At 45.8% G+C, this 71,602-nt stretch overlaps 1 protein-coding gene across 1 annotated transcript; it reads left to right on the forward strand.

Moving 5' to 3' along the window:
• Nucleotides 1-12,516: 12,516 nt before the first annotated feature.
• LOC144500991 (tubulin polyglutamylase ttll6-like) lies at nt 12,517-28,948 on the forward strand. Its single transcript, XM_078224493.1, has 8 exons — nt 12,517-12,552; nt 13,447-13,577; nt 15,829-15,985; nt 17,706-17,849; nt 23,158-23,243; nt 25,122-25,347; nt 26,387-26,568; nt 28,756-28,948. The coding sequence occupies exons 1-8, from the start codon at nt 12,532-12,534 to the stop codon at nt 28,946-28,948; spliced, it is 1,140 nt and encodes a 379-aa protein (XP_078080619.1). The 5' UTR covers nt 12,517-12,531.
• Nucleotides 28,949-71,602: the final 42,654 nt, after the last annotated feature.

Genomic DNA, 71,602 nt, shown 5'->3' on the forward strand with positions numbered 1-71,602 from the left:
ACTAGCTGTAGTCCAGAAGCCAGTGTTGAGTGTAATGAGGTACTGAGGAGGGTATCAAGGTCGCAGGAGTGTACCGGCAGACAGGAAGGTGGGTTGAAGTGTGTCTACTTCAATGCAAGGAGCATCCGGAATAAGGTAGGTGAACTTGGAGCATGGATTGGTACTTGGGACTACGATGTTGTGGCCCATTACGGAGACATGGTTAGAACAGGGACAGGAATGGTTGTCGGAAGTTCCGGGGTATAGATGTTTCAGTAAGAGTAGGGAAGATGGTAAAAGAGGTAGAGGAGTAGCATTGTTAATCAAGGATAGTTTAACGGCTGCAGAAAGGCTGTTCAAGGGGGATCTGCCTGCTGAGGTAATATGGGCTGAAGTTAGAAATAGGAAAGGAGCGGTCACGTTGTTAGGGGTTTTCTATAGGCCCCCAAATAGTAATAGAGATGTGGAGGAAGAAATTGCAAAGCAGATTATGGATAGGTGTGGAGGTCACAGGGTAGTTATCATGGGTGACTTTAACTTTCCAAATATTGATTGGAACTTTTATAGGTCGAATAGTTCGGATGGGGCAGTTTTTGTACAGTGTGTGCAGGAGGATTTCCTGACACAATATGTGAATTGGCCGACAAGAGGTGGGGCTACATTGGATTTGGTACTGGGTAATGAACTGGGCCAAGTGTTAGATTTGTTTGTGGGAGAGCACTTTAGAGATAGTGACCACAATTCGGTGTCTTTCGTTATTGCAATGGAGAGGGATAGGGCCATACGGCAGGGCAAGGTTTATAATTGGGGGAGGGGTAATTATGATGCGATTAGGCAAGAATTAGGGAGCATAAGATGGGAACAGAAACTGTCAGGAAAAGGCACAAATGAAAAGTGGAGCTTGTTTAAGGACCAAATACTGCGTGTCCTTGATAGGTATGTCCCTGTCAGGCAGGGAGGTAATGGCCGAGTGAGGGAACCATGGTTCACAAAAGAGGTTGTCAAGAGGAAAAAGGAAGCGTATGTAAGGATGAGGAAACAACGTTCAGTTGGGTCGCTTGAGGGTTACAAGGTAGCAAGGAATGAGCTAAAAAAAAGGGTTTAGGAGAGCTAGGAGGGGGCATGAGAAGTCCTTGGTGGGTCGATCAAGGAAAACCCCAAGGCTTTTTACTCCTATGTGAGAAATAAAAGAATGACCAGGGTGAGGTTAGCGCCGGTCAAGGACAGTAGTGGGAACTTGTGCATGGACTCAGAAGAGATAGGAGAGGCGATAAATGAATGCTTTTCTTCAGTGTTCACCAAGGAGAGGGACCATGTTTTTGAGGATGAGTGTGATACAGGTTGATAGGCTGGAAGAGGTAGATGTTCTGAGGGAAGATGTATTAGCAATTTTGAAAAACTTGAGGATCGATAAGTCCCCTGGGCCCGATGGGATATATCCTAGGATTCTTTGGGAGGCAAGGGATGAGATTGCAGAGCCTTTGACTTTGATCTTTGGGTCCTCACTGTCCACGGGGATAGTGCCAGAGGACTGGAGAGTGGCGAATGTTGTTCCTCTGTTCAAGAAAGGAAATAGGAATGACCCTGGTAATTATAGGCTGGTTAGTCTTACTTCGGTGGTCGGTAAGTTAATGGAAAAGGTCCTGAGGGATGGGATTTATGACCATTTAGAAAGATGCAGCTTAATCCGGGATAGTCAACACGGATTCGTGAAGGGTAAGTCTTGCCTCACAATTTGATTGAATTCTTTGAGGAGGTAACTAAGTGTGTAGATGAAGGTAGAGCAGTTGATGTCGTATACATGGATTTTAGTAAGGCGTTTGATAAGGTCCCCCATGGTTGGATCATGAAGAAAGTAAGGTGTGGGATAGAGGGAAATTTGGCCAATTGGATAAGTAACTGGCCATCTCATAGAAGTCATGATGTGGAGATGCCAGCGTTGAACTGGGGTAAACACAGTAAGAAGTTTAACAACACCAGGTTAAAGTCCAACAGGTTTATTTGGTAGCAAAAGCCACACAAGCTTTCGGAGCTCCAAGCCCCTTCTTCAGGTGAGTGGGAATTCTGTTCACAAACAGGGCATATAAAGACACAGACTCAATTTACATGAATAATGGTTGGAATGCGAATACTTACAGCTAATCAAGTCTTTAAGATACAAACAATGTGAGTGGAGAGAGCATCAAGACAGGCTAAAAAGATGTGTATTGTCTCCAGACAAGACAGCCAGTGAGACTCTGCAGGTCCAGGCAGGCTGTGGGGATTAAAAATAGTGTGACATGAACCCAATATCCCGGTTGAGGCCGTCCTCACGTGTGCGGAACTTGGCTATCAGTTTCTGCTCAGCGACTCTGCGCCGTCGTGTGTCGTGAAGGCCGCCTTGGAGAACGCTTACCCGAATATCAGAGGCCGAATGCCCGTGACCGCTGAAGTGCTCCCCAACAGGAAGAGAACAATCTTGCCTGGTGATTGTCGAGCGGTGTTCATTCATCCGTTGTGGAAACCATGCAGACGCTGCGACAACGGATGAATGAACACCGCTCGACAATCACCAGGCAAGACTGTTCTCCTCCTGTTGGGGAGCACTTCAGTGGTCACGGGCATTCGGCCTCTGATATTCGGGTAAGCGTTCTCCAAGGCGGCTTTCACGACACACGACGGCGCAGAGTCGCTGAGCAGAAACTGATAGCCAAGTTCCGCACACGTGAGGACGGCCTCAACCGGGATATTGGGTTCATGTCATACTATTTGTAATCCCCACAGCCTGCCTGGACCTGCAGAGTTTCACTGGCTGTCTTGTCTGGAGACAATACATATCTTTTTAGCCTGTTTTGATGCTCTCTCCACTCACTTTGTTTGTATCTTAAAGACTTGATCAGCTGTAAGTATTCGCATTCCAACCACTATTCATGTAAATTGAGTCTGTGTCTTTATATGCCCTGTTTGTGAACAGAATTCCCACTCACCTGAAGAAGGGGCTTGGAGCTCCAAAAGCTTGTGTGGCTTTTGCTACCAAATAAACCTGTTGGACTTTAACCTGGTGTTGTTAAACTTCTTACTATCTCATAGAAGACAGAGGGTGGTGGTGGATGGAAAATTTTCAGACTGGAGACCAGTTACCAGCGGTGTACCACAGGGATCAGTGCTGGGTCCTCTGCTATTTGTGATTTTTATCAATGACTTGGAGGAGGGGGCTGAGTGGTGGATCAGTAAATTTGCTGAAGACACCAAGATTGGTGGAGTAGTGGATGAGGTGGAGGGCTGTTGTAGGCTGCAAAGAGATATTGATAGGATGCAGAGCTGGGCTGAAAAATGGCAGATGGAGTTTAACCCTGATAAGTGCGAGGTGATTCATTTTGGTAGGACAAATTTGAATGCGGTTTACAAGGTCAACGGCAGGAATGTGGAGGAACAGAGAGATTTTGGGATTCATATCCACAGATCTCTGAAGGTTGCCACTCAAGTGGACAGAGCCGTGAAGAAGACCTATAGTGTGTTAGTGTTTATTAACAGGGGGTTTGAGTTTAAGAGCCGTAGGGTTATGCTGCAACTGTACAGGACCTTGGTGAGACCACGTTTGAAATATTGTGTGCAGTTCTGATCACCTCACTATAAGAAGGATGTGGAAGCATTGGAGAGAGTACAAAGGAGATTTACCAGGATGCTGCCTGGTTTGGAGGGTAGGTCTTATGAGGAAAGGTTGAAGGAGCTAGGGCTTTTCTCTTTAGAGCGGAGGAGGATGAGAGGTGACTTAATAGAGGTTTATAAGATGATGAGGAGGGGGCTGAGCGGTGGATCAGTGAATTTGCTGATGACACCAAGATTGGTGGAGTAGTGGATGAGGTGGAGAGCTGTTGTAGGCTGCAAAGAGATATTGATAGGATGCAGAACTGGGCTGAAAAATGGCAGATGGAGTTTAACCCTGATACGTGCAAGGTGATAGATAGAGTGGATGTTCAGAGACTATTTCCTCGGGTGGATGTAGCTGTTACTAGGGGGCATAACTATAAGGTTCATGGAGGGAGATATAGGAGGGATGTCCGAAGTAGGTTCTTTACTCAGAGAGTGGTTGGGGTGTGGAATGGACTGCCTGCTGTGATAGTGGAGTTGGACATTTTAGGAACTTTCAAGCGGTTATTGGATAGGCACATGGAACACACCAGGATGATAGGGAGTGGGATAGCTTGATCTTGGTTTCGGACTAAGCTCGGCACAACATCGAGGGCCGAAGGGCCTGGACTGTGCTGTGCTGTTCTATGTCTAACTATGTATATTTATTGGCATAACCACAATCAATGTACTTCAAAAGTGCATCATTTGTTGTGAGGTACCTTGGGACTTGAGGTCATGAAAGCTGCTACTTATGTGAAAGTTCTTCATTTCAATTCTGTTTTTGTTCCCTGTCTCAGTTTACATTACTGTTCAAGCTTCTGAATTTGATTACTGCTTTGTAATTGCTCCCATGCATCTTCTAAACAAACCTAATGATCCGCAGCCAATACTGCAGGACACCGCCACAATTAGAAAAGAAATGACATTAGTCAAGTGGTGGTGGTTGAGGGATGCTAATCACAGGGTTTAAACATCTGTAGATTGTGTGAGGATGGAGAGGGCAGGATGGAATACGGAACTGAACAGCCATGAGTTGGAGTGAGTGATTGGACAACAAAGTCTTGGTCTTAACTGGGAAAAGGTACTGGGAGTAGACAGACATATGAACTGCAGTTAGGAAGTGAAATGGTGGGAGGATCTGGGGAAGAACCGGTAAACATGAGACAAAGAGCAGGAGGGGAAAGGGAGTGAAAACAAAGCAAAGGAAAGGAAAGAGAAGAACAGAGGAATCATGGGGGTGAGAAAAATAACGCACAACAAAAAGGAGTGAGTGAGTAGAGATTGCGCCAGAATTCAACCTTCTCAGTTGCAATTTATGTAACACTTCTGCGATGTATCAACGTTCAGTGTCATGGACTATTCGGTTACAATTTCAGCGTATTTGTAAGACCACAAGATCTAGGAACAGGAGAAGGCCATTTGCCCCTCAAGCCTGTTCCACCATTCAATAGGATCATGGCTGGTCCGACATTCCTCATGTCCACTTTCCTGTCCTTTCCCCACAACCCTTACTGATCAAAAAATTATCTCAGCCTTAAATATACACAAGGACTTTGTCGCCACAGCTTTCTGTGGCAAGGAATTCCTAAGACACTCAAATCTCTGAAAGAAGAAATTCCTCCTCATCTCAGTCTTAAATTGGCACCCCTTTATTCTGCGACTCTGCCCTCTGGTCCCAGACTCTCCCATGAGGGGAAACATCCTCTCAGCATTTACCCTGGGTCAAGCCCCTTAAGAATGAGATCACCTCTCATTCTTCTAAATTCCAATGAGTAGAGTCCCAACCTGTTAAACCTTTCTCAGAAGACAATCCCTCCATATCAGGATCATCCTAGTGAACCTTCTCTGAACTGCCTCCAATTAAATAATATCTTTCCTTAAAGAAGGGAACCAAAACTGCTCACAGTGCTCCAGATGTGGTCTCATCTTGTACAGTTGCAGCAACTACTTTTATACTCCAACACATTGAAATACCTGCTTTCTGTGTTTCATGCACAAGGTGGCACAGTGGTTAGCACTGCTGCCTCACAGCACCAGGAACCTGGGTTCAATTCTGGCCTTGGGTGACTGTCTGTGCATGTTCTCGCTGTCTCTGCGTGGGTTTCCTTCAGTTTCCTCCCACAGTCCAAAGATGTGCGAGTTAGGTTGATTAGCCATGCTAAATTGCCCCTGAGTGTCAGGGGTACTAGCTAGGGTAAATACATGGGGTTATGGGGATAGGGCCTGGGTGGGACTGTTGTCAGTGCAGACTCAATGGGCCAAATGGCCTCCTTCTGCTCTGTAGGATTCTATGATTCTATGAAGTAGTCCTAAATCTCTTTGTGTTGCAGCTTTCTGCAGATTTTCTTAATTTAGATCATAATCTGTTCTTTTGTTCTCCCTTCCAAAATGAAAAACTTCACATTTTCCCACATTATACTCCATTTACCAACTTTTTGCCCACTTACTTAACCTATCAATATCTCTTTGTAAACTATCTATATTCCTTTAGCAAATTTCCATCTATTTTTGTGTCATCTGCAAATTTGGCTACAGTACTACATTCATCTCCTTCCTCAAAGTCATTAATATATATTGTAAATAGTTGCCGTCCCAGCACTGATCCCTGTGGAATCCCACTGGTTACAGGTCACCAATCTGAACAAGGACCCCTTTTTCCCACTTGCTGTTTCCTGCCCATTGACCAGTTCTCTATCCGTGCCAATATACTACTTCCAGCACCATGGGCTTTAACTTTATGACTTAACTTTTTGGGCGGTACCTCGTTGAATGTCTTCTGGACGTCCAAATACAACACATGTACTGGTTCCCCTCTATCCACTCAAGTTGAGACTTCCTCAAAAAACTAATAAATTATTAGTTGGGCACAATTTCCCTTCCATGAAGCTGTGTTGACTTTGCTTGATAAGATTATGATTTATCAAATGTGCTGCTATTACTTCCTTAATAATTGATTCCAAGAATAGATGTGAGGCTAACTGGCCTCGAGTTACCCACTTTTTGGCTTCTCCCTTTTTGAATAGGAGTGTTACATTGGCAGTTTTGCAATTCTCTGGCACTTCCTTGATATTCAAGGATTTTTGGAAAATTACAACCAATGCATCCCCTCTCTCTATAGCTATTTCTTTTAGGATCCTCGGATGCAAGCTATCAGGGGCAGGGACTTATCTGCCTTTAACCCCATTAGTTTGTCTAATACTACTTCTATTACTAAGTACATAATATTTAAATGCAGATAAATTCATAACCCCCCCTCCCCCCCGACCCCGACCCACCACCACCCTGCGCTGTTTAATGGTAGAACTGTGGTGTGTCAGGACGGAATCCAATCTCCCAAATTCTAGTATCCCTTGAAGCAAAGAAGATTCAAATTACACCCCCCACCCAGATCCTCCCAAACGACGCTGGCTGAAATAGGTTAATTCCTCACAGGCTGGGTATTCAAGCTGCTGATATCTTGTTAATCTGTCTGACTCAGTTTCAGTGTCCCTGGGATTATGTCACAGTACGATACTTGAGGGTGGGTGAGAGATGATAGTTCTCTTAAAAGCATAGATAAGGGTGAAAAGGATTCTTGAGGTAGTTTTATTGAACCAAAGCTCCTTGTGCACGTGTCTGTCTCTTTGTATCTTTCCTGTTTCAGATGAATATGGATCAATCTTACAAACTGCAAGCAGTCCAGTGGTGAGTACCAAGAACTCTAGTTGGCTTCTGCTGTGACATTTCTATTTTCTCCCTTGTCGGAAACATTTCGGCACTACAACTTACAATTTTGACCCCAGCTTAATACACAATCCAAGACATTTCCTGATGGTTTGCTGCGTAAATGTCTTTTCCAAGACTAAGCCATGTTCACCTGAAAACTCCTTCATTTGAGTTCCATCATGTGCTGAACAGGCTGATCTATCAGGCGAAGTGATGGAATTTGGGTTGGCAATGTGGAGACACTCTAGATGGGAAGTTAGGGAGCAGAGATTTTCAGCAATTATCCCATGGATGCTATGGTCCTGTTCACATAAAAAATAAATGCAAGATCATCTCACTTCTTTCTTGTGGGTCAGGAGTCACATGTCGGCCAGACATTAGTGAACAAGATGGGTTTTTACAACAGTCAACAATAGAACATAGAACATTACAACGCAGTACAGGCCCTTCGGCCCTCGATGTTGCGGTGACCAGTGAAACCAATCTAAAGCCCATCTAACCTACACTATTCCAATATCATCCATATGTTTATCCAATGATCATTTAAATGCCCGTAATGTTGGCGAATCCACTACTGCTGCAGGCAGGGCATTCCACGCCCTTACTACTCTCTGAGTGAAGAGCCTACCTCTGACATCTGTCCTATATCTATCACCCCTCAATTTAAAGCTATGTCCCCTCATGCTGGCTATCACCACCCGAGGAAGAAGGCTCTCACTATCCACCCTATCTAATCCTCTGATCATCTTGTATGCCTCTATTAAGTCACCTCTTAACCTTCTTCTCTCTAATGAAAACAACCTCAAGTCCCTCAGCCTTTCCTCATAAGACCTTCCCACCATACCAGGCAACATTCTAGTAAATCTCCTCCACACCCTTTCCAATGCTTCCACATCCTTCCGATAATGCGGCGACCAGAACTGTACGCAATACTCCAAGTGCGGCCGCACCAGAGTTTTGTACAGCTGCAACATGACCTCATGGCTCCGAAACTCAATCCCTCAACCAATAAAAGCTAACACACTGTACGCCTTCTTAACAACCCTATCAACCTGGGTGCCAACTTTCAGGGATCTATGCACATGGACACCGAGATCTCTCTGTTCATCCACACTACCAAGTATCTTACCATTAGCCCAGTACTCTGCAATCCTGTTACTCCTTCCAAAGTGAATCACCTCACACTTTTCCACATTAAACTCCATTTGCCACCTCTCAGCCCAGCTCTGCAGCTTATCTATGACCCTCTGTAACCTGCAACAACCTCCCGCACTGTCCATAACTCCACCGACTTTAGTGTCATCCACAAATTTACTAACCCATCCTTCTATGTCCTCATCCAGGTCATTTATAAAAATGACAAACAGCAGTGGCCCCAAAACAGATCCTTGCAGTACGCCACTAGTAACTGAACTCCAGGATGAACATTTCCCATCAACCACCACCCTCTGTCTTCTCACAGCTAGCCAATTCCTGATCCAAACCGCTAAATCGCCCTCAATCCCATGCGTCCGTATCTTCTGCAATAGCTTACCGTGGGGAACCTTATCAAACGCTTTACTGAAATTCATATACACCACATCAACTACTCTACTCTCATCCACCTCTTTGGTCACCTTCTCAAAGAACTCAATAAGGTTTGTGAGGCACGACCTACCCTTCACAAAAATTTATAATCATCCAGAAAGGAATAATTTGATTAGGGACAGTCAATACGGTTTTGTGAAGGGTAGGTCGTGCCTCACAAACCTTATTGACTATCCCTAATCAAATTATTCCTTTCTGGATGATTATAAATCCTATCTCTTATAATCCTTTCCAAAACTTTGCCCACAACAGAAGTAAGGCTCACTGGTCTATAATTACCAGGGTTGTCTCTACTCCCCTTCTTGGACAAGGAGACACCATTTGCTATCCTCCAGTCTTCTGGCACTATTCCTGTAGACAATGACGACATAAAGATCAAAGCCAAAGGCTCTGCAATCTCCTCTCTAGCCTCCCAGAGAATCCTAGGATAAATCCCATCCAGCCCAGGGGACTTATCTATTTTCACACTTTCCAGAATTGCTAACACCTCCTCCTTATTAACCTCAATCCCATCTAGTCCAATAGCCTGTATCTCAGTATTCTCCTCGACAACATTGTCTTTTTCCTGCGTGAATACTGATGAAAAATATTCATATAGCACCTCTCCTATCTCTTCAGACTCCACGCACAACTTCCCACGACTGTCCTTGACTGGCCCTAATCTTACCCTAGTCACTCTTTTATTCCTGACATACCTATAGAAAGCTTTAGGGTTTTCCTTGAGCCTACCTGCCAAATACTTCTCATGTCCCCAATGGTTTCATGGTCATCCAGGATTTTCATTAAATTCAAATTTCACCACCTGCTGTGGTGGGATTTGAACCTGGGTCTTTGGATTGCTAGTCCAGCGACAATACCACTATGCCACCACCTCCCTTCAGTAACACATCCCTCAATGATACTCTCACCTTTTTGGATACAGCTGATTCATTCTGAGATGCAATTCCATACTTTAAGAAGGATGTCAACACCTTCAACAGGTTGCAGAGGAGATTTACCAGAATGATGCCAGGGATGTGGGACTTTAGTGATGTCGAGAGACTGCAGAAGTTGAGATTGTTCTCCTTGGAACAAGGTGGTCCGTTAGATGTGTTTAAAACCATAAAGGGATAGTGTAAATAGGGAGGAACTATTTTCAGTGACAGAGCATCAGTAACCTGAGGAAATGGACTTAAGGTGATTGGCGTTGAAAAAAAAGGTGAGATGAGATGAATTATTTTTTACGCAGCCACTTGTTGCAGACTGGAATGCGCTGGCGGAAAGAGTGGTGGAAGCAGATTCCAAACAAACCTCTCAAAATGGATTTCAATAAATACTTAAAGGGAAAACATGCAGGTCTTTGGGAAAGAAGAGGGGGAGTGGGGATAATTGGATAGCTCTTTTGAAGAGCCAGCACAGGTCTAATGGGCTGAATGACCTCCTTCTGTACTGTACTATTCTATGATTCTATAAGCACCAACTGTTCCCTATCAGTGAGCCGAGTTAGTGGAAGATTTAGTTATGAGGAGGGCCTGAGAGCTGAATTCAATGCTGCTGTCAACTTTCCAGCGTGAGGCACTGACTAGTAATCAGTAATAAGAACTGTATTTGATTCTCCTCCTGATGTCCTCTAACCCCCCTCCCTGCAGCCCCCCCCCCCCCCCCCACCCCGCCCCCATACTGCCCTCTCCCTTATCTCCCAATTCAAGGGCAGTAAAGCTGAATGCTTTCCCTCACTAGCCTCCCAGGATGAGGTCAATTTACTGAACACAGACCATGGATTGAACAATGGGCCTTGTATGTCCATATGGGTTAGTTTGACGCTGAATGGGCTGGAGTTTCATCCTAGAGATGGATTGCTAGCCCACCAACATTACCACTATGCCACCGCCTCCCCTCAGTAGCACTCCCCTCAGTAGCACTCCCCTCAGTAACATTCTCCTCAGTAGCATTCCCCCTCAGTAGCATTACCCCTCAGTAGCATTACCCCTCAGTAGCACTCCCCTCAGTGGCACTCCCCTCAGTAGCACTCCCCTCAGTAGCACTCCCCTCAGTAGCATTCCCCCTCAGTAGCATTCCCCCTCAGTAGCATTCCCCCTCAGTAGCATTCCCCCTCAGTAGCATTCCCCCTCAGTAGCATTCCCCCTCAGTAGCACTCCCCTCAGTAGCACTCCCCTCAGTAGCACTCCCCTCAGTAGCATTCCCCCTCAATAGCATTCCCCCTCAGTAGCATTCCCCCTCAGTAGCACTCCCCTCAGTAGCACTCCCCTCAATAACACTCACGCTATTCTGAATTATTTCTGGTGGCATTGTGGCACAGTGGTCAGCATTGCTGCCTCACAGCGCCAGGCATCTGGGTTCGACTCCCGCCTTGGGTCACTGTCTGTGCAGAGTCTGCGCATTCTCCCTGTGTCTGCATGGGTTTCCTGTGGGTGCTCTGGTTTCCTCCCACAGTTCAAAAGATGTGCTGGTTAGGTACATTGGCCGTGCTAAATTCTCCCTCAGTGTATCTGAACAGGTGCCAGTGTGGCAACTGGGGAATTTTCATAGTAACTTCACTACGGTGTTAATGTAAGCCTACTTGTGACACTAAAACATAAACTTTAAACTTTAGGTGTGGATGGTGTGTAGCTGGAAAGGAACCTGGAAGCAATGGTGTTCACATTGCCTTCTGTCCTTGTCCCCTAGGTTGTGGAGGTTGTGGCTTTGGGAGATGCTATTGAAAAAATATGACAAATAGCTTTGTATTGTTAACTCGTGTCTATAAAAATAATTACCTCGATAAGCTATTTTAATTAAAACTATAAACTGTGAACATGTTAATTCTTATTTCCTTAATTGTCTGTTCTCTTATTCTCTCTTCACCTGTAAAATTCATTATTTTTAATCATACTTTTCTTTGCCAAACCTAACCATGCTTTCAATCTCCTTACTTGATTCTCCTGCAGTTAGTGGCACCTTCAAATGAATGATTTTTTAAACATTTGTCTTGTGTCCCAATCAAATTTTGATAACATCTGAGACATCTGAACCTGTTTACATTTAACATTTAAATATTTAAAAAGTCCCAGGGACCCATGCAAATACAGAAATGCCCCCAGGGACCTTCTTTACATATTGAAAACCCCCTAGGGATGTCCTATATATAGAACACACTCCTCAGACCCTCAAACCACTAAGGAATTCCTGCAAATGTTTACCAATTGGAAGATTGATAATCTTTTTTCCCTATTTCAAAAGTGGAAGGACAGGTACGCTCACTGGAGACTTGCAAACAGTTACAAAAGTTAAAAACTATCCTTAGCAAGTTGATAATTAAGTGAGTGAACTTTTGGAAAGTCCACAAGTCCAGTTGGAGGTGACAAATTGTTAATATTCAGCTCATGGTTTAGAAACATAGGAGCAAGAAAAGGAAATCTAGCCCCATGACTCTGTTCCACCAATGATCTGTATCTTAATTCCATTCTCCTACCTTGGCTCCATATCTCTTAATAACCTTGGCTAACAGCAGTCTATCGGTCTCAGATTTAGAGTTATGGAGTTAACATCTACTGCTTTTTGTTTTTTGTAGTTCGTCGGACAGCCAATCAGTTTGGGTTGAAGGAGGTGGGTGACGATGAGGAATGGACTCTGTTCTGGACTGACTATTCAGTCTCATTGGACAAAGCCATGGAACTGAAACGCTACCAGGTAATTAGCCAGCTGTTTACCTGAGAAGGAGAAATGACCATTTCCCAGGAAGACCTCACCCAACATTTACATTTCAGTCTGTGGATGGCTCAGTTGATAAATGCAATAACAGTGTGACTTTGGGTGAGAGTTGTGAGCTGTGGATTTGTTGGGAACACGTTTTACTTCTTGAGACAGAAGGACAGAATGTTATGAGTTCAAATCTCACTCCAGAGACTTGAGCACATAATCAGGTGCACACTCCCAATGCCAGGACTGAGGGAGTGCTGCACTACTGGAGACCTGTCTTTAGCAGGAGATGTTAAACTAAAGCTTTAGTCGGGCAGACATAAAAGATCCTATTTAGAGGAGAGTAGGGCTGTTCTCCCCATTGTCAATTGGAAAGTTAATCCTCGACCTAATAACCAAACCACAGATTATCGGGAACATTATTGTTTGTGGGATTTTGCTGTGTACAAATTGACTGCTGCCCTTCCTACAATACAAAGTACTTAACAGGACACAAAGCACTATGGGATGTGCTGCGATTGTGAAAGGTGCTACAGAAATTGAAGTCACAAAAAAGTAACAAGATCCTAATCAGCAAATCTCAACAATGACACCAGTGACACTAAATTGGCCACAGAACCTCTTGCTTCAGGTGAACTACAACATTCCAGGCTCCTGCTCTTGGTTGCAATGAAATGACTGCTGTTGAAAGGATAAGAGGTTAAATATAGGATTGCAACCCCCGCCATGGTAAATTAACTGGTTGGGAGAGTCATTGATGAGGTGCTGGAGGGCAGCCAGCAGCTGTTGGACCCTTCACCTGAATTAGTCAGTAGAGCAAAAACTATGACATGTGTTCAACCTGTGTACAGTCAAAGAGGACTGATAACCTTTCTCATTATACAGAAAATTAATCATTTTCCTGGGATGAATGAGATCTGCAGGAAGGATTTGCTGGCTCGCAACCTAAATAGGATGTTAAAGCTATACCCAAAGGATTACAACATTTTCCCCAAAACATGGTGTCTGCCATCTGAGTAAGTTCAATACGGGCCAGGGAGTGAAAGTACTTCATGGCACAGTAATAATAGACTAAAGCTATAATTACAGGACAGGACATGGAAACAGACACTGGGCATTGCAACGGGTTAGAAGCTGAACTTTCACCTCTGGGACTTGCATTCAAGTTCAAATGGAATGATGATTCCTCTGCCTGTTCCCCACAAGATCCCAAGTGTTCGGACTGTCTGAGTCTAGTTCTTCTTAGATTAGAGGCTCTATCCAAAAAAATCACAAACTTACTCCGTGAGATCATCATCTGGATATTTTGGGAATTAGAAAACAAATGGTCATATTAATGCAGTAGTAGTATTAATGCTCTTCTATGGTTGTGGCTAAGGAACATTGTTGGGGTAGACTAAGTGCAGGAGAATATTCCAGATGTTGATGGGCCTTGGCAGTTACCTACGTACTTGCCGGAACCCTACCAAAGACTCCAAATGAGAAACGTGCTTATCTTCACCTCTGAAAATGAACAACAGAAACTTTACAACACAGAAGGAGGCCATTTGGCCCATTGTGTCTGTGGCATCAACGAAAGAGCTATCCAGCCTAATCCTACTTTTTGCTCATTGTCTGGTGCCTTTTAGTTTACTTCAAGTGCATATCCAAGTATTTTTTTAAATGCGATGAAAGTTTCCACCATTACTACCCTTTTCAAGCAGTGCATTCCAGACCCCTACCATCCTCTAAATAGAAACATTTCTCCTCAACTCCTCTCTAATGATTGGATTTGAAAGACATGCTGGTTAGGTGCATTGACCCGAACAGGCGCTGGAGTGTGACTTCATTGCAGTGTCAATGTAAGCCTTATTTGTGACAAATAAATAAACATCACTTTACTTTTTAATCCTTCCTACAATTACTTTAAATCCTTGTCTCTTGGTTATTAACATCTAACTAGGTTGTGGGATTAAATTCTGCTCCACAAAAGCCAGGCTGACACTCCCAGTGCAGTATGGGAATGGCCCTGAACTGTCAGAGGTTCCATCTGTGCCATTACACTTTAAACTGGAGCCCTGCCTGGCCTCTCAAATGAAGTGAAAATATCCTATGGCTGCTACGTTGAAGAAGAACAGTTGGGTTGTTCTCTCCAGGGTCCTGGGCAATATTTATCCCTCAACCAACCTCACTAAAAACAAATTGTCTGATCAACACTGTTGCTTGTGGAAGCTTGGGGCAGAATTTAATGCCCTCCCCATGGCGAGTTTAGTGCTTATAGGGGTGGGGAACTGGGGGGGTGGTGCAGCATTTAGTCAGACATGAGGGTGGTGGGAAGGGACCCATCCACCTTCCTGCCTCGACCCCAAATTAAATCCCTGGCAGGAAGGCCCCATTGCCAACTGAGAAACTCTAAGTGGCCACTCAAAGCTTCATTTCACTGCTGCTGGTATTAATCCAGCGACAGGAAGTTGGCTCGCTGTGTGATAGTCATAACCAGCAATCCCATGTGGAGTTACTTGGGGACTCCCAGGGGTGCACCTCATTTAAGGGCGCTCAGTGCTTTATCGAGTGACCTGGCATTGGGAAGTGTGGGGTGAGGGTGGGTACCTGCTGAGAGCCATCCCCTGCCTTTGTTGCCAATCTCCCTCCCCTGCGACAACCCCCCTCCCTGTCCACCAATCTGCCATCACTCATCTGTGGCCTGGGATCCAAATACGATCCTGGGGGGGGGGGGGAGTTTTCCTGTCCCGCCTGCCACGGAGTGAGGAGTGGATCATGGAGAGGTCTGCTGACCTCGGGCGGAGGTTTCCAGTTTCAGGGCGAGCGCGGTTGAAAAGCCCCACCCTCGATCTCAGGTGGGTGTCATTCTGCCAACAGCCATCATCTCTCTAGCGACACTGCTGTTCAACAGAGCTGCTAGGTTCTGGTCAGCAGCTCCCAGTGGGTGGGACTTTCACCAGAGACACCTTGACCCTGGGGAAGGCCCACCAATGCCAGTTAACTAGCTGAATGGCATGTAATGCTTTGGGCCTTCCTGAAATTAGGTGATGGGGGGCTCTTGCCAGCTCTCCAGCCAGCGGGTGAGAACTCCCGTCGCCTCCATTAAGTACCGCCATTGCTGCACACAAATTATGTGGACATTTCCTACATGACAACAGTGTGTAAGCTCCAAAAATACTTAATTGGCTGTAAGTTTGCATCATGTGGTTGTGAAAGGTGGTTAGAAGTGCAAGTTTTTTCTTTTATATGCTCTCTATTTTGTCTGAAAAATGCTTCTTTCTACAGTTATCATGAGTTTATGGTCTACAGCAGAGTGAGGAAATCCAAGACCTTCATTTGCAAACCTGATTCTGAATGTCAGGGACGTGGCATCTTTTTGACGAGGAACACGAGTGAAGTTAAACCAGGGGAAGACATGGTTTGCCAAGTGTACATTCCAAAGGTATTTTATCCTGTGCCACACTGTTTCCTGTTACATTCATGTTAATACATGGACATTCATAAAGAAAAATTCTAACTTTATGACATTGGTTTGGATAAAGAACTCCACTATAAACATGATGTGACAAGAGGGGTGAAAAAAGCCATTGCTGGGATCTTTGTCCTGTGACAAATCCCTTCCGCATTTTAAGAACTCTGCCAGGTTAGATCTTGACTCACTCTGCTGGTGTAAAATGAGCTATTTTATATCTCTCCCCATCCTTATCCACCTTGACCTTTAAGTCCCAGGAAATTCACAACATATATTCCTCGTTATTTATATGAAGATTAAAGTTTTAAGGTGTCTTGCATCATTCCTGCACATTCCAGAACCTGCAATCAATTAGTTTTCAGTTTTTAATGAAATGTCAGAAAAGTATATTCAAATAAACAGAGATAAAAAAGATGACTTTTATAAAAGGTTGAGGAAATTTGGGCATAGCATAATTATCATCGTTATACACATGATCCCTGCCTTGATTTTCATGGCGGGGTTTTGACTTGTTCCTCGATTGGTTGTGCCTCAAATTCCACCCCATTTGGCAATAATTGTTTGAACAAAACACTAACAAAATGGGGAGTTGGGTCATCAAGTTGAAGCCAGAATTTGGCTTGGCTGTGATGCCCTGTGTGGTTGAATATCCATCCTGTTTACTGCCCAGGCATGAAAAGACAGCATCACTTGGTTAACATACCCCAGCGGGATTCCGTCCATGCATGCTTTGCCAAGTGTACATTCCAACGGTATCATCCTATGCCACACTGTTTCCTGTCATATATTAATGTCAATATGTGGACATTTGTAAAGGAAAATTCTTACCTTTATGACATTGGTTTGGATAAGGAACTCCATTATGAACATGTGAAGGGGGGGTAGGGGGGGGCATTACTAGGACTTTGCATGTCATTAACACAGCATCACATCATCTCCTGTGAGAGGCAAAAATAACACAGACAAAACCTGCCCCAACCCCCACCACCAGCAGATACTGTGCCCAATGTTCCTTCTAAGATGCACAAGTGCACATCTATCCAGCAATCTGAAATGTCCAGCAGCAGTGCAACAAACAGGGCAAACATAATGACATAAATCCTCGGGCCGGTGTCCCTTCACCAGATTCCCTTTATTTGCAAACTCTATTCGACTCCTAAGAGTGGAATAGTACAAAGGTACAAAGTAGCCCTGACACTCATCAATATATATATATATAGGTGAGACTCCCTGACTGGACAGGCAATCAATGCCAATCCTTTTGGCCAACTAAATCAAATTAAAAGGGGCAGTTCCCAAAAGGAGGGGGACCGCTCAAAACAAAGGACAAAGTGGAAAGGAAACTTAAAACATCAAATCAAAATGTGATTAAAGGGGTCAATAATGCGCCCCAGCCCCTGCAGTGCCCAGCGGGTACAGAAGGCGTTAACAGTGCCCTCAGACACTGCACGCTCCCACTCCAGGGATACCCGGCCGCGTAGAGGGGCAGACAGTCAGGTCAGATGACTGCAGGCGATCATCACCTCAATCAGGAAGCTCAAGAGGTCAATCTCATGGGCCTCATTGAGGTCATTACACAGAACAAAGAAAGGACAAGGGAATATTGACCATAAGCCCACTCTCTATAAAGATACAGCAGCAATGTTTTAGATTTTACAATGCACATAATCACCCTTTACTTCCTGTGCAGCCTTTCATCTTGGATGGGTTCAAGTTTGACCTCAGACTCTATGTTTTGATTACTTCCTGTGACCCTCTACGAATATATTTCTACGACGAGGGCCTGATCCGTTTTGCCACCACAAAGTATGCTGAACCCACTGATAGGAATCTGGTAAGTAACCCTGTTGGTTTGTTAGTTAAAGCTCAAAGAAAATTGAAGTCTTGTTAATTTGTATAAATATAATAGGTTTGTTTTCCGATGGGATGACTTTAACCCAATTTGTCAGGTGACGATCCCAGTAGTTTAGGTGAAATGTTGGTTTTTCATCTTCAAAAAGGGTTGTCAACCATCCAGCATTGTACTGGAGTCTCCAGCAATTGAAGGTGGGTATCCTGGACTATGCTGCGAAAAAGAGTGTTAAGATGGAATTCCCATTTTGAACATTTGTGTTTATTAGCGATGCTAATACTTGAGATGATAGGAAAATGGTGTTTGACTGGAACGGTCAATAACAAAGCAAAATACATGTTCAATTCATCTGCCATCCCTTTATTTTCCATGATGTGGAGTTGCTGACATTGGACTGGGGTAAACACAGTAAGAAGTCTCACAACACCAGGTTAAAGTCCAACAGGTTTATTTGGTAGCATGTGCTTTCAGACCAGGTGAGTGATCAGGTGAGGCAATTTTCCGTTATTATCTCTCCAGACTCACCTTCTATGGGAACAACACTGGCTTTGTTAATTATTTTCTCATTTCAATCGATATAGAAGCTCCTACAGTCCATTTTTATATTAGTAGCTAGTTTTCTCTCATAATGTTTCACCCCTTAGTAATCTTTTTGTCATTCTTCGTTGTTCTTTATATGCTGTCCAATATTCTGTGAGTACTGATGGGCTGGTTTACCAGAAGATGCATCACAGACAAGATCAATCCTGTTCCTGGCCATTTGGAATCAGAGGTAGGACACCAGGTGATGAAAACTCCAGGATTATTTGCAACCAGAGTTTGCAATACTGTAACCCACTCAATGATAGTCTTCCTTGAATTCAAGGAAGAAGATTACACAGAGGATAAATGCAGCATTGCACCCGATTCATCAGCTTGGAGGGTTAGGCTGAAGTTGCCTCCTCGGTATCTAACTGACTCCATCTTTCATTTGCACTTTTTAAAAATGGGAACACAATAAATCGATGTTTCTGTGCTTGGCAGGATTAAAATCAACCAGGGTTCCCAGACAAATGGTCGCAATGGAACATTCTTGTGTGGGAACAGGATTGAGCTTGGTTATGATGCATCTTATGGTAAACCAGCCTATCAGCACTCATAGAATTTTGGACAGAATATAAAGTACAGCAAAGAATGACATAAAGATTACTAAGGGGTGAAATGTTAGAGTATGAGAGAAAAGTAGCTACAAATATAGAAATGGACTGTAGGAGTTTCTATATTGATTAAAATAAGAAGAGTTGACAAAGTGAATGTTGGTCCTATAGAAAATGAGTCTGGGAGATAATAATGGAAAATAAAGGGATGACAGATGGATTTAAGTATTGTGCGTCAGTATTCACTGTAGGGGATACAAGTAACAGCCCAGAAATGTCTGTAAATCAGGAGGGAGGAACTTGGAAAAATTACAATCACCAGGGAAGTAGTACTTATCAAATTGTTGGAACTGCAGGTTTACAAGTCCCCTGATGGATTTCATCCTAGGGTCTTCAAAGAAGAGGCTAGTGAGATGACACATTGGTTTTAATTTTCCAAAGTTCCCTCGATTCGGGGAAGATGCCATTAGATCATAAATGAGAAAATCTCACTCCTTTATTCAAAAAGGGAGAAGGAAAGCAGGAAACTACAGGCCAGTTAGCTTAACATCTGTCATAGGGAAAATGTTAGAAGATAACAGGACACTAGGAAAAATTCAAGGCAATCAGGGATGGTACTATGAAAGGCAAATCACGTTAAATCAATTTATTGGAGTTACTTGAAGAAGGACCCATTGTTATTTGTCATTTATGTTAATGGTTTGGATGAGAATATAGGAGGTATGAAATCATCATAGAAATCATAGAATCCCTACAGTGCAGAAGGAGGCCATTCGGCCCATCGAGTCTGCACCGACCACAATCCCACCCAGGCCCTACCCCCGCATATTTTACCCGCTAATCCCTCTAACCTACGCATCCCAGGACTCTAAGGGGCAATTTTTTTAACCTGGCCAATCAACCTAACCCGCACATCTTTGGACTGTGGGAGGAAACCAGAGCACCCAGAGGAAACCCACGCAGACACGAGGAGAATGTGCAACCTCCACACAGACAGTGACCCGAGCCGGGAATCGAACCCGGGACCCTGGAGCTGTGAAGCAGCAGTGCTAACCACTGTGCTACCAGTATATGGTTAGTAATTTTGCAGATGCCACCAAGATTGGTGGCATAGCAGACAGTGAAGAAGGTTATCTCGGATTGCAACGGGATCTTGATCAATTGGGCCAGTGGGCTGACGAATGGTAGATGGAGTTTAATTTAGATAAATTTAGAGTCCTGGGATGCGTAGGTTAGAGGGATTAGCGGGTAAAATATGCGGGGGTAGGGCCTGGGTAGGATTGTGGTCGGTGCAGACTCGATGGGCCGAATGGCCTCCTTCTGCACTGTAGGGATTCTATGATTTCTATGATGATTTCATACCTCCTATATTCTCATGCAAACCATTAACATAAATGACAAATAACAATGGGTCCTTCTTCAAGTAACTCCAATAAATTGATTTAACGTGATTTGCCTTTCATAGTACCATCCCTGATTGCATTTTGGTCGATCAAACCAGGGCAGGACTTACTCAGTTAATGGTAGGGCATTGGGGAGAGTTATAGAACAAGGAGATCCAGGAGTACAGGTTCATAGCTCCTTGAAAGTGGAGTCACAGGTGGACAGAGTGGTGAAGAAGCATTCAGCATGCTTGGTTTCATTGGTCAGAACATTGAATACAGGAGTTGAGACGTCTTATTGAAGTTGTACAAGACATTGGTAAAGCCACACTTGGAATGCTATGTACAATTCTGGTCACCCTTTTATAGAAAGGACATTATTAAACTAGAAAGAGTGCAGAAAAGATTTACTAGGATGCTACTGGTACTTGATGGTTTGAGTTATAAGGAGAGGCTGAATAGATGGGGACTTTTTTCTCTGGAGCGTAGGAGGCTGAGGGGTGATCTTATAGAGGTCTATAAAATAATGAGGGGCATAGATCAGCTGGATAGTCAATACCTTTTCCCAAAGGTAGGGGAGTCTAAAACTAGAGGACATGGGTTTAAGGTGAGAGGGGAGAGATACAAAGGGGTCCAGAGAGACAATTTTTTCACAGGGTGGTGAGTGTCTCGAACAAGCTGCCAGAGATAGTAGTAGAGGCGGGTACAATTTTGACTTTTAAAAAGCATTTAGTTAGTTACATGGGTAAGATGGGTATAGAGGGATATGGGCCAAATGCGGGCAATTGGGACTAGCTTAATGGTTTAAAAAAAAAAGGGCAGCATGGACAAGTTGGGCCAAAAGGCCAGTTTCCGTGCTGTAAACCTCTATGATTCTATCATGATAAGTATCATGTGCTGTGGATAACAGGGAACAGTGAATATAATGTACTTAGATTTCTAGAAAGCATTTGAAAAGATGCCACATCAAATGTTATTGTGGAAAAGAAAGCTCATGGTGTAGGGGATTAGATATTGGCATGGATAGAGTATTGACTGGCTAGCAGGAACCAAAGAGTAGGCATAAATGGGTCATTTCCTGGTTCACAGGGAGGAATGAGTGGTATGCCACAGGGATCAGTGTTGAAGCCCCAGCTTTTTTCTAATTGATATAAACAACTTGGATGAAGGGGCAGAAGTATGGTTGCTAAATTTGCTGATGACACAACGTTAGGTAGGAAAGTAACTTGTAAAGAGGACATGAGGAGGTTACAAGCTGATATAGATAGGTTAAGCAAATGGGCAAAGATCTGGCAAATGTAGTATAAAGTGGGAAAATGTGAAATGGTCTATTTTGGCAGGAAGAATATTATCCAGAGGGGATCTGGGTGTCCAAGTACAAGAATCACAAAAAGCTTATATGCAGGTGCAGCAAATAATTAAGAAAGCCCATAGAATGTTGTTGTTTATTGCGAGGAAAATTCAATACAAATGTAAGGAGGTTATTCTTCGTTTGTACAGGACCCTGAGACCACATCTGGAGTACTGAGTAAAGCATTTGTCTCCTTAGTTAAGGAAGGATGTAATTGTATTAGAAGCAATTCAGGGAAGGTTTACTAGACTGATACAAAGAATGAGTGGGTTGTCTTCTGATAAATGATTGGACAGGTTAGGCTTGTATTTGCTGGAGATTAGAAGAGTAAGATTGAAATATATAAAATCCTGAGGTGTCCTGACAGGTGGATGTAAAAAGGATGTTTCCTTTTGTGGGAGAATCTAGAATTAGGGGTCAGTCGGGGTCGCCCATTTTAAGACAGAGATGAGATTTTTCTCTTCAGATTAGAGCGAGTGTTTGGAACTCTCTTTCTCAAAAGGGAGCTGAAGTAGAGTCTTTGAATATTTTTAAGTAGACGTGGTTAGATTTTTGATAAACAAGGGGGTGAAAGATTATCAGGGTAGGTGGGAGTTTATAGTGAGGTCAGCCATGATCTTATTGAATGGTGGAGCATGCTTGAAGGACTTAGTGACACACTCCTGCTCCTAACTCGTGTGCTTGTGTGTTCGTACAGATGGGAGAATGTCTACTTGAATGAGAAATGCAAGGGTGGCTGGGCCCATTGGAAGTATAATTCCTTTCCAGTGTATTGTGTGTCAGTCGTGGCTCAGTGAGCAGCACTCTTGCTGGTGTTCAAGGCCCATTGCAGAAACGTAGGTTAGTCCAGGCTACTATCCCCAGTGCAAAACTGAGGGAGTGCTGCAATGTTGGAAGATCAACCTTTTGGTAGAAACATAAAACCAAGGTCCTGCCTTCCCCTAAGGTCAATATAAAAGATTCCATAGCACCATACAAAAAAGAAGCAGGGGAGTTTTTTCTAGTATCCTTGTCAATACCTAACCGTTCAAGCAACTTCACTAAAACAGATTACCTGATCATTACCTTGTTACTGTTTGTGGGAGGTGGCTGTGCAATTGACAAATGCATTTCCCCACCTTACAACATTGGCAACACTCAAATAGTACTTCATTGTTAGGAGAGTGCTTTGGGAAGTCCTGAGGAGAAGGGAGCTACAAAATCCCAACCATTCTTCTTCTTTTCTAACTACTGTTCATTCCCCAGCTACACCTACCTCAGTACCTGTGAGTCTATTTCTCCTCTCTGCTCATTGTGAAATTGCTGTGACTGTGTTAATAGCAATTGCATTGCGACACTCAATGTAGCTGCAATTCAATATCATGATTGAAGGTTATTTCCCTGAAAGAGAGACCAAATCTTTTGCCTTCTGTTTCTCACAGGAGGATATCTGTATGCACCTTACCAACTACTCTATCAACAAGCACAGCAAGAACTTTGTCCGGGATGAAAACAAAGGTAGTAAAAGGTGAGGCACACGGCAGCAGTGTACCTGTATATGGTTTTCTCATGATGCAGAATGGGCATGCCCTTTGTAAAAGTGCAGTAGATGTGGAAAATTGTCAGTGCAGCAGGAGAGATAGTACAGCCCTTTTTCCCTTATCACAATAGCTCATTACCTCCTGTTCCCCCTCTTTTTTAAGACGTTTTATTTTTTTCCCCTTTTTAGGTCTCTCTTTGCCACTAGCCATCTCCCAAGCCAAGATGGCTATCAGGCAATTCGCTTCCAGGCCTCTGTTAAGCTGTCTGTGAGGAGGTCTATATCAACCTGAGGTGAGTTGCCCATTCAATTTCTAATTTTTACACCCCTCCACTCCGCCCCTATTGCAGGAGATGCATGATCTTAGCTCACCCTCTTCTGAGTTTTTGAAGTGGGAATAATTATGGGTATTTAAACCCTACAAATTATCCCCTCACAACCTCCCAACCATTGAACCTTCTGAGTCCTCAGCCGACTCAAAGTTTTCCCATGACCTACAAGACCTCCCTGTCGGTTGCCTGTTCTATTCTCCAGTGCCCCCCCAATTTTCCTCTTCCTTCAACCCAGATTAGGGCCATGTTGCAACCCCAAAAAGGCATAATTTGGAGAAAGGATTCATCCTTCAAAACTCCTGTGATGTGTCCCATCCTTGAAGGATTGAAGGAAATCAATGGATCAAGCATTCCAGAAAATGAAGACTGACCAGCCGTCAATCTTAGTCCCATGGGATCCAATGCTAAAACCTATTGGATTGTCTCACGCAGATTTTCCAGGAAAGATTCTATGAAGGGAGAACTCAGCCATGTACTGAGACAAAGAAGAGTCATGTTTGACTAGAACCGTTAACTCAGTTTCTCTCTCCACAGATGCTGCCCGACCTGCTGAGTTTTTCCAGCACTTTCAGTTTTTATATTTAGAAAATGTGTTTTTATAAGTTTTATTTGAACATTTCCATGCATTAGTTATAAATGATGATGGTAAATTATACTGTTGCTTGACTGACAATCAAGAGCCATCCACTTGGGGGATAGAGAGCCTGTTGACTTCCTGATTAAATGTTGGACGGTGTTGTCTCACATGAGTAACATGTTGGGTGAATGTGGGAAGTTGGGAGGTGGAGGAAGGTCGGCGGGGGGGTGGGTGGAGGATGGTCAGCGGGGGGTGGGGGGGAGCAGCTGAAGGCTGTAGGACATGTGATGAAACCTCAGTCTAGGGAAGGGAGCAGACAAAGTTGGCACCCTAAGATCCTGAGGTAAGTTTTCAAGACGGTTGGACAGGCATTCCAGCTGGGAGGACGGGAGGGAAACTCAGCACAAAGAAGGCCCAAGCTTTCCACATGGTGCCCAGAGCAGCACTTCTGACCCACAGGGAAGTTCATAAAGAAAGAAAAAATGAAAATTTAGCTTTCTGGATTCCTTCTGACTCTGGAACCACTTCCCACTTGGCTTGGTAGGAACACCACCAATGTTCACCACTCAGGCCTCACTTTAATATTCCAGACAAGCCACGATGATGACAAATCTGTAAGCTTTAAGAAAGATCCCATTGACTTCAGTTTAAAACTGCCCTCCTCTGAGCAAAGTATACACAAAGTACACAAAGTATGGCCAGAGCCCAAGAGAGTGTTGGTGCCCATGGGACTAACAAGGATTTGGAAGAGAGAAGAAAAATTGTAACGATCGATCATTGCAGTAATAAAGGGGAAAATGTGATAGCCTCTTTAATCGATTCACTCGACTATTGACTGTGCGCGCTCTCACATGGATACAAATTAATTATGCTTTAAATTAGATAAGACCGTCTGACAAATAAAAAATGATTTATAAAAGTTTATTGCTGATTGGTCTGTAAAATGTTTTCTTCTAGAAAGCTATCTTTCTTTAACAAGTACATGGAGAATAACGCCTATGATTTGGAGAGGTTGTGGAACAGCATTGAAGATGTGATCATCAAAACTATCCTGGCGGCATATCCAGTTCTGAAACACAATTATCTCACGTGCTTCCCTAACCATATTTCTGGCAGTGCTTGCTTTGAGATCCTTGGCTTTGATATCCTACTGGACCAAACTCTGAAACCCTGGCTGCTGGAGGTACAAAGATATTTGAGATAAATGTACATGCACTAAGTAGATGTTCCGTCAATTGCATAGAACACGTAATCATAGAATCATACAGCAGAAAAGGAGGCCATTCAGCCCAGTGTGCTGTATGAGCTCTTTGAAAGAGCTATCCTGTTAGTTTCACCCCCTGTTCTTTCCACATTGTGGAGATGCCGGCGTTGGACTGGGGTGGGTACAGTAAGAAGTCTCACAACACCAGGTTAAAGTCCAACAGGTTTATTTGGTAGCACAAGCTTTCAGAGCGCTGCTCACCTGATGAAGGAGCAGCGCTCCGAAAGCTTGTGCTACCAAATAAACCTGTTGGACTTTAACCTGGTGTTGTGAGACTTCTTACCGTGCTTTCCACTTTGCCCAGCTAATTTTCTCTCAAGCCTTTATCCAAAATCACAATTGAATCAGCTTCCACCACCTTTCCTCACGGGTATCCCAGATCACAATAACTTGTTGCTACTTGTTGGGGTGGCAGAGTGGCATAATGGTTAGCACTGCTGCCTCACAGCGCCAGGGACCCAGGTTCGATTCCCAACTTGGGTCACTGTCTGTGTGGAGTTTGCACGTTCTCCCTGTATCTGTGTGTGTTTCCTCTGGGTGCTCCGGTTTCCACCCACAGTCCAAAAGACGTGCTGGTTAGGTGCATTAGCCATGTTAAATTCTCTCTGTGTACCCGAACAGGTGCCAGAGTGTGGTGACTTGGAGATTTTCACAGTAACTTCATTGCAATGTTAATGTAAGCCTACTTATGACACTAATAAATATACTTTAAAAATAAATTCTCATCTCTCCACAGGCTCTTTTGCCAATTATTTTGAAGCTGCATTCTCTGTGTAGGTATCTGCTTGTTCTCTAGGTGTAAGTGAGAACTTATTCAAGCAGAGTGCCCCTTTAATATTTTTTTTAACCGGTGTGCTTCTTACTTAAGCTAGCGCTGAGACTCTCTACAAAGATGATTGCAGTAGTTGCATTTCTTCTCCCATTTATTCTCGAACATATTTTACTGTGACTATTTTAGGTAAACCATTCTCCGAGTTTTACCACTGACTCCAAACTTGATCAAGAAGTGAAAGATAACCTTCTTTACGATACTTTTTGCATGATAAATCTTGGTGCTTGTGACCGGCGGAAAGTTCTAGAAGAGGAGAGGCGTAGAACAAATGAACGACTTCTTCACATCTACAAATCCCGGGAGGACAGGTATCTGTGCGATAGAGAACCAGTGTGAAATATTTCAATGAACCAGTTGAATATAGAGTATAGAAACTGGAATAGGCCATTTAGTTTCTCGAATCTGTAACACCAAGCCGAGATTATGGCTGATCTGTGACCATAAATTTATACACCTCCCTTTGTCCCATATCTGTAAAAGCTTTTTGTTAGCAAAATTCTATAAATTTCATATACAAAATTGACAATTGATCTAATATCAGTTGCCACTGATATATCAGGGGGAATTTTCCCATCCCCGGCCACAGGCATCATGGCGAGTTGGGGTTGGGGTGGACCACACAAAGGTCCATTGACCTCGAACGGGATTTTCCGGTTTTGGGGTGAGCGCAGCTGGAAAATCCTGCCCAACGAGTTCCAAACCTCTCTTACATTTTGCATGTAGAATTGTTTTCAAATTTCACTGTCACAGAAGTCTGGCTCTAACTTTTAGGCTATGTTCCCCAGACCTGCACTCTCCAATCGACAGAAACAGTTTCCCTTTAGCTACTCTACCTGTTTCTCTATTCTTGATATCTTGAAGACTTTGATATAATCACCCTATAACCTTCTAAATTCTAGTGATTACAACCTCAGTTTGTAATCTCTGTTTATACTTTAATCTCTGGATTCCAGATATCTAAGGGGAGGCAATGGCCTAGTGGTATTATTGCTCGACGATTAATCCAGAAACTCAGCTAATGTTCTGGGTTCGAATCCCACCATGGCAGATGGTGGAATTTGAATTCATTAAAAATGGAATTAAGAATCTACTAATGACCATGAAACCATTGTCGATTGTCGTAAAAACCCATCTTGTTCACTAATGTCCTTTAGGGAAGGAAATCTGCCATCCTTACCTGGTCTGGCCTACATGTGACTCCGGAGCCACAGCAATGTGGTTGACTCTCAACTGCCCTCTGAACAAGGGCAACTAGGGATGGGCAAAAAATGCTGACCAGCCAGCGACGCCCACGTTCCCGAATGAATAAAAAAAAATTCTTGTATACCTACATTGCATTCCCTCCAAGGCCACTCAAAGAATGGCGTCCAGAACTGAACACAATACTTTGACCAAGGCTTTGAATGAAGAGTGATCAATGATAGAAGTGTGAGCGTTTGGTTGTTGGAAATGTGAGGTCACATGGTGACCTCTCCCAGAATAGGTCCAATCAGATTTGCTGACATTAACCCCGGTCTATTACTTTTTGTCCATTATTTTGAAAGAATTGAAAGATTTGTAGTTTTGACTCTCTGCTGTCTGCGACACTGCTTCACACCTGGAGAGAGAATTAAGAAACAAGGGCACAATTCTAAAATCAGAGCTAGGTGGAAGCAAATTCAGGAAGCACTTTCCTCACACGACCCATGGTAGAAGTTTGGAATTCTCTCCCTCAAAATGCTCTGTGAGCCTTCAAGACTGAGATTTTATTAAGTGAGAGTATCAAGGGATATGGGGCAAATGTAAATGAATAGTGTTGAGATGTCGATCAGCCAGAATCTAATTGAATGATGGAGAATCTCAAAAGGCTCAATAGGTACTCCAGTTTCTAATGTTGCTATGTGTGTCGGTTTGCAGAATGATAAAGTAATACTTCAGTAATACATAAATTACCAGTACAGAAGAAGACCACTTGACTCAACTGGTTTATGTATGTTTATGCTCCACACAAGCTTCCTCCCACCTGTTACATCTAACCCTATTTACATAAAATCCCTACAGTGCTGAAGGAGGTTATTCGGCCCATCAAGTCTGCATCAACTCTCCAAAAAAGCATATTACCCAGGCTCCCCACCCTTTCCCCGTAACTCAGTGCATTTACCATGAGTAGTCCAGCTGACCTACACACCTTGGACACTAAGTGGCAATTTAGCATGGCAGGTCTACCTGACCTGCATATCATATCAGAACTACCCCTTCTCCCTCATGTTTTTATCCAGCTTCCCCTTAAATATATCTCTATTATTCGCCTCAAACTTTTCCTGTGGTTGCAAGTTCCAAATTCTCGCCACTCTTTGGCTAAAGAGGTTTCTCCTGAAATCTTTATTGTCGCTGAAGAAGGAGGAAAGGGCAGAGAATGGATAGTAATAAGCAGCTGATTCAAGAACAAAAGGTCTAAAGACTGCCTCGAGAGTAAAGCACAAAAGTAATAATTGGTGCCTTTCTTTTCAAATTAGGGCTGATGAAATAAAAAGCAACCAGGCTGCCTGGGTGGAACAGATGGAAAAATATGAAGATGAAAATATAGGAAACTTCAGAAGAATTTATCCTATTACTGGTTCAGAAAAGTATGACAAATTCTTGAAATGCAAACATTCCCTTTTCCAGGAAACTATTGCTTCCAAGGCCCGGGAAGAATGTGCCAGGTAGATTTTATTTGGGTTTATGACAGTCTTCTTTATTTCTGGAATAAAATGGATATTACACTGCCCCTCCAGTGTCACTCCACTCCACTGCCCTGCTAGTTCCCCTGCATTGTCCCTTCAGGGTCCCTCCAGTGCCCCTCTCCCTGTATATTATTTAGACTCCTGGAGTCATATTATTTTGTTCAAAAGAGAACACTGGGTTCCTTGAAAGGCTCTGTGGCTAAATGTGCCACCTGAGCTGGAACTGAACCATGCAGACAAGACAGATTCACAAATGAATTTGTGTTCTGTACTGAGTTAGCTGAACTTGGTTGGGCAGTGCTGTTGATTCTCCCAGTGGCCAGGTATCATGTACTGGTGGAAAAGGGAAAACTTAACAAGGTTCCCTGCCTCCAATCTCTATCATGCTACCTGTGAAAACTGTGGGAGTGTGGATATCGGACGAAGCAGGATTCGGATCTGTTCTGATGCTCTGTCTCTCCCACCAGCCATTAGCACACTAGCACTCATTCACTGTAGGGCCTCACACTTCATTATAGGGTGAACTAACAATCTAGTTGCCTCTGCCCAGGGTCAGGGGAGGTGGGGAGCACTCCTTTCAGAACAAAAGGGTAGAAAATTGAAGGGTTGTGGCGGGAAAATATTCTTACCGAGCAATTCTCACCTTTTGATTGTAGGCAGATGCGCCAGGAGATCCGGCAGAAGCAGGAGCAGAAGGAGTTGCTGCTGAAAGGGCGGAAATACCCAGAGAGAAACCTGAGGGGAGAGTCCCAGAACCAGAAGAATCTCTCGTCAGCAGTTTTGATGAAGCAGAAGCTGCGAACACCTCCACCCTTAGTTCCTGTAACTACCTCATTTTGCTTGCTGTGCTATTTTGTTTTAAGACCAATGTCAATTCATTAATAAACCACGCTGGGTCACCGCATGGTTCAGTGGAATAGGCCCTTACCTTTGAGTCAGGATCTCGGGGGTCAAGCAACCCTCCAGAGACTTCAGCACAAAAATCTAGGCTGACACTTCAAGTGCCAGCACTGTGTTCGAGGTGCTAACTTTTGGATGACAGGTTAAACTGAGGCCCCATCTGCCCTCTCAGGTGGAAATGAATGGCCCCATGGCATTCCAGAAGAAGAATAGAGGAATTGTCTAATGTCCTGCCCAATATTTATCCCTCAACCAAAATTCCTAAAAAGACACATTAATAACGATCATTATCAATTGCTGTCTGCGCAAGCTTGCTATATGCAAATTGGCTTGCTTTAGTTCCTAAATTACAACAGTGGCAATGCTTCAAAATCTACTTAATTGGTTGTATAGTGCTTTGCTCTGTCCCGAGGTTATGAAAGGGGCTGTTTGTGAAAGCCCCTTGTGAAAGTGGTGAGTTCAGAGTGTCTTAGGGATAGTCTCTTAGTTTTGGAGCCTACAAGAGAACAGGCTATACTGAACCTGGTATTGTGCAATGAGAGAAGATTAACAAATGATTGTATAGTCAAGGCACCTCTAGGTATCAGTGATCAGAATATGATTGAATTTAACATTCAGTTTGAAGGAGAGAAGAGTACTTCCAAGATTATATTCAACTTAAATATGGGCAGCTATGAGGGCACAAAATCTGAACTAGCTAAAGTGAACTAGCAAATGAAGTTAAAGGTATGTCAATAGAGATAGCATGGTAGACACTTAAACAAATATTTTACAACACTCAGAAAAGATACATTCCAATGAGGAAGAAAAATTCCAAGGGGCAGATCGACCAATTGCGGTTAACGAAAAACATTAAGATGGTATCAACCTTAAAGAACAAGTGTATGACTGCACAAGGATGGGTGGCAGGTCAGAAGACTGGACAGATTATAAAAAATAGCAAAGAAAGACCAAAAGATTAATAAAGAGGGAAAAATGAGTGTGTGAGAGAAAACTAACTAGAAATATAAAAAAACAGTTAGTAAGGATTTCAATAGGCATTTAAGTAAAAAAAGAGTTAACAAAGTGAGTGTTGATCTGATAGAAAGTGAGTCTGGGAATTAATAATAGAAAATAAGGAGATGGTGGCTGAATTGACCAGGTATTTTGCATTAGTTTCACTATAACAGATACAACTACCATCCCAGAAATAGCTGCAAATCAGGAATTGGAAGCGAGAGAGGAACTTGGGAAAATTATAACCACCAAGGAGATGGTATGTAGCAAACTGTTGGAACTGCAGGCTGACAAGTCCCGGGTTCTGATGGACTTCATCCTAGGGTCGTAAAAGAAGTGGCTAGCGAGATAATTGATGTGTTGGTTTTAATTTTCCAAAATTCGCTAGATTTGGGGAAGTTGCCATTCGACTGAAAAATAGAAAATGCAACTCTTTTATTCAAAAAGGGAGGGAGAAAGAAAGCAGGAAACTACAGGCCATTTGGCTTAATATCTGTCATTGGCAAAGTGTAGAAAAGGAAGAGTGTGAAATATTAAATACAATAGGCACAATGAGAAAGGAGGTACTAGAGTGACTGGCATCTGGAGTACTGTGTACAGTATTGATCTTATTTAAGGAAAGATGTAAAGACGTTAGAAGCCGTTCAGAGAAGGTTTACTAGACTAATACCAGGAAGGGGAGCATTGTCTTATGAGGAAAGGTTGGGCAGGTTAGGCTTGTATCCACTCGATCTTAAAAGAGTGAGAGGTGACATGCGTGGAACCTTTACGCTCTTGAGGGGTATTAACAGGGTTGATGTGGAGAGGATGGTTCCACTTATGGGAGAATCTAGAAGAAGGGGGTCACTGTTTAAAAATAAGGGTTGCTCATTTAAGACTGGGATGAGGACAAAATATTTTGGTCCTCTCTCATTAAGCCGATTGTATCCCACACTCCTACTCTTTAATCATAATGTCCACAACATCCCCCTCCTTAGTGAAGATAGAGACAAGGTGTTCAATGAGAACCCTTCCCACATCTTCTGAATCAACACATAAGTTACCACGTACACCGTTTCCCTTAGTTATTCTCTTGCTATTAATATAATGGTAAAATATCTTAGGGTTTTCTTTGATTTAACTTGCTAATGGTTTTTCATGAGTCTTTAGAACATAGATAGAACATAGAACAGTACAGCACAGAACAGGCCCTTCGGCCCACGATGTTGTGCCGAGCTTTATCTGAAACCAAGATCAAGCTATCCCACTCCCTATCATCCTGGTGTGCTCCATGTGCCTATCCAATAACCGCTTAAATGTTCCTAAAGTGTCTGACTCCACTATCACTGCAGGCAGTCCATTCCACACGCCAACCACTCTCTGCATAAAGAACCTACCTCTGATATCCTTCCTGTATCTCCCACCACAAACCCTATAGTTATGCCCCCTTGTAATAGCTCCATCCACCCGAGGAAATAGTCTTTGAACGTTCACTCTATCTATCCCCTTCATCATTTTATAAACCTCTATTAAGTCTCCCCTCAGCCTCCTCCGCTCCAGAGAGAACAGCCCCAGCTCCCTCAACCTTTCCTCATAAGACCTACCCTCCAAACCAGGCAGCATCCTGGTAAATCTCCTCTGCACTCTTTCCAGCGCTTCCACATCCTTCTTATAGTGAGGTGACCAGAACTGCACACAATATTCCAAATGTGGTCTCACCAAGGTCCTGTACAGTTGCAGCATAACCCCACGGCTCTTAAACTCCAACCCCCTGTTAATAAAAGCTAACACACTATAGGCCTTCTTCACAGCTCTATCCACTTGAGTGGCAACCTTTAGAGATCTGTGGATATGAACCCCAAGATCTCTCTGTTCCTCCACAGTCTTCAGAACCCTACCTTTGACCCTGTAATCCACATTTAAATTAGTCCTACCAAAATGAATCAAAATGAAATGAGTCTTTGGAATCCCTTTCCTCAAAAGGCGGTGGAAGCAGAGTCTTTGAATATTTTTAAGGTAGACATAGGTAGATTCTGGATAAACAAGAGGGTGAAAGGTAACCAGGAGTAGGTGGAAGGCTACAGTCAGATCAAACATGATCTTATTGAATGGCAGAGCAGGCTTGGGGCAACAGATTCTTGCTCCTAATTTGTACGTTCGTATATAAATGCAAATTGCAAGTAGCAAGATACCTGCCTAATGTCAGCATGGGAACTCTTTAAATTAAAATATGATGGGTCCTGATCTACTAATTCAATGTTAAGCCTGAGTGGGGGAGATCATTAATGGCTTCCTCACCAGGATCAAATCTGCCAGGACCTGAAGAGGGGTAAACTTTCAGAATGTTTTTTTAAAATTCATTCATGGGATGTGAGCATTGCTGGCAAATTCGGCATTTATTGTCCATCACCACCAATTGTCCTTGAGAAAGGTGGTGAACTGCTTTCTTGAGCCTATGCAGTCATCTGGTGCAGGTGCACCCATAGTGCTGTTAGGGAAGATCGTGACCCAGTGACAGTGAGGGAACAGTGATATAGTTCCTCATCTGGATGGTGTTTGACTTAGTGGGGAACTTGCAGTTGGTGGTTTTCCTGTGCATCTGCTGCCTTTGTCCTTTTGGGTGGCACTGGTAAAAGGCACAGATTTGGAAGTTAATGTGGAAAGGACCTTGGCGAATAGCTGCAGTGCATCTTATAGATGGTACAATATATATTGTTTTGATTGGCATGTGGGCCTCAAAAGAAGGTGGAGTGGATTCTTTGGGCCTCCCTGATTCCCAGTCTTTTCCTGTCTCATTCCTTCTGCTCAATACCTCAACTTTCTTTCTGGAATCTTGTGGAAACTCTAGAGACCTCCCAACTGTCACCTGTTTCCTCCTATATTGCGAAAAACAATACAGCAGCTAATTTGAGAAAATCAAGATCCCACAAACATCAATGAGGTAATTAACAGGTAACCGCCATCTTTTTGGATCAGCTCGGGGGGGCGGGGGGGGGGGGGGGGGGGGGGGGCGGCGGTTGGCGGGTGGGAGAGGGGTGGAGGAGCGGGGTGGGCAGGGTGATGAAATTTGACAATAACAACTCAAGTGACCCAGTGTCCCAGGCAACTTTTTCAGATCACAAAGTCAGTTTTATTTTAATTTGCTAATTGGCTAATGATTCAAATTTGTCTTTGGAGGATTTCAAAGCACTTTCCCTGAAGACTGTCTGAGTTTCAAAGGAAAGTCAAAGTAATCTGAGCGAGAGGAGGGAAAGAGTCAGCATGGTTTCGATCTCCTCATGGCTAGTCAGTGATTTCTGTTTGAACTTATTACATGCTTTTGCATGTATGTGCATGCTGTGAGCAAATGATGAGGTCTGTGACTGTTGAGCATCTCTGATGCACATTTACCAGGCCCACTTATGAAGGAAGGCCAATTCAGTGAAGAATCTGAGGGGCTAGTGATGCCCCTTATTCCTGCAGCAGAAGCAGGGAGACATTTGTGTGTCTGATTGAGCTGAGTTGTGGAAAAGGAAGTGGTAGAATGATGCATAATAACTTCTTGTAATCATAGAATGATGCAGCACTGAAGGAGGCTATTTGTCCCATTGTGCCTTTGCCAATTCCTTGCAAGAGTTATCCAGTTAGAGTTGTTGAAAGAGCAGGAACAGTATTATCATTGCAATAATGACCTTAAGTTATTGAGATAAATATAACTGTTTTCCCATTCCCTCCCCTGATATTCTGATAAATCTCCTCCGTACCCTCTCCAAGACCTTGACATTCTTTCTTGATGCAAGAACCAATGATAATGAACGTTTCTCACACTATAAAGTTTTACAGAGTTCATCTGGCAATGGCTGCAGAGTTTGTATTTATTAGTTTTGAAAAACGAAATCCACCTTTAAAGCTACGTTTTTTTCTTCTCAGACCAGCCTAGCTCCAGAAAGAACGACCAGTCCAAGCCAGGCAACAAGTGAGACTGAGAAAGAGGATGTGGAGAATAATGATGAAATAGCTTCAGGCAGCACTGACGTTGATGCAGGACTGAATGTCATGGAGCAAGTTCATGGAGCCTGTGTGCCAACCACAGCCAACACTCACAGAACCTCAGAAAACCACAACCAGACCCAATCACAGGCAAAGGAATTGGATCAGGACCAGGATCAGTTAGAAGACCTGGTCAAGTCTGAAACAGAGGCGATTGGTGAATCTCAGCCAGATGTCCCACCAGAGGTTCAGCACGAGTCTGAACTGAAGCCCCAACCTCAACCAGAATCTCAACCTGAGATCCATGCCCAGGCAATGGTTTCAGAGGAGAGTCAAGGCAAGGTTCAGTCAGAGTTCACGGACCAAATTCATCCAGCTGTTCAGGAGCAAGTACAGCAGGAGGCCCAGGAGCAAGCTCAAACAGAGGATCTAGGTCAGGCTGCAACAGGACCACTGGACCAGGACCAGAATCAAGCTGAGGCCTGCACTCAGGCTCAAACAAAGGCCCACAACCAGGCTCAGCAACAGGCCCAAGACCAGACACACCGTGAGGCCCAGGTCTGGGAGCAGGCTCAGCTACAGACACAAGAGCAGGCTCAACAGGAGGCCCAGGAACAGGTTCAGGCTGAGACCTGGGACCAGGTTCAGGCTGAGACCTGGGACAAGGCTCAGCATGAAGCTCAGTGCAAATCTCAGGACCAGGTTCAGTCAAAGGACTGGGGCCAGGAGGACTGGGGCCTGGACCAAGCTCAGTCAGAATCTTGGAACCAGGCACAACAGGAGACACAGGACCAGGCCCAAGCAGAGGCCTGGGACCAGCCCCAATCACATGCCCAGGACCAGACTCAGCCAGAGATACAAAAAGAAACCCAGCCAGAGGTTCAGACACTGAACAATGAGCCATTAGATATACAGTCAGAGAGCAAGTCAGATGCTCAATCCCAGTCAGGAAGCCACATCCAACCAGAAACCCTGCCCGAAAACCAGTTCCAAGCAATGGACAAAATCTGTGGAGAGATCATAGAAGAGGCCCAGGAATGGATCCAGTTTATACCCAATTCAACTCTGGAGAATGCAAACTGTGTAAGTATAGAGGATATTTCACCAAGATCTTTTTTCCATGCTGGTGTGATACATCTGAGTGGCTTGCTAAGCCATTTCAGAGGGCAGTTAAGAGTCACCTACATCGCTCTGGGTCTGGAGTCACAGCTAGGCCAGACTTGATAAAGACAGCAGATTTCTTTCCCAAAAGAGCATTAGTGAATCAGGTAGGTTTTTATGCAAGTCCAGTAGTTCCATGATTTGAATATTGGTGAGTCCTGGCCATCACACTTTGGAAAGATATGAATGTCCTTGAGAGGGTACAGAGGTACCCAGGATGGTTTTAAAGATGAGGGATTTCAGTTACAAGGTTAGGTTGGAAAAGCTGGGGTTGTTCTCCTTGGAGGGGAAAGCTGATTGAGGTGGACACCATTATGACAGGTTTGGATAAGGTGGACAAGGAACCCGGTGATACAAGGACCAGGGGACAAGGATTTAAGGTTTTGGGCAAGAGGAGAATTTTTTTGATGCAGCAAGTGTCAAGACCTGGAACTCTCTCTGCCTGTGAGGGTGGTGGAGATAGACATGATGAACAACTTGAGAAGGAAATTGGATGGGCTCTTGAGGGAAATAAACTTGCAAAGCTAACGGGAGAGATCAAGGGGAATGGGGACTGACTGTTTTGCTCCACAGAGAGCCGGCATGGATTCAATGGGCTGAATGGCCTCCTGTGCTGTAAATGACTCCGTTGATTATTAGTGAGACTAGCTTTTTATTCTAGGTTCATGTGCTGTGTTTTCATTTTCTAGTTGATTTGACTTTTCTGCATTGAAACAAGCTTATAAGTCAAGTGACAAATGATAAAATATTGAATGGAACCACAAATGCTGGGAAACTCTCAATGGGGAGAGAAAAACATAGAGTTAGTGCTTTCACTTGGAGATCTGGTGAGACTCCAATTCGGTATCCGTCTCCACAGATGCTGCCTGACCTGCTGTAAATTTGGGGGGTTTATTTCAGATTTGCAGCATCCAAAGCAATTGCCTTTTGTTCAAATAGTGAATTGCAACTTATCACCTTGTAATCCACTAACTATTCTGTTTTAGCTGTACTTCCTGGCAAAGCCAAATTAATTTAATCTGATAATTTGATCTGAATCTGTATTTTTTTTCGCAAAAGGTCCTTTGAAAATCCCTGCCAAGTTACCGGTGTTGTTTGGGGCGGGAGATGCTTGGGCAGACAGGGAATGTGTTAAGGGGAGCGAGTTGACACTTATCAAGAAACGTTGAACAGGCTGGGGCTCTTCTCTCTTAAAAATAGAAGACCGAAGGTGACCTGATAGATCATGAAAGGGTTTAATGGAGAAAATGTTTCCAAATGTGGGCGCGACCAAAGCCAGAGGACACAAATATAAATAAGATGGTCATGAATAAATCAAATAGGAATTCAGGAGAACCTTCCTGACTCAGAGAGTGATGAGAATGTGGAACTCACTACCACAAGGAGTAGATGAGATGAATAGCATAGATGTATTTAAGGGGAAGCTGGATAAACACATTCGGGAGAAAAGATATAGAATATGACCATACTTACAATTATGGCACAGGAACAGGCCATTTAGCCCGACTGGTCATTGCCGGCTTTTATGTCTCACACGAGAAGAATTCTTGCTGCAAACTAAATTTTTAAAATATCATTTTAATTTACGAAAGTATGTTGGGGGTATACTGGTGAAGTTGGGGTTGTTCCCCTTTGAATAGAGATAAGTAAGAGATTTGATGGTTGTGTTTAAAATCATGAAGGATCTATACAGAGTGAATAAAGAGAAACTGTTTCCGATGCCTGAAAGGTGAATAACCTGAGGTCACAGATTTAAGGAGATTAGCAAAATAATCCGTGGTAACTTGAGGAAAAACCTTTTCATGCAATGCGTAATTAGGATTTAGGAATGCACTGCCTGATAGACTGGTGGATACAGATTCAATAGCAGCTTTAAAAAGGGAACGAGATAAATACTTGAAGAGAAAAAATTGCTTGGCTATCTGGGAAGAGTCAGGGGGTGAACTAACCAGATTTCTTTTTGAAAGAGCTGGTGCAGACTTGATGGGCTGAATGGCTTGTTTCTGTGCTGTATTATTCTACGATTCAATTATGAGAGGCTGTCCAATGGTGACTGATCAGCATATCACTCTCCTAAATAGACAAGTCATTGTCAAGAGGATTCCCATAATTGATCTGCACTCGCACTGACTTAACTAACCTGAGTCAGGTCTAGTACAATTGTCTGTGCGTAAACAGCGATTAAAGTTGATCAGGATCCTGGTCTTGATCCATTAAGTGGGTTGAACTCATCAATGTGCATCATTGTATTTATATGATGCGTATAAACATGCTTGAGCAGTGTGGCCTAATAATAAACCAAATTGTATGTGTTTTTATTGTGTGGGGTACAATATTGTTGTACAATAATTTGTTGGGGTACGATGGTGTTTATTGTGTGGGGTACAGTGATGCATTGTATCTCTATGTACTATGGGTACTGTTGTGTAATGTATTTGTTGTATTACTAGTAATCCAGATATTGCTGGATACCAGGCAATGATTTTGTTGTAAACCATTCACACAGCAAGGAGGTTTCCATGGTTAAGCTGGCAGTAAAGGATGATGTGCACTAAGTTTGATGCCATTGTTAAACTGCTCCAAACCCCATCACCTCAGTCCTGACCATAACTTCAAATGTTTACTTTTCCGTCAGAGTACTCTGCTGGAGATCCCTGAAGAGCTGGACAGCCAGAGCATGACATCACTCGTCAATGAGGAAGAGTCCAAGGACACATGCAGCATCATGTCAGTAAAAAGCATGGAGCAATTTGGATGTTCAAGCCAATTCCAACCTGAACTCCAGGTCCATCCGAAGACCCAGTGCCCACCTACCTTCCAGTTCCGTTTCCAGGGCCAAACCCAGCCTGAGGTCCAGAGCTTTCTCAAGGGTGGTTACAAAGCTAGGAAAGGCATTGGAGGGAATCACTACTTTACGTCACAAATGATCAAAAGGGTGTCTATGGCTTTGAAACGCAATCGTAATCAGGTGTGCCCCCCAACTGATGTGAATTACTTTGTGCAGACTGACAGCATAGAGACTTCAAGCAAAAATCCCAACATGATGGAGGAAATTCCCAATCCAGCTGGAGACCAACACGATTCCAATTGTATCTGTTGGAAACGGAGCGCAAGTAAGTGCAACAAAAATTTGTAAGCTTTTTTTATATTGGAAAGACTCATTGGAAAAGGGTCAACAAAATATAGGTCAGTGGGTCTACCTTGTTAGGACTGAGTGTAGTAAGAATATCCCCAGGTGGATTCACAGGTCCCAGCACAAGGACACACATGAGATTTTAACCCCTGGATGGAAAAGCATGTGAGAGGCATCCAGATGGTATTTTCAATGAGAGACGATGGTGAATTTAACAGTCAGGTCTCAGTAATATTTTGTCAGCCAGCTGCCAGCCGAAAGAAACAGAAAGATTAATGAGTAATTAAGAACATAAGAAATAGGTGTAGACCATATGGCCCCTTGAGCCTGCTCTGCCATTCAATAAGTTTGTGTCTGAACTTCATCAATTCAAATTTCCCACACTAGCCCCAAAACCCTAGATTTCCATTGTGTCCAGAAATTTATTGACCTCAGTCTTGAAGGCACTTAACAACTGAACTTCCACAACTCTTGGGGGTAGAGAATTCCAAAGATTTCCAACACTCTGAGTAAAGAAATTTCACCTCATCTTAGTTCTAAACCTCTAATCCCATTCCCTGAGACTACTTCTAGGACGGGATTTTATGAGAAAAATTGTAAGTGTCCAGCTAGCGTGAAAACAGGAAAGTTGCAGATCCATTTTCTGGGTGAGTTTTTACTCCCAATCTTATGCACATAGTACATTAAAATGGGCTAGACTGTTTCCAACTATTACAGGCAGTGGGTGGGGCTTAATTCACCAGCCAGCAGCAGAGGGTGCTATTGCGCATGCGCAGACCTCTGTATCTGCACATGCGCAATTCCAACAGCAGAAGCCTGACACACAGAGAGAGAGAGAGAGAGTTGTCACGTCTCTGCTGCTGCAGCCAGCCTGAACCCAGTTACCCCCCCACCCACCGACTCAGGGGCCCATAGCCAATCGCAAGTCATACACCACCCACAAATGTAGCACCTGATGCTCCTCACCGCCCAGACTAATCACGCTCCCCCACCAATCACAGGCAGAGTGTGCAGCAAGCCTCCCGCTTGCCCCCTCCGCCCCCATACCAATCGCAATGCATAGCGGCAGCAGGCCCCCCACCAATCGCAGGCAGAGTGCGCAATGGCTCCCCCTTCCCTTTCTGATTGGGATGCCCTGGCCTGGCCCTCCCCCCATAGGCCCCACCCCTCCAGGCCCTGCTTCTATCGCCCACCTTCAGCACCACCCCCTGGCACTGCCCAGTGGGCAATGCCAAGGTGCCTAATGGGCGGTGCCAGGCTGGCAGTGCAAAGGTGCCAAGTTGGCACTGCCAGGCTGGCACTGCACAAGGGGCATCCCACCTTGCCCTCCGCCTCGGGGCCTCAGTGGCCTCTGGTTCTACTGGTGAGGGCAATACAACTGTTCCCCATTCATGGAAAGCAGGTGTTTTCCTCACAGGAGAGAGCCTCTCCCGGTGAGGCTGCAAAGGCAAGTGAGCCGGACAATTGAGTGCCAGGCTCACTAAACACAAGCAAATTCACATTTATATACATTTAAATCTCTCACCGGAAATGGTCGAAAAGCTGACCTCGTCAGAAATCCAATTCTGGTAAGATCGCGAGAGCTGAGAAATTGGGCGAGATCCTAACTTCTCGGCTCTCGCTCGATTTTACCGGCAGCGGAGCGAACCAGTAAAATTCCACCCATTGACTTTCCAGCCAGTGGGAAACAGTCTCTCTTCTTGTACCCTGCTAAGCCCTCTAAGTGTTTTGTACATTTCCATGATCTCATCTCTCATTCTTCAAAACATTTAAGTACATACTTTCTTCATTTACAATAATTCTCATTAACATACCGGTGTTAACCTCTGATTTTTTTCCAGGCTTAAATTTGTATCTGATAGTGCAAGTTGTTTTTGGTGTGAAATAACTTTTGCTTCTTCTCCATGCATTATCTATGATCATATACAACTGCTCATGGTCCAATGCTGCTCCAAAATTGAGCACCTTATAGGTATAGGAATGGGAGTTGAAGCATTAATATAATAACTCCAGGAGTCGGCTGTAAAGGGACAAAGAACAAAGACCAGTACAGCACAGGAACAGGCTCTTCAGCCCTCCAAGTCTGTGCTGACACAAATTCCTCTCTAATCTAATATTTTCTTGCCTCTACGTGGTCCATATAACTCCATTCCCTGCCTATTCATGTTTCTATCCAGATACCTCTTGAATGTTGTGATAGAATCTGCTTCCACCACCTCCTCCGGCAGCACGTTCCAGGCATTCACCACCCTCTATGTGAAAAACCTGCCCCTTACATCTGTTTTAAACTTTCCTCCTCTCACTTTCCACTTTAGCCCCAAGTAATTGACCCTTCGACCCTGGGAAAAAGATTCAGACTATCCACTCTATCCAAGCCTGTCATAATCTTGTAAACCTCTATCAGGTCGCTCCCTCATCCTCCGATGCTCCAGTGAAAACAATCCAAATTTGTTCACTCTTTCTCCATTGTCCATATCCTCCAAACCAGGCAACATCCTGGTAAATCTCTTCTGCACCCTTTCCAATGCATCAACATCCTTCTGGCCATGTGGTGACCACAATTGTACACAATACTCCAAATGCAGCCTAACCAAAGCCTTATACAGCTGCAACAATATTTTCAATTCTTATACTCAATGCCCCGATCGATGAAGGCCAGCATGCCATCTGCCTTCTTGACCACCTTGTCCACCTGAGTTGCCACCTTGAGGGAACTGTGGATCTGCACGCCTAGATCCCTCTTTATGCTAATAATTCTAAGGACTCTACCATTTACTGTATATTTTCCTTCTGCATTAGACCTTCCAAATTGCATCACCTCACATTTGTCTGGATTAAATTCCGTCTGCCATCTCCGGCCCAGGTCTCCAGCCAATTTATATCCTGCTGTATCCTCTGACAATCCTCCTCACTATCCGCTACTCCCCCAATTTTTGTATCATCTGCAAATTTACTAATCAGACTACCCACATTTTCCGCCAAATCATTTATATATAAAACAAACAACAGAGGCCCCAGCACTGATCCTTATGGAACAGACCTCCAATTAAAAAAGTACCCTTCCACTGTTACTCTCTGCTTACTGTGCCCAAGCCAGTTTTGTATCCATCTTACCAGCTCACCTTGGATCCCATATGACTTCACCTTCTGTATCAGCCTGCCACGAGGAACCTTTTTGAAAGCTTTACTAAACTCCATGTACACAACATCCGCTGCCCTGCCCTGGTCAATTTTTCTTGTCACTTCCTCAAAGAATTCAATCAGGTCTATGAGACACGACCTCCTCTTCACAAAACCATGCTGCCTATTGCTAATAAGCCTATTCTCTTCCAGATGTGAGCACATCCTGTCCCTAAGAATCTTCTCCAATAATTTCCCCACCACTGATCTAAGGCTCACAGGCCTGTAATTTCCCAGATTGTCTCTTCTGCTGTTCTTACACAGAGGAACAATGTTAGCTCCTCTTCAATCCTCTGGTACCTTGCCCGTGACTAAAGAGGATACAAAGATTTTGGCCAAGGCATTGGCAATTTCTTCCCTCGCCTCTGTGTTCTGGGATAGACCTTATCTAGACCTCGGGACTTGTCCACCTTAATGTTTTTCAAAAGTTCCAATACCTCCTCCCTTTTTATCTCAACATCTCCTTTCTACACTCCCTACCCAACACATCCGTCTCCTTTGTGACTATTGATGCAAAGTACTCGTTAAGGACATCACATGCCTCATGTGGCTCCACACACAAATTCCCTCCACTGTCCTGAGTGGACCTACCCTTTCCTTAGCTATCCTCTTCCTCCTTATATGTGCATAAAAAGCCTTAGGATTCTCCCTAATCCAGCCTGCCAAGGACATTTCAAGGCCCCTTTTTGCCCTGTTAAGTCCCTGTTCAAGCTCTTTCCTGCTATCTTTGCATTCTTCAAGAGCTTTATCCGTTTTCAATTCCCTGAAATTTATGTGTACCTCCTTCTTCTTTTTCACTAAGCTCATAATCTCTCTTGTCATCCAGGGTTCCTTTATCCTTCATTTTTACAAGGACATACTTGTCTTGAATTGTTAACAACTGACTTTTAAAAGACTCCCATATATCGGATGTGGATTTACCCTCAAACAGCCACTCCCCCCAGTCTACGTTCCCTAGCTCCTGCCTAATACTGTCATAGTTAGCCTTCCCCCAGTTTAGTACTTTCACTCTGGGACTACTTCTATACTTTTCTACAAGTAATTTGAAACTTGTAGAATTGTGATCACTGTTCCCAAAATGGTTCCCCACTGAGACATCAATCACCTTATCTAGACAGCTATATGAACGGAGTGGGAATGGAGGGATACAAAAGAGTGGTCTAGTTTGGACCAGGGAGCGGCGCGGGCTAATTGTTCTTTGTTTCTCGTTTCAAGGCTTCATTCTATGATCACCTTGCTGGTGCCAGTACAGAGCGAGACTGCGGATAGTTGGGAACCTGTCTCGGGGGCAGGGAATTCATATGGTGTTCGTGGAAGTGGCAATGAATAGGGTTGGGAAGCATTTTCCGATCAGGGCCAGTGTGATCTCCTGGACTCGTTTCGATCGCCTCAGGGGGTCGGAGAGGAATTTCCCAGATTTTTTTTCCCCATATTGGCCCTGGGGTTTTCACTCTGGGTTTTCGCCTCTCCCTGGAGATCACATGGTCTGGAATGGGGGGGTGGGGGTGAGTTAATAGGTTGTGATGAACAAAGCATCGTAGCTGTGAGGGACAGCTCGGTGGATAGGATATTAGTATGTAGATAGGCTGGAAAATTGGGCAGGGATCCTGGATTCAGGATTCAATCCTGGACCGGGGAGCGGCGCGGGCTTGGAGGGCCGAAGGGCCTGTTCCTGTGCTGTATTGTTCTTTGTTCTTTGTTCTTTGTACCTGTCTGGGCTCGTTTCCCAGAACCAGGTCTAAGATAGCCCCTTCCCGAGTTGGACTATCTACATATTGCCTCAAGAAGCTCTCTTGGACACACTGAACAAACTCTGCCCCGTCCAAGCCCCTGCCACTAATAGAATCCCAGTCTATGTTGGAGAAGTTAAAATCGCCCATCACAACAACCCTGATGTTTTTACATCTTCCCATAATCTGCTGACGTATCAGTTCCTCCACTTCTCGCTGGCTGTTGGGAGGTCTGTAGTAAAACCCCAACAGTGCGATTGCACCGCTCCTGTTCCTGAGTTCTACCCATATGGCCTCATTACATGATCCCACCAAGGTGTCCTCCCTCTGTATAGCTGTGACATTCTCCCTAATCAGTAAAGCAACATCCCCACCTCTTTTGTCACCCTCTCTATCTCACCAGAACAGTGCTTTATTGTACAAAATAAAGTTAAGCAAAACCACAAGCCTATGGTGAACGTAAACAGGTCCCAACTGGGACAATAAAACAATGGATCCACTCAGGGGCCTGCTTTATACAGGGCTCAGTATACGAGCTCCAACTGGTAAGGTAATTACCAATCATCAGGGAGCTTGTATTCTATGAGTCCTACGGGGAGGTCAATCAGTGATTTCCCCATGAAACTCCTGGGGGTTATCATAATTAGATTAGTGACAATAGGGTTGCCAACTTTGGTCATATTACTGGAGACTTCATAACATGACTTACAGCCTCCTATCACCTTGTCCCCACATTCCCAACACTGGCGACCTGATCTGTCCATCTGCAACTCTTTCCTGCACCAGTCAGAATGTGTATAACTCTTCATTACGCAATTGAATGACTCTTTGCTGTTAGTCATATAACCTTGAGTCCCATGTCTGAGATTTTCACTCCACATCATGAGATTTTCTTTACCAGAGAGTTGTAGACTGTGGAACTGGCTACCACGCAGAGAAGCTGAGGCAAATGACATCAATCTATTTAAGGGAAACTACATGGGTACAAGTAGGAAAAATGAATAACGGGATATGATGATAGGGAAGAAGGCTTTGTGTGAAGTATAAATATTGGGAGATGCTAGTTGGGACAAATGGCCTGTTTCTTTTTCTGTAGTAAGAAGTTTAACAACACCAGGTTAAAGTCCAACAGGTTTATTTGGTAGCAAAAGCCACACAAGCTTTCGGAGCTGCAAGCCCCTTCTTCAGGTGAGTGGGAATTCACAAACAGAGCATATAAAGATAACCCTGGGGGCCGAATGCCCTCTGATATTCGGGTAAGCGTTCTCCAAGGCGGCCTTCGCGACACATGACGACGCAGAGTCGCTGAGCAGAAACTGATAGCCAAGTTCCGCACACACGAGGACGACCTCAACCGGGATATTGGGTTCATGGCACACTATTTGTAACCCCCACAAAGTTTCACTGGCTGTCTTGTCTGGAGACAATACACATCTTTTTAGCCTGTCTTGATGCTCTCTCCACTCACATTGTTTTGTTTCTTAAAGACTTGATTAGTTGTAAGTATTCGCATTCCAACCATTATTCATGTAAATGAAGTCTGTGTCTTTATATGCTCTGTTTGTGAACAGAATTCCCACTCACCTGAAGAAGGGGCTTGCAGCTCCGAAAGCTTGTGTGGCTTTTGCTACCAAATAAACCTGTTGGACTTTAACCTGGTGTTGTTAAACTTCTTACTGTGTTTACCCCAGTCCAACGCCGGCATCTCCACATCTTTTTCTGTACCCAACTTTTTGCAACAACTTCAGTGGAGATTCCTACACAGTGAGGTGAGAGATCGCAGAACCCTCCTTGGGTTTTCCAGGTGCATGTATGCATAGTGATGGATGTATAGTCTGAATTTCACAAATCCATGATAATTATTTAATCTTGATGTTCAATTATGTGAGTCAGCCACATTCCACCACAAAATAACAAGCAATGTACCGCAGATGCTGGAGATCTGAAATTAAAATAGAAAGTGCTGGAAACACTCAGCAGGTCTGGCAGCATCTGTGGAGAGAGAAACGGAGTGTTTCACATCCAATATATTAAGTTTTGAAGGAGGATCACATTAGACTTGAAATGTTAATGCTTTCCTGAAGTATGGGTTGAGGCGCGGTGTTGGAAATGGAGCAGGGAGAGGTTAGCTTTGCTAAATGTTGTTGCAGATGTGTGCCAGCCTTCTTCTCGTTAGATGACGGCTTGTGCCATGGTGGTACTCTCCGTGTTACACATTGCCTGGTGTGGCTCAGGAGCCCTACTCTGGCCTGGCAGTCTCTGCCACATTTGCTGCGGGTGAAGATTTTAATAAAACAAAGGGAATTTGATTCTCAACACCTTTAAACAACTAAACTTTGCTTGTGCCACAGACAGAATCTTCTGTATGGGCCGATTACTTAATGATGACTCGAAATCCTGCTTCTCGAATCATCGCAAGCTGCAGAGAAAGCAAGTTAATGAAATGTTTCATAGCACATTCGTCAACCCAGAAAAAGTCATCGAAGATAAGAGCAGACGGAATCTTTGTATTGTGTCTCTCAAGGCCCCCACAATCCAGCGCCTTGGCTGTGCCCATTTCACCAAACCTACGTTAAGACGAAAGGATCTAAACAACATTGGCAGGTAAATGTGCTGCTGATCTCACGCATTGTTTCTTGGTTCCTGTAATCTCTTAATGACAATAACCTGCCAGGCTGCGATAATGGAGAATGTGAGCGAGTGAGTGTGAGAGAGAGAATGTGAGCGAGTGAGTGTGAGGGGGAGAATGTGAGCGAGTGAGTGTGAGAGGGAGAATGTGAGCGAGTGAGTGTGAGAGAGAGAATGTGAGCGAGTGAGTGTGAGGGGGAGAATGTGAGCGAGTGAGTGTGAGGTGGAGAATGTGAGCGAGTGAGTGTGAGAGGGAGAATGTGAGCGAGTGAGTGTGAGAGGGAGAGTGTGAGCGAGTGAGTGCGAGAGAGAGAATGTGAGCGAGTGAGTGTGAGGGGGAGAATGTGAGCGAGTGAGTGTGACAGGGAGAATGTGAGCGAGTGAGTGTGAGGGGGAGAATGTGAGCGAGTGAGTGTGAGAGAGAGAATGTGAGCGGGTGAGTGTGAGGGGGAGAATGTGAGCGAGTGAGTGTGAGGTGGAGAATGTGAGCGAGTGAGTGTGAGAGGGAGAGTGTGAGCGAGTGAGTGCGAGAGAGAGAATGTGAGCGAGTGAGTGTGAGGGGGAGAATGTGAGCGAGTGAGTGTGAGAGGGAGAATGTGAGCGAGTGAGTGTGAGGGGGAGAATGTGAGCGAGTGAGTGTGAGAGAGAGAATGTGAGCGAGTGAGTGTGAGGGGGAGAATGTGAGCGAGTGAGTGTGAGAGAGAGAATGTGAGCGAGTGAGTATGAGAGGGAGAATGTGAGCGAGTGAGTGTGAGAGGGAGAATGTGAGCGAGTGAGTGTGAGAGGGAGAATGTGAGCGAGTGAGTGTGAGAGGGAGAATGTGAGCGAGTGAGTGTGAGGGGGAGAATGTGAGCGAGTGAGTGTGAGGGGGAGAATGTAAGCGAGCGAGTGTGAGAGGGAGAATGTGAGTGAGTGAGTGTGCGAGAGAGAATGTGAGCGAGTGAGTGTGAGAGAGAGAATGTGAGGGAGTGAGTGTGAGAGGGAGAATGTGAGCGAATGAGTGTGAGAGGGAGAATGTGAGCGAGCGAGTGTGAGAGGGAGAATGTGAGCGAGTGAGTGTGAGAGGGAGAATGTGAGCGAGTGAGTGTTAGGTGGAGAATGTGAGCGAGCGAGTGTGAGAGGGAGAATGTGAGCGAGCGAGTGTGAGAGGGAGAATGTGAGCGAGTGAGTGTGAGAGGGAGAATGTGAGCGAGTGAGTGTTAGGTGGAGAATGTGAGCGAGCGAGTGTGAGAGGGAGAATGTGAGCGAGTGAGTGTGAGAGGGAGAATGTGAGCGAGTGAGTGTGAGGTGGAGAATGTGAGCGAGTGAGTGTGAGAGGGAGAATGTGAGCGAGTGAGTGTGAGAGGGAGAATGTGAGCGAGCGACTGTGAGAGAGAGAATGTGAGCGAGTGAGTGTGAGGTGGAGAATGTGAGCGAGTGAGTGTGAGGGGGAGAATGTGAGCGAGTGAGTGTGAGGGGGAGAATGTGAGCGAGTGAGTGTGAGAGGGAGAATGTGAGCGAGCGAGTGCGAGAGAGAGAATGTGAGCGAGTGAGTGTGAGGGGGAGAATGTGAGCGAGTGAGTGTGAGAGGGAGAATGCGAGCGAGCGAGTGTGAGAGAGAGAATGTGAGCGAGTGAGTGTGAGAGAGAGAATGTGAGCGAGTGAGTGTGAGAGAGAGAATGCGAGCGAGCGAGTGTGAGAGGGAGAATGTGAGCAAATGAGTGTGAGAGGGAGAATGTGAGCGAGCGAGTGTGAGAGGGAGAATGTGAGCGAGTGAGTGTGAGAGGGAGAATGTGAGCGAGTGAGTGTGAGAGGGAGAATGTGAGCGAGCGAGTGTGAGAGAGAGAATGTGAGCGAGTGAGTGTGAGAGAGAGAATGTGAGCGAGTGAGTGTGAGAGAGAGAATGCGAGCGAGTGAGTGTGAGGTGGAGAATGTGAGCGAGTGAGTGTGAGAGAGAGAATGTGAGCGAGTGAGTGTGAGAGAGAGAATGCGAGCGAGTGAGTGTGAGGTGGAGAATGTGAGCGAGTGAGTGTGAGAGGGAGAATGTGAGCGAGTGAGTGTGAGAGACAGAATGTGAGCGAGTGAGTGTGAAAGAGAGAATGTGAGCGAGCGAGTGTGAGAGAGAGAATGTGAGCGAGTGAGTGTGAGAGGGAGAATGTGAGCGAGTGAGTGTGAGGGGGAGAATGTGAGCGAGCGAGTGTGAGAGGGAGAATGTGAGCGAGTGAGTGTGAGGGAGAATGTGAGCGAGCGAGTGTGAGAGAGAGAATGTGAGCGAGTGAGTGTGAGAGAGAGAATGTGAGCGAGTGAGTGTGAGGTGGAGAATGTGAGCGAGTGAGTGTGAGAGGGAGAATGTGAGCGAGTGAGTGTGAGAGGGAGAATGTGAGCGAGCGAGTGTGAGAGAGAGAATGTGAGCGAGTGAGTGTGAGAGACAGAATGTGAGCGAGTGAGTGTGAAAGAGAGAATGTGAGCGAGTGAGTGTGAGAGAGAGAATGTGAGCGAGCGAGTGTGAAAGAGAGAATGTGAGCGAGTGAGTGTGAGAGAGAGAATGCGAGCGAGTGAGTGTGAGAGAGAGAATGTGAGCGAGCGAGTGTGAGAGGGAGAATGTGAGCGAGCAAGTGTGAGAGGGAGAATGTGAGCGAGTGAGTGTGAGAGGGAGAATGTGAGCGAGCGAGTGTGAGAGGGAGAATGCGAGCGAGTGAGTGTGAGAGGGAGAATGTGAGCGAGCGAGTGTGAGAGGGAGAATGTGAGCGAGTGAGTGTGAGAGGGAGAATGTGAGCGAGCGAGTGTGAGAGGGAGAATGTGAGCGAGCGAGTGTGAGAGGGAGAATGTGAGCGAGTGAGTGTGAGAGGGAGAATGTGAGCGAGCGAGTGTGAGAGAGAGAATGTGAGCGAGTGAGTGTGAGAGAGAGAATGCGAGCGAGTGAGTGTGAGAGAGAGAATGCGAGCGAGTGAGTGTGAGAGAGAGAATGTGAGTGAGCGAGTGTGAGAGGGAGAATGTGAGCGAGTGAGTGTGAGAGAGAGAATGTGAGCGAGTGAGTGTGAGGGGGAGAATGTGAGCGAGCGAGTGTGAGAGAGAGAATGCGAGCGAGTGAGTGTGAGAGGGAGAATGTGAGCGAGTGAGTGTGAGGGGGAGAATGTGAGCGAGTGAGTGTGAGGGGGAGAATGTGAGCGAGCGAGTGTGAGAGAGAGAATGTGAGCGAGTGAGTGTGAGAGGGAGAATGTGAGCGAGTGAGTGTGAGAGAGAGAATGTGAGCGAGTGAGTGTGAGGGGGAGAATGTGAGCGAGTGAGTGTGAGAGAGAGAATGCGAGCGAGTGAGTGCGAGAGAGAGAATGTGAGCGAGCGAGTGTGAGAGAGAGAATGCGAGCGAGTGAGTGTGAGGTGGAGAATGTGAGCGAGCGAGTGTGAGAGAGAGAATGTGAGCGAGTGAGTGCGAGAGAGAGAATGCGAGCGAGTGAGTGTGAGGGGGAGAATGTGAGCGAGCGAGTGTGAGAGAGAGAATGTGAGCGAGTGAGTGTGAGAGGGAGAATGTGAGCGAGTGAGTGTGAGAGAGAGAATGTGAGCGAGTGAGTGTGAGGGGGAGAATGTGAGCGAGTGAGTGTGAGAGAGAGAATGCGAGCGAGTGAGTGCGAGAGAGAGAATGTGAGCGAGCGAGTGTGAGAGAGAGAATGCGAGCGAGTGAGTGTGAGGTGGAGAATGTGAGCGAGCGAGTGTGAGAGAGAGAATGTGAGCGAGCGAGTGTGAGAGAGAGAATGCGAGCGAGTGAGTGTGAGGTGGAGAATGTGAGCGAGCGAGTGTGAGAGAGAGAATGCGAGCGAGTGAGTGTGAGGTGGAGAATGTGAGCGAGCGAGTGTGAGAGAGAGAATGCGAGCGAGTGAGTGTGAGAGAGAGAATGTGAGCGATTGAGTGTGAGAGGGAGAATGTGAGCGAGCGAGTGCGAGAGAGAGAATGTGAGCGAGTGAGTGTGAGGTGGAGAATGTGAGCGAGCGAGTGTGAGAGAGAGAATGTGAGCGAGTGAGTGTGAGAGGGAGAATGTGAGCGAGTGAGTGTGAGAGGGAGAATGCGAGCGAGTGAGTGTGAGAGGTAGAATGTGAGCGAGTGAGTGTGAGAGAGAGAATGTGAGCGAGCGAGTGTGAGAGAGAGAATGTGAGCGAGTGAGTGTGAGAGGGAGAATGTGAGCGAGTGAGTGTGAGAGGGAGAATGTGAGCGAGTGAGTGTGAGAGGGAGAATGCGAGCGAGTGAGTGTGAGAGAGAGAATGTGAGCGAGTGAGTGTGAGAGGGAGAATGTGAGCGAGTGAGTGTGAGAGGGAGAATGCGAGCGAGTGAGTGTGAGAGGTAGAATGTGAGCGAGTGAGTGTGAGAGAGAGAATGTGAGCGAGCGAGTGTGAGAGAGAGAATGTGAGCGAGTGAGTGTGAGAGGGAGAATGTGAGCGAGTGAGTGTGAGGTGGAGAATGTGAGCGAGTGAGTGTGAGAGGGAGAATGTGAGCGAGTGAGTGTGAGAGGGAGAATGTGAGCGAGCGAGTGTGAGGTGGAGAATGTGAGCGAGCGAGTGTGAGAGAGAGAATGTGAGCGAGTGAGTGTGAGAGAGAGAATGTGAGCGAGTGAGTGTGAGAGGGAGAATGTGAGCGAGTGAGTGTGAGAGAGAGAATGTGAGCGAGTGAGTGTGAGAGAGAGAATGTGAGCGAGTGAGTGTGAGAGGGAGAATGTGAGCGAGCGAGTGTGAGAGAGAGAATGTGAGCGAGTGAGTGTGAGGGGGAGAATGTGAGCGAGTGAGTGTGAGGGGGAGAATGTGAGCGAGTGAGTGTGAGAGGGAGAATGTGAGCGAGTGAGTGTGAGGGGGAGAATGTGAGCGAGTGAGTGTGAGAGAGAGAATGTGAGCGAGTGAGTGTGAGGGGGAGAATGTGAGCGGGTGAGTGTGAGAGAGAGAATGTGAGCGAGTGAGTGTGAGAGGGAGAATGTGAGCGAGTGAGTGTGAGAGGGAGAATGTGAGCGAGTGAGTGTGAGAGGGAGAATGTGAGCGAGTGAGTGTGAGAGGGAGAATGTGAGCGAGTGAGTGTGAGGGGGAGAATGTGAGCGAGTGAGTGTGAGGGGGAGAATGTAAGCGAGCGAGTGTGAGAGGGAGAATGTGAGTGAGTGAGTGTGCGAGAGAGAATGTGAGCGAGTGAGTGTGAGAGAGAGAATGTGAGGGAGTGAGTGTGAGAGGGAGAATGTGAGCGAATGAGTGTGAGAGGGAGAATGTGAGCGAGCGAGTGTGAGAGGGAGAATGTGAGCGAGTGAGTGTGAGAGGGAGAATGTGAGCGAGTGAGTGTTAGGTGGAGAATGTGAGCGAACGAGTGTGAGAGGGAGAATGTGAGCGAGCGAGTGTGAGAGGGAGAATGTGAGCGAGTGAGTGTGAGAGGGAGAATGTGAGCGAGTGAGTGTGAGAGGGAGAATGTGAGCGAGCGAGTGTGAGAGGGAGAATGTGAGCGAGTGAGTGTGAGAGGGAGAATGTGAGCGAGTGAGTGTGTGAGGGAGAATGCGAGCGAGCGAGTGTGAGAGGGAGAATGTGAGCGAGTGAGTGTTAGGTGGAGAATGTGAGCGAACGAGTGTGAGAGGGAGAATGTGAGCGAGCGAGTGTGAGAGAGAGAATGTGAGCGAGTGAGTGTTAGGTGGAGAATGTGAGCGAGCGAGTGTGAGAGAGAGAATGTGAGCGAGTGAGTGTGAGAGGGAGAATGTGAGCGAGTGAGTGTGAGGTGGAGAATGTGAGCGAGTGAGTGTGAGAGGGAGAATGTGAGCGAGTGAGTGTGAGAGGGAGAATGTGAGCGAGCGAGTGTGAGAGAGAGAATGTGAGCGAGTGAGTGTGAGGTGGAGAATGTGAGCGAGTGAGTGTGAGGGGGAGAATGTGAGCGAGTGAGTGTGAGAGGGAGAATGTGAGCGAGCGAGTGCGAGAGAGAGAATGTGAGCGAGTGAGTGTGAGGGGGAGAATGTGAGCGAGTGAGTGTGAGAGGGAGAATGTGAGCGAGCGAGTGTGAGAGAGAGAATGTGAGCGAGTGAGTGTGAGAGAGAGAATGTGAGCGAGTGAGTGTGAGAGAGAGAATGCGAGCGAGCAAGTGTGAGAGGGAGAATGTGAGCAAGTGAGTGTGAGAGGGAGAATGTGAGCGAGCGAGTGTGAGAGGGAGAATGTGAGCGAGTGAGTGCGAGAGGGAGAATGTGAGCGAGTGAGTGTGAGAGGGAGAATGTGAGCGAGCGAGTGTGAGAGAGAGAATGTGAGCGAGTGAGTGTGAGAGAGAGAATGTGAGCGAGTGAGTGTGAGGTGGAGAATGTGAGCGAGTGAGTGTGAGAGGGAGAATGTGAGCGAGTGAGTGTGAGAGAGAGAATGTGAGCGAGTGAGTGTGAGAGAGAGAATGTGAGCGAGTGAGTGTGAGGTGGAGAATGTGAGCGAGTGAGTGTGAGAGGGAGAATGTGAGCGAGTGAGTGTGAGAGGGAGAATGTGAGCGAGCGAGTGTGAAAGAGAGAATGTGAGCGAGTGAGTGTGAGAGACAGAATGTGAGCGAGTGAGTGTGAAAGAGAGAATGTGAGCGAGCGAGTGTGAGAGAGAGAATGTGAGCGAGTGAGTGTGAGAGGGAGAATGTGAGCGAGTGAGTGTGAGAGGGAGAATGTGAGCGAGCGAGTGTGAGAGGGAGAATGTGAGCGAGTGAGTGTGAGAGGGAGAATGTGAGCAAGCGAGTGTGAGAGAGAGAATGTGAGCGAGTGAGTGTGAGAGAGAGAATGTGAGCGAGTGAGTGTGAGGTGGAGAATGTGAGCGAGTGAGTGTGAGAGGGAGAATGTGAGCGAGTGAGTGTGAGAGGGAGAATGTGAGCGAGCGAGTGTGAGAGAGAGAATGTGAGCGAGTGAGTGTGAGAGACAGAATGTGAGCGAGTGAGTGTGAAAGAGAGAATGTGAGCGAGTGAGTGTGAGGGGGAGAATGTGAGCGAGTGAGTGTGAGGGGGAGAATGTGAGCGAGCGAGTGTGAGAGAGAGAATGTGAGCGAGTGAGTGTGAGAGGGAGAATGTGAGCGAGTGAGTGTGAGAGAGAGAATGTGAGCGAGTGAGTGTGAGGGGGAGAATGTGAGCGAGTGAGTGTGAGAGAGAGAATGCGAGCGAGTGAGTGCGAGAGAGAGAATGTGAGCGAGCGAGTGTGAGAGAGAGAATGCGAGCGAGTGAGTGTGAGGTGGAGAATGTGAGCGAGCGATTGTGAGAGAGAGAATGTGAGCGAGTGAGTGCGAGAGAGAGAATGTGAGCGAGCGAGTGTGAGAGAGAGAATGCGAGCGAGTGAGTGTGAGGTGGAGAATGTGAGCGAGCGAGTGTGAGAGAGAGAATGCGAGCGAGTGAGTGTGAGAGAGAGAATGTGAGCGATTGAGTGTGAGAGGGAGAATGTGAGCGAGCGAGTGCGAGAGAGAGAATGTGAGCGAGTGAGTGTGAGGTGGAGAATGTGAGCGAGCGAGTGTGAGAGAGAGAATGTGAGCGAGTGAGTGTGAGAGGGAGAATGTGAGCGAGTGAGTGTGAGAGGGAGAATGCGAGCGAGTGAGTGTGAGAGGGAGAATGTGAGCGAGTGAGTGTGAGAGGGAGAATGCGAGCGAGTGAGTGTGAGAGAGAGAATGTGAGGGAGTGAGTGTGAGAGGGAGAATGTGAGCGAGTGAGTGTGAGAGGGAGAATGCGAGCGAGTGAGTGTGAGAGGTAGAATGTGAGCGAGTGAGTGTGAGAGAGAGAATGTGAGCGAGCGAGTGTGAGAGAGAGAATGTGAGCGAGTGAGTGTGAGAGGGAGAATGTGAGCGAGTGAGTGTGAGGTGGAGAATGTGAGCGAGTGAGTGTGAGGGGGAGAATGTGAGCGAGTGAGTGTGAGAGGGAGAATGTGAGCGAGCGAGTGCGAGAGAGAGAATGTGAGCGAGTGAGTGTGAGGGGGAGAATGTGAGCGAGTGAGTGTGAGAGGGAGAATGTGAGCGAGCGAGTGTGAGAGAGAGAATGTGAGCGAGTGAGTGTGAGAGAGAGAATGTGAGCGAGTGAGTGTGAGAGAGAGAATGCGAGCGAGCAAGTGTGAGAGGGAGAATGTGAGCAAGTGAGTGTGAGAGGGAGAATGTGAGCGAGCGAGTGTGAGAGGGAGAATGTGAGCGAGTGAGTGTGAGAGGGAGAATGTGAGCGAGTGAGTGTGAGAGGGAGAATGTGAGCGAGCGAGTGTGAGAGAGAGAATGTGAGCGAGTGAGTGTGAGAGAGAGAATGTGAGCGAGTGAGTGTGAGGTGGAGAATGTGAGCGAGTGAGTGTGAGAGGGAGAATGTGAGCGAGTGAGTGTGAGAGAGAGAATGTGAGCGAGTGAGTGTGAGAGAGAGAATGTGAGCGAGTGAGTGTGAGGTGGAGAATGTGAGCGAGTGAGTGTGAGAGGGAGAATGTGAGCGAGTGAGTGTGAGAGGGAGAATGTGAGCGAGCGAGTGTGAAAGAGAGAATGTGAGCGAGTGAGTGTGAGAGACAGAATGTGAGCGAGTGAGTGTGAAAGAGAGAATGTGAGCGAGCGAGTGTGAGAGAGAGAATGTGAGCGAGTGAGTGTGAGAGGGAGAATGTGAGCGAGTGAGTGTGAGAGGGAGAATGTGAGCGAGCGAGTGTGAGAGGGAGAATGTGAGCGAGTGAGTGTGAGAGGGAGAATGTGAGCAAGCGAGTGTGAGAGAGAGAATGTGAGCGAGTGAGTGTGAGAGAGAGAATGTGAGCGAGTGAGTGTGAGGTGGAGAATGTGAGCGAGTGAGTGTGAGAGGGAGAATGTGAGCGAGTGAGTGTGAGAGGGAGAATGTGAGCGAGCGAGTGTGAGAGAGAGAATGTGAGCGAGTGAGTGTGAGAGACAGAATGTGAGCGAGTGAGTGTGAAAGAGAGAATGTGAGCGAGTGAGTGTGAGAGAGAGAATGTGAGCGAGCGAGTGTGAAAGAGAGAATGTGGGCGAGTGAGTGTGAGAGAGAGAATGCGAGCGAGTGAGTGTGAGAGAGAGAATGTGAGCGAGTGAGTGTGAGGGGGAGAATGTGAGCGAGTGAGTGTGAGGGGGAGAATGTGAGCGAGCGAGTGTGAGAGAGAGAATGTGAGCGAGTGAGTGTGAGAGGGAGAATGTGAGCGAGTGAGTGTGAGAGAGAGAATGTGAGCGAGTGAGTGTGAGGGGGAGAATGTGAGCGAGTGAGTGTGAGAGAGAGAATGCGAGCGAGTGAGTGCGAGAGAGAGAATGTGAGCGAGCGAGTGTGAGAGAGAGAATGCGAGCGAGTGAGTGTGAGGTGGAGAATGTGAGCGAGCGAGTGTGAGAGAGAGAATGTGAGCGAGTGAGTGCGAGAGAGAGAATGTGAGCGAGCGAGTGTGAGAGAGAGAATGCGAGCGAGTGAGTGTGAGGTGGAGAATGTGAGCGAGCGAGTGTGAGAGAGAGAATGCGAGCGAGTGAGTGTGAGAGAGAGAATGTGAGCGATTGAGTGTGAGAGGGAGAATGTGAGCGAGCGAGTGCGAGAGAGAGAATGTGAGCGAGTGAGTGTGAGGTGGAGAATGTGAGCGAGCGAGTGTGAGAGAGAGAATGTGAGCGAGTGAGTGTGAGAGGGAGAATGTGAGCGAGTGAGTGTGAGAGGGAGAATGCGAGCGAGTGAGTGTGAGAGGGAGAATGTGAGCGAGTGAGTGTGAGAGGGAGAATGCGAGCGAGTGAGTGTGAGAGAGAGAATGTGAGGGAGTGAGTGTGAGAGGGAGAATGTGAGCGAGTGAGTGTGAGAGGGAGAATGCGAGCGAGTGAGTGTGAGAGGTAGAATGTGAGCGAGTGAGTGTGAGAGAGAGAATGTGAGCGAGCGAGTGTGAGAGAGAGAATGTGAGCGAGTGAGTGTGAGAGGGAGAATGTGAGCGAGTGAGTGTGAGGTGGAGAATGTGAGTGAGTGAGTGTGAGAGGGAGAATGTGAGCGAGTGAGTGTGAGAGGGAGAATGTGAGCGAGCGAGTGTGAGGTGGAGAATGTGAGCTAGCGAGTGTGAGAGAGAGAATGTGAGCGAGTGAGTGTGAGAGAGAGAATGTGAGCGAGTGAGTATGAGAGGGAGAATGTGAGCGAGTGAGTGTGAGAGAGAGAATGTGAGCGAGTGAGTGTGAGAGAGAGAATGTGAGCGAGTGAGTGTGAGAGGGAGAATGTGAGCGAGCGAGTGTGAGAGAGAGAATGTGAGCGAGTGAGTATGAGAGAGAGAATGTGAGCGAGCGAGTGTGAGGTGGAGAATGTGAGCGAGTGAGTGTGAGAGGGAGAATGTGAGCGAGCGAGTGTGAGGTGGAGAATGTGAGCGAGTGAGTGTGAGGTGGAGAATGTGAGCGAGTGAGTGTGAGAGGGAGAATGTGACCGAGTGAGTGTGAGAGGGAGAATGTGAGCGAGTGAGTATGAGAGAGAGAATGTGAGCGAGAGAATGTGAGCGAGTGAGTGTGAGAGAGAGAATGTGAGCGAGTGAGTGTGAGAGGGAGAATGTGAGCGAGTGAGTGTGAGAGGGAGAATGTGAGCGAGTGAGTGTGAGAGGGAGAATGTGAGCGAGTGAGTATGAGAGAGAGAATGTGAGCGAGCGAGTGTGAGAGGGAGAATGTGAGCGAGTGAGTATGAGAGAGAGAATGTGAGCGAGAGAATGTGAGCGAGTGAGTGTGAGAGAGAGAATGTGAGCGAGTGACTGTGAGAGGGAGAATGTGAGCGAGCGAGTGTGCGAGAGAGAATGTGAGCGAGTGAGTATGAGAGAGAGAATGTGAGCGAGAGAATGTGAGCGAGTGAGTGTGAGGGGGAGATTGTGAGCGAGTGAGTGTGAGAGGGAGAATGTGAGCGAGTGAGTGTGAGCGAGTGAGTGTGAGAGAGAGAATGTGAGCGAGCGAGTGTGAGAGGGAGAATGTGAGCGAGTGAGTGTGAGCGAGTGAGTGTGAGAGAGAGAGTGTGAGAGGGAGAATGCGAGCGAGCGAGCGTGAGGTGGAGAATGAGAGCGAGCGAGTGTGAGAGAGAGAATGTGAGCGAGCGAGTGTGAGAGGGAGAATGCGAGCGAGCGAGTGTGAGAGAGAGAATGTGAGCGAGCGAGTGTGAGAGGGAGAATGCGAGCGAGTGTGTGAGGGAGAATGCGAGCGAGCGAGTGTGAGAGGGAGAATGTGAGCGAGCGAGTGTGAGAGAGAGAGAGTGCGAGCGAGCGAGTGTGTGAGGGAGAATGCGAGCGAGCGAGTGTGTGAGGGAGAATGTGAGCGAGTGAGTGTGAGAGAGAGAATGTGAGCGAGCGAGTGTGAGAGAGAGAATGTGAGCGAGCGAGTGTGAGAGAGAGAGAGTGCGAGCGAGTGAGTGTGAGAGGGAGAATGTGAGCGAGTGAGTGTGAGAGAGAGAATGTGAGCGAGTGAGTGTGAGAGGGAGAATGCGAGCGAGTGAGTGTGAGAGGGAGAATGTGAGCGAGTGAGTGTGAGAGAGAGAATGTGAGCGAGTGAGTGTGAGAGGGAGAATGCGAGCGAGTGAGTGTGAGAGGGAGAATGCGAGCGAGTGAGTGTGAGAGGGAGAATGTGAGCGAGTGAGTGTGAGAGAGAGAATGTGAGCGAGCGAGTGTGAGAGGGAGAATGCGAGCGAGTGAGTGTGAGAGGGAGAATGTGAGCGAGTGAGTGTGAGAGAGAGAATGTGAGCGAGTGAGTGTGAGAGGGAGAATGCGAGCGAGTGAGTGTGAGAGGGAGAATGTGAGCGAGTAAGTGTGAGAGAGAGAATGTGAGCGAGTGAGTGTGAGAGGGAGAATGCGAGCGAGCGAGTGTGAGAGAGAGAATGCGAGCGAGTGAGTGTGAGAGAGAGAATGCGAGCGAGCGAGTGTGTGAGGGAGAATGCGAGCGAGTGAGTGTGAGAGAGAGAATGCGAGCGAGCGAGTGTGAGAGAGAGAATGCGAGCGAGTGAGTGTGAGAGAGAGAATGCGAGCGAGCGAGTGTGAGAGGGAGAATGTGAGCGAGTGAGTGTGAGAGAGAGAATGCGAGCGAGTGAGTGTGAGAGAGAGAATGTGAGCGAGTGAGTGTGAGAGAGAGAATGTGAGCGAGTGAGTGTGAGAGGGAGAATGTGAGCGAGCGAGTGTGAGAGAGAGAATGTGAGCGAGTGAGTATGAGAGAGAGAATGTGAGCGAGCGAGTGTGAGGTGGAGAATGTGAGCGAGTGAGTGTGAGAGGGAGAATGTGAGCGAGCGAGTGTGAGGTGGAGAATGTGAGCGAGTGAGTGTGAGGTGGAGAATGTGAGCGAGTGAGTGTGAGAGGGAGAATGTGACCGAGTGAGTGTGAGAGGGAGAATGTGAGCGAGTGAGTATGAGAGAGAGAATGTGAGCGAGAGAATGTGAGCGAGTGAGTGTGAGAGAGAGAATGTGAGCGAGTGAGTGTGAGAGGGAGAATGTGAGCGAGTGAGTGTGAGAGGGAGAATATGAGCGAGTGAGTGTGAGAGGGAGAATGTGAGCGAGTGAGTATGAGAGAGAGAATGTGAGCGAGCGAGTGTGAGAGGGAGAATGTGAGCGAGTGAGTATGAGAGAGAGAATGTGAGCGAGAGAATGTGAGCGAGTGAGTGTGAGAGAGAGAGAGAATGTGAGCGAGTGACTGTGAGAGGGAGAATGTGAGCGAGCGAGTGTGCGAGAGAGAATGTGAGCGAGTGAGTATGAGAGAGAGAATGTGAGCGAGAGAATGTGAGCGAGTGAGTGTGAGGGGGAGATTGTGAGCGAGTGAGTGTGAGAGGGAGAATGTGAGCGAGTGAGTGTGAGCGAGTGAGTGTGAGAGAGAGAATGTGAGCGAGCGAGTGTGAGAGGGAGAATGTGAGCGAGTGAGTGTGAGCGAGTGAGTGTGAGAGAGAGAGTGTGAGAGGGAGAATGCGAGCGAGCGAGCGTGAGGTGGAGAATGAGAGCGAGCGAGTGTGAGAGAGAGAATGTGAGCGAGCGAGTGTGAGAGGGAGAATGCGAGCGAGCGAGTGTGAGAGAGAGAATGTGAGCGAGCGAGTGTGAGAGGGAGAATGCGAGCGAGTGTGTGAGGGAGAATGCGAGCGAGCGAGTGTGTGAGGGAGAATGCGAGCGAGCGAGTGTGTGAGGGAGAATGTGAGCGAGTGAGTGTGAGAGAGAGAATGTGAGCGAGCGAGTGTGAGAGAGAGAATGTGAGCGAGCGAGTGTGAGAGAGAGAGAGTGCGAGCGAGTGAGTGTGAGAGGGAGAATGTGAGCGAGTGAGTGTGAGAGAGAGAATGTGAGCGAGTGAGTGTGAGAGGGAGAATGCGAGCGAGTGAGTGTGAGAGGGAGAATGTGAGCGAGTGAGTGTGAGAGAGAGAATGTGAGCGAGTGAGTGTGAGAGGGAGAATGCGAGCGAGTGAGTGTGAGAGGGAGAATGCGAGCGAGTGAGTGTGAGAGGGAGAATGTGAGCGAGTGAGTGTGAGAGAGAGAATGTGAGCGAGTGAGTGTGAGAGGGAGAATGCGAGCGAGTGAGTGTGAGAGGGAGAATGTGAGCGAGTGAGTGTGAGAGAGAGAATGTGAGCGAGTGAGTGTGAGAGGGAGAATGCGAGCGAGTGAGTGTGAGAGGGAGAATGTGAGCGAGTAAGTGTGAGAGAGAGAATGTGAGCGAGTGAGTGTGAGAGGGAGAATGCGAGCGAGCGAGTGTGAGAGAGAGAATGCGAGCGAGTGAGTGTGAGAGAGAGAATGCGAGCGAGCGAGTGTGTGAGGGAGAATGCGAGCGAGTGAGTGTGAGAGAGAGAATGCGAGCGAGCGAGTGTGAGAGAGAGAATGCGAGCGAGTGAGTGTGAGAGAGAGAATGCGAGCGAGCGAGTGTGAGAGGGAGAATGTGAGCGAGTGAGTGTGAGAGAGAGAATGCGAGCGAGTGAGTGTGAGGGGGAGAATGTGAGCGAGTGAGTGTGAGAGAGAGAATGCGAGCGAGTGAGTGTGAGAGAGAGAATGCGAGCGAGTGAGTGTGAGAGAGAGAATGCGAGCGAGCGAGTGTGAGAGAGAATGCGAGCGAGTGAGTGTGAGAGAGAGAATGCGAGCGAGCGAGTGTGAGAGGGAGAATGAGAGCGAGTGAGTGTGAGAGAGAGAATGCGAGCGAGTGAGTGTGAGAGGGAGAATGCGAGCGAGCGGGTGTGAGAGGGAGAATGCGAGCGAGTGAGTGTGAGAGAGAGAATGCGAGCGAGTGAGTGTGAGAGGGAGAATGCGAGCGAGTGAGTGTGTGAGGGAGAATGCGAGCGAGCGAGTGTGAGAGGGAGAATGTGAGCGAGTGAGTGTGAGAGGGAGAATGTGAGGAATTATTTTCTTGGTCTTGCTGAATCACTCAGTATAAAGCAAGTGACTTTGGGCTAGGTGGAAAAATGGGCCCTGCAAAATGACGGTCCCTCCCCCACCTCTTTGTCTTAAACAAGGCCGAGCAGATCCCTCTGTTCTCTGTAACAATGGAAGCTTCATTTTTTCTCTTCAGGAGATAATCGGACCATTGTGACATCAAGCTGCAGGAGATGAACTTCAGCAGGCTGTCCATCATTACTGCAATACTCAGATGCTTCTGCCCTATAATGCCCCAAACTTCAGAGTGAGACTCGACAACCTTCAACCCACTGTAACCTTGCTTTAATTTGAGGAGAATGTACTGTATAACATATTGTTTAGTAAGTGGAATTTATTAGTCATCTATCCAGTGCTTTTGGAAATGTATGTTTACAAAACTTATTAAATATATTTAAAGAATAGAAAATCTCACATTGTTATATCAATTTGTTTGTTTGCAAAATATTTAGCATTACTCTTTTTTGTTCACATCTTCAGCTGAGGAAATGGGAACAGACTCAAACCACTTTATGTCTCCCAGATGTTCCAGTTTACCTTCCCCCTCGCATCTGTTTTCTCCTCTCCTCACCAAATGTCATTTTCTCATTATGAGCATTACAGATAACCCTTTGAGATCTCTTTATTCTGTGGGAGAATAGACAGTGAGTGCCAGTACATTATTCTATAGATTAAAAATTACATTGACTGTGGAACATTTTCAAAGATCTTTAGGATGTGATAAGGTGCAATAGAAACACCATTTATTCTGGAACAGCGTCAGTACTGGCAGTGGTGGTGATGTGTTACACTTCACTCTGGGAGTCCGAGTTGCTCTGGCAACATGGACTTTTACAAGCATGGTGCTGTCTGGTACTTTGCATAGCGATGCTGGAGGCTCCAACTTGTTTGGCCCAGTTATGAACTCATCTTTTTTGGCCACCAAGTCTTGGGGTTGGACTCGAACCTGGGGTTTCTGGGTCAGGCAGCAACGCTATCCACTGCATCACAGAACCTGCCAGTAGTCAGCGATCAACCTGGATTATGTGCTCAGAAATGGGACTTATAACTATTGAATGGTGCTTTCCCTATTATAAGTTGGGTTCAGTACTGTTCTCCTATCACTGGCTACTGGTGTCCCGATCTGAAGCAATGGCAGATGACATCCAGTGCACTGGAATTTTAACATCTGACCCAATGCTGCTCCTGTTGTCATTGGCTGTTAAAAATCACCCCCTTGTTACACAATTGACTAACTTTTTTTTAAAGAAAATGAAACAACATTTTATTTGACTGCTGCAATGTCAGGAAGATTAATCTTTAATTGCTGGAGACTCCAAACCAAAAATGTAGGGTTGCCAAGCCTACAGTATGTCGATGTCTTATTAGCCTGGGCCAGCTACAAGTGGGGGCAAGAACAAATTTATCAGTGAGGCTTGAGGACCAGTGTGCATCGATCCTAAGGCTGGACACAGCTTAATTTCTAGGGCACCATGTGGCTTCAGTTGCAGGAACTTTCAACTTCTGATTGTCAGACCATTTAAAAATTGGACACTGAGTTCACCAACTTAACCTGTTAACATACATTCTTTAAAAAGTTCCCTTGATGTAATGAAGGCTGTCATCTCAGCCTCACAGTATAAGAAACCCCACAGGCCGCCTGTGTGCACTTCATGCTGGGAATTTCTCTTCCCTTCCTCTTCTTATGCTCCCACAGTTCTGGGCTGCCCCCACAACACCCCCTTTTACGCACAGCGTGTCCCCAGTTATCACAGAGGGTCCATGGAGAGGAGAGTCACAGCTGTGTCCTGAGGGTGGGTTATTTAGCAGTGTTGTCCACCTTAGCCACTAGCTTTCAAACTCCAAATGTGACAAATTGCATTTCTGATTAGTAAATAAGAAATTACTAATAGGCTCATTCACTGGGCTATGATCTCAATAATCACACCCACACTGCGTTATGTATGTGAACTGTAACACTTTTTGTGCATTTGTCGAAGTAGTGAGTGTATAGATCCGAGTGAACTTACTTCCTTGGTTACTGAATGGTGGCAGATGTTTGTAAAATAAATAAATGTGAAGTTCATTTATCTGCATTGTCTGAGAGTGTGTAAGGTGTTTTCTGCTAAAATTAGGACAAGTGGTTAAATGATGTAACCACATCTTTGCCAGTGAGTAATTTCTATTGCGAAACCCTTTTCTGGTACACTTCAAAGCTACCTCAAAAGCACATGGGGAAATTTGGACATTTTGCACATATCTGATACAAGACATGATGATGGTGAGCAGCAATATACAGTTTAGCTGCTGGTGGGGGAACATTTGGCTGAATGGTCAGGAAGGCAACAAATTTGGTGCCTTGTCCGTGCTGTACAAAGATTTCAGGCAGTAGAGTAGTACAATTAATCATCAGTTAACCATCAGGAGGAGAAGCTCTGTCGGGATTCCAGATTCTAATTGTTATCCAACAAACTCTGTTGGAAACTAATGTATGTGTTTGTGGATGTGTAAGCATAAATGTGCTTGCATGTGTATGTGAATGTGCACTCTCATATTTATCCACTTGTGCATTTGTTTGTATGTTTGAGTGTGAGCATGTGTACATGTATGCATATATGCGTGTGTGCATGTGTGTATATTGAGTAAGACGACCTGCCCGTTAACCAGGTTCAGTACTGGGAAGTGAGCAATGCCCATGGTGTCGTATCAGAATGTAACAAGTTAGGGGAATCCATTCTTCCCACAGCAATAAGAACTGTTTTATTTTGGAATAACCTCACAAATTTTAGATTTATTTGCACTTTTAAAATGTCACAAATGTGTTTGTTATCAGTTTTGTTTAAAACCTGTTTCACCACTGAGGCAGGGAAGGGTGATTCAGGCAACATCTGTTAATAAAATTACTAACAGCCAAAGATTCAACAGAAACAAATCGAATAAGGTCAGTGCATAAAAGGAGGGAGATGTCTGTATGAATGGCCTGACTTACATGATAACAGGCTCAGAGCATTTGTCTCTTTGGTTTAGGAGATGGTGAATTGGAATTCCTGACACCCAGATGATTAGGGTACGCAGGCAGTAGTTATCCTCACATATCACTATAATCTTGGATTAACAAAGTGTTTTTGAATTTCTTCCTCAATTAGAAACTCAACCACAGGTTGCTTGCAAATGGGGAAAAAAAACATAGAACATAGAACATTACAGCACAGAACAGGCCCTTCGGCCCACGATGTTGTGCCGACCTTCATCTGAAACCAAGATCAAGCTATCCCACTCCCTACCATCCTGGTGTGCTCCATGTGCCTATCCAATAACCGCTTAAATGTTCCTAAAGTGTCTGACTCCACTATCACTGCAGGCAGTCCATTCCACACCCCAACCACTCTCTGCGTGAAGAACCTACCTCTGATATCCTTCCTATATCTCCCACCATGAACCCTATAGTTATGCCCCCTTGTAATAGCTCCATCCACCCGAGGAAATAGTCTTTGAACGTTCACTCGATCTATCCCCTTCATCATTTTATAAACCTCTATTAAGTCTCCCCTCAATCTCCTCCGCTCCAGAGAGAACAGCCCCAGCTCCCTCAACCTTTCCTCATAAGACCGACACTCCAAACCAGGCAGCATCCTGGTAAATCTCCTTTGCACTCTTTCCAGCGCTTCCACATCCTTCTTATAGTGAGGTGACCAGAACTGCACGCAATATTCCAAATGCGATCTCACCAAGGTCCTGTACAGTTGCAGCATAACCCCACGGCTCTTAAACTCCAACCCCCTGTTAATAAAAGCTAACACACTATATGCCTTCTTCACAGCTCTATCCACTTGAGTGGCAACCTTTAGAGATCTGTGGATATGGACCCCAAGATCTCTCTGTTCCTCCACAGTCTTCAGAACCCTACCTTTGACCCTGTAATCCACATTTAAATTAGTCCTACCAAAATGAATCACCTCACATTTATCAGGGTTAAACTCCATTTGCCATTTTTCAGCCCAGCTTTGCATCCTATCTATGTCTCTTTGCAGCCTACAACAGCCCTCCACCTCATCCACTACTCCACCAATCTTGGTGTCATCAGCAAATTTACTGATCCACCCTTCAGCCCCCTCCTCTAAGTCATTAATAAAAATCACAAAGAGCAGAGGACCAAGCACCGATCCCTGCGGCACTCCGCTAGCAACCTGCCTCCAGTCCGAAAATTTTCCATCCACCACCACCCTCTGTCTTCGATCAGATAGCCAGTTACCTATCCAATTGGCCAACTTTCCCTCTATCCCACACCTCCTTACTTTCATCATAAGCCGACCATGGGGGACCTTATCAAATTGTGTGTAAATATCTTTCTTTTCGAGTTGACTTCTTAACTACTTTAGAAAGGGTGTGTAAGCTGTTTTGTGCTTATTGGAGGTTCTGTGTAAGAGACCAGCTGTTATTATATGAACCAGTCCACCTCCTCGGCTGTTACATCACATTGCATTGAGGCACAAATTCTAGTTTGAATTTTGGTAAATGTTGCAAAGCCATCTCAGAATGTCGCATCTCACCTTCAACGACTGTCAACCCAGCTTTCTCCAGCCAATTTTTCTCCCCTGCCTTGCAGTATCCTTTGAGCTGTACCCCAGCAAGGAATCAAAGTGATAACCTGCTGAAGTAACAATTGAGGTGTGAATCTTTATATCAAGTATTGACAGGCTATTTGATCATTGAGAACATCAGCCAAGCTCAAGCCAATTCAAGTGACTTCCAGTAGGGTTCAATGGGTAACGATCAGATGCAGCAAACCTGATTGACCTTTTGTTTAAACCAGATTTTCTTGAACAATTGTTGCCTCCTAGCTTTGCCCAGCAGAGGTCAGCTAACTCATTGCAAAGTGTTCATAGCCAATGAAGTAGTTTCTGAAGGGTACTCACTGTTGCATTGCAAGTAATATGACGGCCAATTTACACCCTGTAAAATCCCACAAACAGCTACGTGATAATATACGGGTAATCAGTTTTAGAAATTATGGTTGAGGTATAAATATTGACCAGTTTCTTCAAAATAGTGTTGTGGGGTCTTATACGTCTATGTGAGGGGGTGGCAGTGCCTCAGTTTAACATCATTGTTAAGAATCCCACTGATGTTACCAGCGAGAGTGTCTCAAAACATGACTTGAAACACTGGTTCTTCGTGGTGTATATTTGTTTGCAATAATGCGAGGAACAGTGTACAACCCGGTGAAGAACCAGTCCTTTTATTGTGTAAATAATTAATAAAAAGTATTTATTGAAGTAAAAGAAAAGAAAAACACACAATAAGAAAGACTAATAGACACTATTATACTTAACTATATTAATAACTAAACACACTGCCCCAAATTATCTGGCCGTTCATGCCGGCAAGATTCTTTGGTCCTGCTGCAATGAACAGAGATTTGGTTGAGCTCCAAATTATTCATCCTTCCTTGTCGTGGTGGTGGGGCGTGAGCAGCCAGAAAAGTCAGGCCACTGTTTTATCTGAAATTACCTTTTGTTCCTGAAATATACCCACGTTCCTTGAACTGACTGAGACACCCCCTTTTCCCAAATAACATTCACTTTAGTAACTCTATATGTCAAATCCAACTCATAGTTACCACACAGTACAGCTGAGGTGACCAAGTCTGGGAAAACGTCTTTTGGTGGTTCAGCGAAGGTACAAAAACTGTCTCATTTAGAGAAGAAAATCTGCAACCGACTGTGTCTCTAAATGTTAGATGGAACAGGCATCCATGGCCCTGATCAGAGATCGAACTGGCCTCTCTGAAGATCGTGGCCTATCTAGATGTTGGATGGAAAATTAGCCTCCTTCCCCAATGAGGGTGCTAGCAGTTATGCTATTCAGCCGCTTTGATATTCCACCCAGTAGATTTGACTGTCTATCTCTCAAATTCCTTGCTTTAGAAGTTATCCTCTTGTATAGCCACTCTGATCTTTGGTAAGTAGTGTTTCCAATACGGCCATTTTCACCTTAATTTCTCTCGACACCTGCTTATTCTGTTAGTGGATACATCACAGAACAAAGAACAAAGAACAATACAGCACAGGAACGGGCCCTTCGGCCCTCCAAGCCCGCGCTGCTCCCTGGTCCAAACTAGAACATTCTTTTGTATCCCTCCATTCCCACTCCGTTCATGTGGCTATCTAGATAAGTCTTAAACGTTCCCAGTGTGTCCGCCTCCACCACCTTGCCTGGCAGCGCATTCCAGGCCCCACCATCCTCTGTGTAAAATATGTCCTTCTGATATCCATGTTAAACCTCCCCCCCTTCACCTTGAATCTATGACCCCTCGTGAACGTCACCACCGACTTGGTTAAAAGCTTCCCACCATTCACCCTACCTATGCCTTTCATAATTTTATACACCTCTATTAGGTCTCCCCTCATCCTCCGTCTTTCCAGTGAGAACAACCCCAGTTTACCCAATCTCTCCTCATAACTAAGCCCCTCCATACCAGGCAACATCCTGGTAAACCTCCTTTGCACTCTCTCTAAAGCCTCTCTCTAAAGCCTCTCTCTAAAGCCTCTCTAAAGCCTTCCTAACATCACATCCAAAAGGCCATACCTCAGGCTGTGTAGCATTCCCTCATGCTGCACATCATCCGTACAATGATCTGGGCTTGTTTTGATTGGAGAAGGAGATTGGAGAGGATTTTTCCAAAAGTATAGATACAGAAAGGCTCTCTCCCCAGGCTGGAGTGGGGTTCTGGAACCAGGGAACATACTCTCAGAATAGGGGACAAGCCATTTGGGAGCTTGGAGAATCTTTGGAATTCTCTACTTCAGAGGCTGTGGAAACTCAAACATTGAGTATGTTCATGACATAGATCACTAGATTTCTAGATACTAGTGACATCAAGGAATAGAATAGAGAAATGATGTTGAGGCTGAAAAGCAGCCATGAGTTAGCTGAATGGTGGAGCAGGTTTGAGGGGCTGAGTGGCTGACTGCTGCTCCTATGTTCCTATGTACAGGGAGAGTCAACCTAGATTTTGTGCTCAAGCTGCTGGAGTAGCACATCAATCCTTGACCTTCTGACACAGAGAAACGACTTGTACTAACTAAACACACAGCTGATTCAGTGAAAAACTTAAATTTATCAGCTTAATAACCAATGTTATATGACATAGGAGTAAGTGGAATAAAACAGGAAGTGATAAAGAAAAAGTTTTCAATTAAGAAATTTCCATAACATCCATGTTGTAACTGTGGCCAGTGGCAATCCAGCTTGACATCGTTACAAGCTAGAAGGTTTACTTAGGAAGAAAATGGAGACATTTTATAGGCACTGTTGTATCGGAGAGGCAGTTCAAACTCCCTCCCAAGTTAAACTAACTGCAACCTTAATTTCAGTCTGAGAAAATCAAACAATGATTGAAGTATAGTTCCAGACAGTAGGGTAGTTTGAAAGGAGGCCGACCACGGAAGTAAATCTCTGCTTTACCTATGAAGTATTATCTTTATTGTACATCTTTATGTAGCCCTTAATGCAAACAGTTGGAGAGAACTTCTGAAAGGATCATATAACAGAACCCAGAAGCCTGCAACAGTTAAAAAACTGTTCTTTGTAGTTAACCTAGTATCTGATTTACTGAGCATTTAGAGCTCTAGACATTACAATGAGTAGTGGCCAATTTCCACAGAGTCACCTCTTGGTTATTGGTTTGCCTAGTTTTCTTTTTTCCCTCTGTCTCCTGATGTGCTTCCCTACAATGGGTGCACCGCTTGAGGTGCTAGCCACCCTCTGCGATCTCTCCCAGCTAGATTTTTCCAACATGTGAACAATGGCAGTAAGGGCCAGGAGTGCATTTTACTCTGTCACCCTTGGGTCTGCAGGTTGTGAGTTCCTGAGAACCATAGAATCCCTATAGTGCAGGAGGCCATTTGGCCAATTGAGTCTGCAACGACTCTCCAACAGAGCATCATACCCATGTAATGTAAACGGATACTCCCAGGTAGTACTGAGATGAGTGCTGCACCGTTGGAGGTGCTGTTCTTTGGGTGAGATGTTAAAACAAGGCCGTCTCTGCTCTCTCAGATCAATGTAAAGATCCCATAATTGTGAAGATGAACAAAAGTGTTCACTCGAGTGTTCTTGCCACTATTTACTCCTCAGTCGGCATTACTTAAACAGATGATCTGCTCGTTTACCTCACTGCTATTTGTGGGACCTTGCCATGCCCAAGTAGGGAGGCCCAACCAAGTTCAAACCCATTATACTGACCCGACCAGTATGTGGGCTAATATCAGCCCTATCAGCTGCTCTGATAGCCAATGTTTGCTTGGCTTTGGATGAAGGTTCTTTCGAACGTTATGAGACACAAGAGTTGGTCGTGCGGGTGGGAGTTGTTCATGTGAGTTTGGATTTGAACATGCCAAACCAAGTAAATTTGCCTCAACAGATTTGCTCTCCTATAGGCATTTCACAATCAGGCTCAGATATTAACATTAGTTTTTTCATTAATCCAACAATTCAAAAAATGAAACAAATGAAAAGAAGGAAATGGTTTTGTCTGTCAGAGCAAGATGCGCTTTTGAAAATGCCCTTCACAATCTCTGGACATTCAAAGGAACTTTACAGCCAATTAAATATATTTGAACATTAATTACTTTTAATGTGAGAAAAGTGGTGCCAAATTGTACATAGCAACCTCCCAGAAACAGAAAAGAGATCATGAAAAACAAAAGAAAATACGACAGATGCTGGAAATCTCCAATGAAACCAGGAAATGTGGGAAATACTCAGTAGGTCTGGCAGCATCTGAGTTAAGGTCCTTGACCTGAAATGTTGACCCTGTTTCTCTCCCCAGATGCGGCCAGATTTGGGGAAGGCCATTGCACAATGGTACTGTCGCTAGACTAGTAATGATGTGGAGATGCCAGCGTTGGACTGGGGTAAACACAGTAAGAAGTTTAACAACACCAGGTTAAAGTCCAACAGGTTTATTTGGTAGCAAACGCCACTAGCCTTCGGAGCGCTGCCCCTTCGTCAGGTGGAGTGGAGAAATGCATTTCTCCACTCCACCTGATGAAGGGACAGTGCTCCGAAAGATAGTGGCATTTGCTACCAAATAAACCTGTTGGACTTTAACCTGGTGTTGTTAAACTTCTTACTGGGCTAGACTAGTAGTACAGAGACTCAGGGTAATGCTATGGGGACCAGGGTTCAGATCCCACCTGGTGAATTTGAATTCTATATAAAAAATCTGGAATTAAAACTCTGATGATGACCATTGTCAATTGTCATAAAAACCCATCTGGTGGCTGACATGTAACGAGACTCGCAGCATGAGCAATGCTCTCTGAAAAATGGCTGGCCCAGCAAACCACGCAGTTGTATCAAACTGTTAAAAAAGTTCAAAGGAATTAAGCCAGACAGACAACTCATCACCAACCTAGACGCAATGGTAAACTCAGCCCTGTCAATCCTGCAAAGTTCTCCTTACTAAGGGCTGGAGGCTTGTATAAAAATTGACAGAGCTGTCCCAGAGATGAGTCTGATCTCCTCATGGAATCATACTTGCATCACCATCATCACCATCATGGGCAGACCCAGCAGAGGTGGCAGTATAGTGGCACACAATCAGACACTGAGTGGCAAGGGTGCAGAATGTACTCTGTGTGGGGTCTTCAATGTGGTTTGGTAGCACCACTATTGACCAAGCTGGTTGGGTCCTAAAGAACATAGCTACAAGACTGGGTCTGCAGCAGCTGATGAGAGAACCAACAAGAAGGAAAAATATATTTGACCTCATCCTCACCACAGATCCATCTGTCTGCCACAGATCCATCTATTCATGAGGAGTGACCAGAGCACAGTCCTGTGGCAAGGTCTTATACTCACATTGAGGATACCTTCCATTATGTTGTGTGGTGCTACCATTGCGATAACTGACATAGATTTCAAACAGATCTAGCAACTCAAGATTGGGCATCCATTGAGGCACTGTGGACCATCAGCAGCAGAATTGTACTCAATTGCAATCTGCAACCTCATAGCCTGAAATATCTTCCATTCTACCATCAACACCAAGCCAGGGGATCAACCCTGGTTCAATGAAGAGTGCAGGAGGGCATGCCAGAAGCAACACCAGGCATAGCTAAAAATGAGGTGGCAACATGGTGAAGCTACTACACAGGATTACTTATGTACCAGACAGCATAAACAGTAGGTGATAGACAAAGCGAAGTGATTCAACAACCAATGGATCAGATCTAAGCTCTGCAGTCCTAGAATCATAGTCATAGGGCGTGGTCTTACCGGCCATTCACGCACTGCTGCTGCAAGCGAGCACAGGGAATTTGACACTCAGCCAAATCTCTGTTCACTGAAGCAGGACCAGAAAATCCCACTGGCGTGAAGGACCGGAAGATTCTGCCCATAGGGTTGTACAGTACAGAAAGAGGCCCTTCAGCCCATCATGTCTATGCTGACCATCAAGCACCTATCCATTCAATTCCATTTTCCAGCAGTTGGTCTGTGGCCTTGTATGCTATGGCATTTCGAGTGCTCATCTAAATGCTTCTTAAATGTTGAGGGCACATGCCTCTACCACCCTTTCCGGCAGTGAGTTCCAGATTTCCACTATCCTCTGGGCGAAAAGGTTTTCCCTTAAACCCCCTCTAAATCTCCTGCCTTTTACCTTAAATCTGTGCCCCCTGGTTATTGACCACTCTACTAAGGAGAATACTTTCTCCCTATCTAGCCTACCTAT

This window comes from Mustelus asterias, chromosome 11, assembly GCF_964213995.1.
Source record: "Mustelus asterias chromosome 11, sMusAst1.hap1.1, whole genome shotgun sequence".
Classification (NCBI taxonomy): domain Eukaryota; kingdom Metazoa; phylum Chordata; class Chondrichthyes; order Carcharhiniformes; family Triakidae; genus Mustelus; species Mustelus asterias.

Excerpts from the sequence above, each read along its gene's own strand:
- LOC144500991 (XM_078224493.1), top strand. The coding sequence starts at position 12,532 with ATGGAACTGAAACGCTACCAG. Across the intron at positions 13,578-15,828 it reads ACATGGTGTCTGCCATCTGA|TTATCATGAGTTTATGGTCT; the intron begins GTAAGTTCAATA and ends TTCTTTCTACAG. Across the intron at positions 23,244-25,121 it reads GAAAACAAAGGTAGTAAAAG|AAAGCTATCTTTCTTTAACA; the intron begins GTGAGGCACACG and ends GTTTTCTTCTAG.